Source organism: Cibotium barometz, chromosome 31 (assembly GCF_041138505.1).
Source record: "Cibotium barometz isolate CiBa-2024 chromosome 31, ASM4113850v1, whole genome shotgun sequence".
NCBI classification, from domain to species: domain Eukaryota; kingdom Viridiplantae; phylum Streptophyta; class Polypodiopsida; order Cyatheales; family Cibotiaceae; genus Cibotium; species Cibotium barometz.
Window position 1 is genome coordinate 30579662 of NC_141076.1, and position 72089 is coordinate 30651750.

General features: G+C 39.3%; 1 long non-coding RNA gene, 1 other non-coding gene and 1 pseudogene across 5 annotated transcripts; all 3 read right to left on the reverse strand.

Moving 5' to 3' along the window:
- Window positions 1–17201: 17201 nt before the first annotated feature.
- On the reverse strand, window positions 17202–32827 carry LOC147620730 (uncharacterized). Of its 4 annotated transcripts, XR_015269982.1 has the most exons (6): window positions 32417–32826; window positions 31626–31652; window positions 28567–28745; window positions 18844–19385; window positions 18592–18673; window positions 17202–18263 (listed from the first exon to the last, which is right to left on the reverse strand). It is a non-coding gene; the product is annotated as an uncharacterized LOC147620730 (long non-coding RNA). The 4 variants fall into 4 exon arrangements; XR_015269984.1 differs by lacking the exon at window positions 17202–18263 and having other exon boundaries at window positions 18413–18673; window positions 31570–31652; window positions 32417–32827; XR_015269985.1 differs by lacking the exon at window positions 17202–18263 and having other exon boundaries at window positions 18413–18673; window positions 18844–19382; window positions 32417–32825.
- Window positions 24003–24854, reverse strand: LOC147620731 (uncharacterized; annotated as a pseudogene).
- A 1599-nt stretch (window positions 32828–34426) lies between the features above and the next one.
- On the reverse strand, window positions 34427–34533 carry LOC147620732 (U6 spliceosomal RNA). Its single transcript, XR_015270072.1, has one exon. It is a non-coding gene; the product is annotated as a U6 spliceosomal RNA (small nuclear RNA).
- Between the last annotated feature and the right edge of the window lie 37556 nt (window positions 34534–72089).

Consider the following 72089-nt stretch of genomic DNA (forward strand, 5'->3'; position numbering starts at 1 on the left):
AGATAAAAATATCACAATTTTTTTATTTAAAAACTCATCCTACCTTAAAGTCTCCCCCCTCCTTACCAAGGTTCAAAAATGTATCATTATTCCAAAATATTTTATTTTTTTAGTAATATCTCGTACTTTTTAACTAATAAACCTTGTACTCAGTCAACTCTTCATCTTATGTGAGCATTTACTCATTTTTGGGTATTTTCTTTTATTCTTTGGATTTATCTCATCCAAACACTTGGATTAATTTTACTGGCCCATAGGAACCTTAATTGGACCATAATCTAAAATTTTCAGAAAATCTTGACCCTTAGGCTAAGGTCTTTTAAATCATTTTTAATTGAGTCCTAATGCACTTTGGAGAATTTATTTTGAACTTCTGTTTCAGGGGAAACCATTTCAGACACTAGGAGGATTTTTATATCTAAAAACATCTCAATTTTGGATTACCTCTCTCTAGACATTTTCTCTCTCTACGCCAAAACAGGGTAAAACAAGATCTTTCTTTTATTTCAGAGAGGGGAATAATTACAAGAACACAAGGGGAGGTTCTTACACCTTTACACTTCAAAAGTTAGAGGGAGGAATCTTACAATTGGGGGGATACGAATAGCAGTCCATGGCACTCCATCAGGGTCAACATCACTCCCTGTCTCTTGATTAGGGTCAGTGGGGTGGTGGCCACGTCAGTGGTGTCCGGATGAGGGCGAGGTGCATATGGAGGTGGAGGTGGCAGTGGAGGACGATGAGGTGATGGTGGATGCTTACGTGCAGTGTTTTTCATGCGAGCTATGGCAAAAAGTTTAGTCAAAATATAGAAATGAGAACGAATGACACTATTACACCTTTATATAAAGTCATGTATGATGTGTTCAAATAGTCTGAAACCGGCCAAAATTTACAAAACCACCAAATTAGACACGTTTAACTCAACGTCTGCCATGTCTTGCCATTGTGACATGCCATGCGACATGGCCTACTCTTGAACTTCCATTCCACTTCTCTATGTTTGCCTCCTTCCTTTTGAGTCGTGCGGCTTTAGCAATTGCTGACATTCGAGCCTTTTCCCTAGTAACATTTCTTGCAAGATTGCTGTGATAGAACCAACTAAACATCTCCACAAGATAATTGCTACATGTCTTCCCTCCACCATGTCGAGTATTCTTAAAGTACACTCCTGTGGCTGCGTAATGTGATTTTTCCATGCCTTGGGTGCTGAACATATCCAAGGACCCGTATTTTTGTAGAAAATATGGTCCATGTGCATATACAATGTGCTATGAAAAAATGTCCAAGTAAGAAATTATGAATTGCAATGGTAATTAATGAACAACGATAATTAAGATGAGAATATCTTACCATGTAATATGTAATGGAGGTATCTCCCCAACTCTCACTAACAAGCTTGATGAATTCTGTCACATCTATTTTGAACACACTTTGTTCTTCTTCAGTTGTTGTGCTCTTTAACATAGATTATTGTGGTAAGCCCATGTGTAGGCAGAATGGGGTGGTTGCAAGATCAGGGTACCCAGTTTTGTCCACTCAGGCATCCTGTAAACAGTAAAAAAACAGGCATTTGTTTACCTTTAGTGGCTAATTTCTCCTAGTAAATGAAGGAAATTCGTTTCAAGTTCTTTTGTTGGAACATCATATTCAAAGTTGGAAATATAGTTGCATAATTTTATTAAGCATTAGATAGTCAAAAGTCCTCATTTTCTAAGGTACAAAGTCAATGTATACACCCTATCCCAAATTTGAACTAATTCCATAAAATGCTAATATCTTTTGCATATAAACTCATATGAGATTCCCACTTTGTACCTTAGATCTTCACATAATATGGAGCTTAACTTGATTTTTCGAGAAAATTTTAAGATATTCCTCTATTTTCTTTAAATATTTCAATGTCTTTAAAGTGTTATAAAATACGCCACTTTTTGTACCCACAATAGCTACCACTTAAAATCCTCAATCTTGTAGATCAAAAGAGTGGGTAGATACTAAGACATTAGTAGAATGTGGTGGTTAGTAAAAATTACAAATCCAATGGTTGGATTTTTAATGATCTCTTTTTCAAAATTCTTCCAGACTATCAGAAGGCCTGCAAATATTAATAATCTAATTAGTAAAATTACATTTTTGATGTGAATCATCTAAAACCTATAGGGACTAGTGTACTTGTAATGGTGCATATATGAAAAAATAAATTGGATCACTCTAAGTATGGAAAGATCATTTGTTTATCATTTCATCATATTTTTGATTAATTTTGATTAATTAGACTAATTTATATTAATTTAAGCTATATTGGGTTAATTTAAGGACAAGCGTATTTTCTATTATTTGCTTGATCTCATTTTAAGTACCTTGCCCCCCAAAATTTGCTCTCCAAGCATTGTCCCAGTCCAGCATAAACTGGATAAAACTGGACACCCTGATCTTGCAACAACCCAATGTTATAACAAGCAAGCTGACATGCAAAATGGGAAAGTGCAGCAAAACAACTATGCATCCTCAAGCAGAAATAAAGAGGACAAAGAAAGGTTGTTTGTTATGCAGCATGTCGTGAATGCCATGTCTGAAAATGTTGATGAAGCACAAAAAGATAATGTATGAGATATGGATTCAGGCGCTTCGAACCACATGATGAGTCATGGGGAGTGGTTCAAGGAGATGAAAAACTTGAAAAGACCAGGTTTTGTGGATGGCAAAGTGAAGTACCTTGCAGATGTACTTCATGTACCGAATATAACAAAGAATCTGGTTTCAGTTGGCCAGATGATTGAGCAAGGTTTGCAGGTTCGGTTTAACCCTGATGGGTGTTATGTTGAAGATTTCAAAGACAAGTGCAGGTTGGTTACAAAAGGCAACAGAGTGGGCAGAATGTTTACATTGAATGTAGACATGCCTGAAATGAGTGCTGCGATGTTTGCAAATGGTTCAGGAATTGTTGCAGACACAGACATTTGGCATAAAAGGATTGGACATGTAAATGTGCAGAGATTGAAGTCTATGCAGACAAAAGGAATTGTGACAGGGTTGCCAAAATTTAAAGTGGAAGGTATGCAGAAAATTTGTGAAGCATGCCAATTTGGGAAGCAAACAAACCATGTGTTTCCACGTAACAGATATGTGAGCAGAAATGCACTAGATATTGTGCATTCAGATGTATGGGGTCCTACAAAGACCATATCTATGGGAGGCTGCAGGTATTATGTGACTTTCATTGATGACCATACAAGGAAAGTGTGGGTATATTTCATGAAGGAGAAGAGTGAGGTGTTCACTCACTTTCAGAATTTCAGAGTTTTGGTTGAAAAGCAAACAGGGAAATATGTAAAGTGCCTAAGGTCAGATGGAGGGGGAGAGTACTTCTCCAATGAGTTCTCTGAATTTTTGAAGAAGAATGGTATTCGGAGACAGTTTACATGCAAATACACTCCGCAGCAAAATGGAGTTGCTGAGCGGAAAAACAGGCACATTGCTGAGATTGCGCGAGCATTGATGGAAGAGAAGAATATGCCGCATAGCTATTGGGCTGAGACTGTCTCTACAGCAGTACACATCATGAACAGGACTCCAAGTGCAGCCATACATGATGTAACTCCACCAGAGGAGAGGTTTACTGGTAGAAAACCAGATTTGTCTCATCTGAAAGTCTTTGGATGCATTGCATATGTGCATGTGCCAGATGAGCTAAGAACTAAGCTGGATCCAAAAGCTGCAAAATGTGTGTTTATTGGATACTCCCTTGAGCAAAAGGGATACAGGTGTTATAACCCTGCTACATGTGAGTTGAGGGTAAGCAAGGATGTTGTCTTTGATGAGATGAGTAGCTAGTATGCTGCTGAAAAAGAAGCTGTTGGGGCTGATGTGAGTGGAAGTGTGGTTGCACAGAATGCAGGTCAGCAATCACAGTCTTTGAGTGGACCAAGAGAGTCCTCATCTAGTGGGTCTATTGATAGACCATGGAGTGGCAGGCTACGTCATAATACCAGTCCTGCAAATGTGATTAGTACATCACATAAAGGAAAAGAGAAAGTGGTTGAGCCCCTTGGTATGCCTGACATTTCTGCAGGGCATTCTCATGTTGATGGAGAGTCTAGTGGCTCGGATATGAGCCTTGATGAGGATCTTGGGATCCCAGCTATGAGAACACCTAGTGTAAAGAAGGCTATGGAAGCCATGAATGAAAAGCTGCGAAGATCAGGGAGAGTGAAGAACCCTGTGCAGAGATTTACATATGATGGTTATGTGGCACATCACTATGCATATATGGCAAAGGTTGTGCAGGTTGTAGAGCCCACATGCATTGATGAGGCTGTTGGAAATGTGTGTTGGGAGAAAGCTATGGATGAGGAGATGGATGCACTATATGGAAATGAAACTTGGGATTTAGTGCAATTGCCTGAAGGCAAGAAAGCCATTGGATGCAAGTGGGTGTACAAAGTTAAACATAACAGTGATGGAAGCATAAACAGGTACAAGGCTAGATTGGTAGCCAAAGGATATGCGCAGACATATGGGATTGATTATGAGGAAACTTTCAGCCCAGTTGCCAAGATGGCAATGGTGAGAGTTGTGATAGCAGTGGCTGCGTCAAAGTAATGGTCTTTATATCAAATGGATGTAAAGAATGCATTCTTGCATGGAGATTTGCAAGAAGAGGTGTATATGTTGTAGCCACCTGGTTATGAGGATGTGGGTCACCCCGAGCATGTTTGCAGGTTGAAGAAAGCCTTGTATGGCTTAAAGCAAGCACCAAGAGCATGGTCTGACAAGATTTCTGAATATCTTGTCACTATTGGCTTTCATGTAGCCAATGCAAATTTCTCACTGTATGTGAGACATGGTGATAGAGGAGTTGTGCTTGTTGTCATCTATGTAGATGACTTGATCATCATTACGAGGGACCATGATGCAGAGATCTTTGATATAAAGATCTTGCTTAGACAGAAGTTCGAGATAAAGGATCTGGGGCAGCTCAAATATTTCTTGGGCATTGAGGTGATTAGGTCACCACATGGTATTGGATTACTACAGAGATAGTATGGCTTGGACATGTTGTCCAAGTATGGTATGACAGGCTGTAAGCCTATTTCTGTGCCATTGGATTAGAATGGCAAGTTGAGTGCAGATTCAGGAGAGATCTTGGAGGATCCTACTATGTACAGGCGCATAGTACGAAGTTTGATCTACATAACGATCACCAGACCATATTTGAGCTATGCTGTTGGGTTGGTGAGTTAGTTTATGCACGGAAACCGCATTTGGATGCAGTGAGACGCATACTCAGGTATGTGAAGTCTACTTTGCATTGTGGACTATTCTATGAGACTGGGACATAGATATGTGTACATGGGTACACAGATGCTGATTGGGCTGGTAGTATCTCAGATAGAAGATCTACCAGTGGATTCATGTTTTCTTTGGGGAGTGCTGCTGTGACTTGGAGCAGCAAGAAGCAGCCTACGGTTTCTCTATCCAGTACTACAGAGGCCAAGTACAAAGGAGCTGCTATGGCAGCATGTGAGGTAGCTTGGTTGAGAAAGCTACTTGCAGATTTGGGTCTAGACAAGTTGTCATTTTCTGTGACAACATTAGCAGTATACAGTTGGCCAAGAACCCAATCTTTCATGCTCGTATGAAGCACATAGAGGTCCACTACCACTTCGTCAGAGAGAAGGTCTTGGCAGGAGATCTTGACCTTGTTTATGTCAGCACAGAGGATCAGGTAGCTGACATCTTCACCAAAGCATTGGGTACAGAGAAGCTCCGCAGATTCAGGGCTTTGCTTGGTGTACATGAGATGGAGTTGAGCTCGAGGGGGAGTGTTGAGATATCGAGCTTGTCTAGTGAGGCGGTGGACACTGATGACCTAGATAGGCCCCACACTTACACCACTGGCATGGTTGGTGAGATCTTGGGTGATATGCGGCCAGTGGGATGACAGGCTGTGTTGGTGACAGCCATTCTAGAGACTGGCATAGTTATAGCGCCAGCTCATTTAGTCGGGTTCACACTATAGAGAACCCATGTATGTATTTGGTTGAGTACCTTTCATATTTAGTGTACTCTTATTCTTGTATATGGTGTGTTGAGTGTTGAGTGAAGAAGAAGAAGATTTTCAGCCTCTCACCTTGTGTGTTCTCTATTAGGGTTTTGTGTGTGTGTGTGTGTGCTTGAAGAAGAAGATTTTCAGCCTCTCACCTTGTGTGTTCTCTATTAGGGTTTTGTGTGTGTGTGTGTGTGTGCTTGAAAGAGCTCAAGCTCTCTTCCCTCTGCATCTTTTCACCTTTTACTAGTTTAGCCTCATCCAACTTCAATATAAGCGATAGGACTCCCTCCGATTCTACATATCACATAAACCAAGCCAAACAACACATGTAATTCATGTCATTTGATAAGGTAAATTTGCAAGTTAAATGATAAATGCTCAAACCCAACCTTGATGTGAAACCTTATAGAATTGGATCATATGTCGTTGAACATTCTTTAGGTCCACAAAGAGGTTGTTGTATGTGTTGTACTGTAATTCAAGCCTATCCTTGGACTTAGGATCTAAAACCATTATTCCTTCTACATGATTATACTCACCAAGGATTGATTTAACATCTGCATTGCTTGCCTTCTTTTCTAATGATACTTTGTATAGGAAGGAGGAAGAAAGTGCCCTCGAATCCCTCGGGTATGAAGAGCTCCTTTGATGACTCCATAAATTCCCTCGTAACCCTTGCAAGACTGATGCTGACTTCATCACATGCATCTTGTACATCCCTTGCACTAATAAGCCCCTTAATGTCTTCTTTTCTAATGATACTTTGTAGGAAGGAGGAAGAAAGTGCCCTCGAATCCCTCGGGTACGAAAAGCTCCTTTGATGACTCCATAAATTCCCTCGTAACCCTTGCGAGATTAATGCCAACTTCATCACATGCATCTTGTACATCCCTTGCACTAATAAGCCCCTTGATGTCTTGCATAATGTCTTTTGTAACCACCTCAAAGACTCTCTTGTAATTTGGATCACGGATGATTGATGTTATCTCTTTGTTCTTCATGCAAACTTTGAAAACGTGCATAGTATCTCCCACACCAGATGCATCAAGTAAGAAATTCATAAGACATAACGAAACCACCATTAAATCTATTAAGAAAAACCTTTAAATTAACACATACATAAAAAATATAAACAAAAAATTCCATAGAAACATACCTTGTTGCCATGACCCTTTGTTTCCTTGCGCTGCCTTATACTGAAAGATTTTGAATATTAGAAAGCTTTCGTTTACGCTCACGTGCACCAATTGGTGTGTGCTTCAACCTCCTTATTTTTATTTGTAACCAAGATAATTTATCTCTTTGATTATTTATGAGTGTTTCTTGTTCCTTATTTTTCATGTCTAGGTCATGTGAATGTTTTTTCAAATCTTCAATACTTGATTGAAGACTTGAATTAATTGAGTGTAAGTATTGGTTATGAAGACAACCACTAACAAAAAGTATTTTGCAATAACGTAAGAGCCCATTTTTCCATCACCTACATATCGAACAAAACTAATCAAATCACAAAATGGTGGACTGTACAAGGTCAAAGGATCATAGGGGAAGAGATTCCCATCTACCCAAAGATCAACATTCTTCTTTCCCTCATTTATTAATGTGGACATGGTTGAATTAGGTAATGATTGCCTAACATATGGATGTTTTGCTTGCCAGTGCATACTCTTCATCTATACGAATGTGAATGTGTACTTTACACTTTCTACCATTCGTAATATCATCTAAAGGCATGTCTAATTCAAGATGATAGAAAAATAAGATTAATAGAAGATTAGAAAAGAGATTTATATTAGATAATAATATTCTAACATTTGGAATGATCCTAGAGAAATATATATTAATATATCTCTCTAAAAAAGCCATTTTTGATATTCCAAAAATAAAGATTTCAGTCATGATTAGGAGAGATGATAAGAATGAAAGGTGTGGGGTGGCATTAAATGACATTAAAATTTACATTAAATGAGATACAGATTTGAAAATGATATTAAAAAATAAACTTTTCAATATATATATATATATATTTGGGAGGAAAGTTTTAAATGAAAATACACTAAAGTGTGAAAAGTATCAAAAAGTCATTATTTTTTTAGTGGTCTTAAAAAACACCCTTCTATTTTGGGATATAAAATATTAGAATGCATCTTGTAATCTTTAGATAGCATAACAGTTAGGAAGATATGACAAGAGTGACGATTTTGAGGAAGTTATGAAGATATGACAAGATTGTTATGAGGTAGTTATGAATAAGAAATGATATAAAAAATTCACTTTTTGGGTTTATATATATATAAGGAAAGTTTTTTGATGAAAAAACTTAAAAATTTAAAAAAAATCAATTTTTGGGCCTCCCTTATGGGCGTGGTGATACAACTTGCATTCTATTTTCGGTATAAAATATTAGAATGCACCTTGCAATCATTAGATATCATAGAAGTTAGAAAGATATGACAAGATTGTTATGAGGTAGTTATGACTAAGAAATGATATTAAAAATTCACTTTTAAATTTGGGTTTATATATGTATAAGGAAAGTTTTTTTGATGAAAAAACTCAAAAAAAATAAAATTTCAAAAAAGTTGAATTTTGGGCCTCCCTTATGGCCGAAAAGTGAAACCTTGGGAATGGTGATGCAACTTGCATCTAAAAGTAATGGGTTAAAATATTCCAAAACTATAGAATATAAAAGTACTAAAAGCTAGTGAGAGAGTGGATAAAATGTAGATGGTAGGACCTACAAAGTCTATAAAAAATAGGGGAATCATTTGCTTTGTCTCCCACTATGGGATCAAAATTAGCATTTTTAATCAAAAGATTACTAAAAATTAGGATTTCTTATAGGGCCCATTTCATAGTCCAAATTTTCACTAATGTAAGATGCCAGGAAAGCTGCATCCCTTAGACATTCCACAGATGAAGTGGAAATGTGTCAGTATGGATTTTGTTACTGGATTACCGTCAATGCAATCAGGTTACAACTCCATTTTTGTGGTAGTTGACAGATTAACCAAGGTTGCCCATCTGATTCCAGTAAAAGAAACCTACACTTATCACTGAAGTATCGGGATGAGCCCTTTTAAAGCTCTGTTATGGACAAGATTGCCTCACACCATTAAATTGGTCTGACCCATTGATTAGGGTCGAAATGTCTAGACGGATGCTTGATGATATAGAGCAACAAATGCAGGAAATCTGTAAAGATATTAAGGCTACCCAGGATGGACAAAAGCAGTATGATAAAAATAAAAAGAGAACAAAGAGAGTGTTTGAATTAGATATGGTCTTCATTCGTGTACGACCTAAGAGAAGTTCTTTATCTCTAGAGAAGTACAAAAAGCTATCTCCTAGATACTGTGGGCCGTACGCCGTTACTAAGAAAGTAGGAGATCTAGCTTATGAACTTCTTCTACCTCCCCATCTCAAGGTACATAATGTGTTCCATGTCAGTTTACCCAAGAAGTGGTTAAGCTACTTACATCTAGTTGAGTTTGCTTATCATGCCTCTTATCACCGAAGTATCGGGATGAGCCCTTTCAAAGCTTTGTTACGGACAAGATTGCCTCACACTATTAAATTGGTCCGACCCATTGATCAGGGTCAAAATGTCTAGACATATGCTTGATGATACAGAGCAACAAATGCAGGAAATTTGTAAAGATATGGCACCCTCTACAAGAAAGAAGCATAAGAGTAGTCATATAACATACATCATTCTTAAGATTGGGAAAGTAAAAAGTTAAACATAAAAAATGGAAAAAAATAAAATTTGGTTTTCAAACTTCCATGTGATGACCACAAGCTACATCTGATATGAAAGATATGGAATCTGACATGAAATCTGACATTTCTCTATTTTTTTAAGATATGGGCTCTATTATTTTATTGTCTTAAGAGATTTGGGCAAAGATATGATAAAAAGATCTATGTTACATGGATCTAGAATCCCAGCTCTCTCATTGGTTAGGCCAATCTTTTTTTATTCACTCCTTAAGGGACAAAATGGAGAGTCCATATTTTTCCTAATGTTCCATTCTACTCATGGTGCTATGCGCAACCCAATGTTTACACACTCACCCAATGATGCCAAAGGCAAAGGTCATACATCTCAAAATGAAGGCTCAAGAGTCCCAAGGAGTGATGGTCACGTTCCATTCAAAGGGAATACTCTTCGAGGCGGTGCTTCAAGACCTTATGTTGAGGAAGATTTCTTTGGTGAGTTTGAGAATTACAATCATTATGTAGATGGGCCTATGCATAGGCATGGTGACCGTCATGGGAATGGAGAGAAATTCAAGGGTGTGAAGGATAAGATTGTCCTCTCAAAGTTTAGTGGTGAAGGCACTTATAATGATGTTTTTGAGGAGTGGGTGAATAAATTGGATCTTTATTTTGAGATGAATACTCGATGTGAAAAAGCTATGGTTTACTTTACCACTTTACACGGAATGGTATGCTCATGCATGGTGGAGACATCTCCAATCACAAGTTTGAGCATGTTTTGAGGACAAAACATATTTGGGTGGGGATGGATTGTAATGAAACGGTGGACACAAGTTGTACATATGAGGCCAAGGGGGCCAAGCATAAGTTGTATTGGGCCAAAGGGCCAAGTGTTAGTGGGGGCCATAGGCTTATGGGCCAAAGGCCACGTAGGGTGGAAATTAATAGGTATGTGTGAAAAGGGGGCCATGGTATATAGGCCAATGTAAATAGTTAATCATAATTAACTCATACTAATCAAAATTACAAGCTAATAAGATTCCATGGCAATCTTGCCCTTCTCTTACTATGGATGGTGCTCCTATGCCCATGTCATCACTCCATGCCTTGAGTGATCATTGCTAGTTCATTGCATAGTTAAGAATGCCAAGCTCAATTGGAGGAGGAACGTGAGGCAGTACACATCATAGGAAGTCCTTTGATATCTAGCATGAAACCGATTGATGGAATCCGTGAGCTAGAAAGAGGACTTAACTATCACGTACTCTTGAGGGATCTCCCTTAAGATGTCGGACCAAAGCGAGTAATAGTTCCGCCCCTCAGGTGAATCCTATTACCACGTATCTTAAAAATCTGAGGGATGACCATCCCAAGGAAGTTTGTGTTAAGAAATCAATCATGGTTGAGCTCATGGAGGATCAAAAACTATGATAATCATGATTATGCATAACAATTAAGATAATGAGCAAGATAAGATTAGGCTACACTAATGATAGTGATTTAGCACAAACCAAGATAATCTCATTGCTAATCAAGCTTTATAAAGCCATATTTATAGCCTTGGGAGAAGGCTTTCAATCCACATTATGTGTGCACCCTTGTGCCATCCATGTGTCCGTAAATTATCACACTACATGTGCCTCCTTGCACTTTACATGTGCTACCTTTTTAACCTTTGACTTCACCTTTTACAAACGACCATACAAATTAACCTTTGCTAATGTACCCTTACTCTATTCATTTTCTAATAAGCACATCTTATGGTATTTGAGAAAATCACTAGAGGGATGCAGACTCTACAGAAACTCCCTTAATCCTTTGAAATGGAGTGATCTTAGGACATATTACCTCAAAACATGGCATTTCCATAGATGTGCAGTAAGGTGCAACTCATTCTCAAGTTGCCACCTCCCACCACCAACTTCAAGGGAGTCTAGCGATTCATGAGGCATATTCGTTTTATTACGTTTCATCTTTATGTATGCGGACATAGTTTTCCCCTTTATGGAATCCTGGTTGTTTTTTAATGGACAAAGGAATATGTGTGTTTATTTGTGTATAAATACCTATATATACACTCACAAACATGTGTGTGTGTGTGTGTGTGTGTGTGTGTGTGTGTGTCCTAAATAAATCACACACACACACACATAATGTAGGTATTATGTGTATGTATATATATTCATATATATCTCTATATACACACACTCACACATATTTATGTGTGTGTGTACGTATGTTTATACACACACACACATACCTACACACACACACACACACACACACACACACACACACACACACATACACCACACACATTCACACCCGCGTACACACACACAAACACACACCACACACACATTCACATGAGCACACACCTATATATGTGTGTGTTGTGTGTGTGAACACACACACACACACACACACACACACACACACACACACACAACCCACATATTCACATTCATATACCCACGTGTGTGTGTGTGTGTGTGTGTGTGTGTGTACACACACACACACACACAAACATTTATGTACATGTATTTACGTGTGTATATATATATATATATATATACACACACACACACACACACACATATATATACACACACACACACACACACACACACACACACACACACACACAAATACATATATATATATATACACACACACAAATACATACATACATATATACATGTATGTATGTATGTTTATACACACACACACACACACACACACACACAAACGTCTACCAAACGTAAAATTATTAATTCGGCTGATAGATTCTTACGTTCCGGTGTCTTTTCAACATGTGAGAATATATATTTTCAAAGGATATATGGACTCATGGATTTTCTTACGTGCTTCATGGAATTTCTCTTATTTGGTTCATATATATATAATCTTGTGGATTAGAGCTCAGGCATAGATAGTATACCGTTGAGGGGACATGTGCGGCTTCCACCAAGTTATCTTGAAGAGAAGATAAACGATAAATCTACACTCAAGGTGCAAGTGGAGGACCTCGAAGTGTTAGTTCAAGAATTCAAAGAACATCAAAAGCAAGACAAGAAAATGATACAAGCATTGAAGGAGAGATGCAAGCATGCATAACTCGAAGGAAAATACAAAAGAGCTCAAAAATGAAAAAGGAAGAATTGTATATGGCACTAACTACTGCCCAAGCAGAGTTGACAAAGAGAAATGAAGCCTTATAGATGATCAAGAAAATGCACATTGAAGACATGAAAGCTAAGGACAAGACAATTGAAGACTTCCAAAACTAGGCCAAGTAGGAGCAGGGAGCCAAGGAAGCACTACAAGTAGAAAAGAGAGAGATGCTCGCGCAAAAGAAGTAAGAAAGCTTAGTTGCAACAACTGATCCAGTCCAAGAAGTCGACAAGATCACAAAAGAGCTTGCCAATGTTGGGAGTGCATTGGCACAAAATACCAATAAGTTAAAAACATGTTGGTAAGGTGAGCATGCCAGTACTTGTAGACATGGCCACTGATGCAATGCATGGTGGATGTGCTCAACCAACGGGCTGGGTAGATATAAATAGATTTATGAAAGAACATGCAATGGAGGCAATCCCTAAGACCCAAGAGCAGGAAATGGCCGAATCAAGACTAGTAGATTCCATCATACACCTTGTAGGCACGAACCAAATGGCCTCAAAGCCACAACTCTCGATCTAGAGCCGTGCGGAGAAGTGGTGGGGTATCATGACTCATGGATCTAGGTGAGGAGGAAGAAGCCCATGCAGAGGGTGACAATGCGAGTGCCACTCACCAACATCACATTAAGCTTGTAGAAATAAACATAAGGGAACCGACGAGGCATTGCCCCTAGCTGAAAGAAGAATCTAATCCGTATAGGTGGGCATGGAGCATTGGAAGAGAGGAGCCAAGGATCCAAAACAACATATCGACTATGATGATGCCATTGCTTTGCAATATACAGAGCCATGTGCTTTTGTTGCCGAGATGGCTTTTCAGTGAAATGCATCTTATCTCCAAGCCAATTTTTCATGTAATTTAATTTAACAAAATACCTTTCAATTACCAATTTTCATAGCATATGAAAGAATTAAAACAAGTATGAAAATAAGAGAGAAAAACCATAAGCATACGACAAAAGATTGGGTTCATTCTCCCCCCCCTCATGCGTGAGGTTCTTTCCACGACATGGGTATTTTAATTATATTCCAAAATTTATCCCTTGAGCCAATAATAGAGTGCACGTATAAGATTGGGCTTTCCTTTTACAAAATTGGCAAGGCACCTATCCTATTCATACCTATGTGCCTAATTCCACTATAGAATTTATTAATGTGCACATACAATTTAAATGTCCACGCCCATACACTTAAAGGGGTGGATAAAATATGTACATCAAGATCATGGTGCACTGCCATAAAATAACCATATGAAATGATAATTCGAGTTGACACAAAATAGAATCCTCCACCACGTGCAACACACTCGCATCACTCTTTACTATTTTCACCTTGTACAACCATTAAATAAATTAATCACATATTTACCACTTGCACCTTGTGTAACCTTTAAATAATTTTCTCACACATTCATCTTAGGGGTTGTTTCCTGCACACATATTACTCCAGTATATATTCTTTCTAAAATATTAAGCATCAAAAATGCTCGTGTCCCATACCACGGAAACTAATTCATAGGGAAAAAATCATAAAGTAGAGTTCAAGATTGAAGAGCTAGTTGTCTCAAGAAGATCTACTCTGATGATGCAGAAACTGTCTTCCCTTGAAACTAAGAAAATTTGAAGTATATCAATTCATTAAAAGTGGTTAGTGTTGTTTACAAAACTTCGAGAGAATAAGTAATGGAAATCTATTCAATAGTGTTATTAAATTAAGCTTTGAAATGTGTCATATTTCCTAAGAAAGTTAGCAACAATAAAACACTGTATAGTTTCAATATGAAATAACAATGAAATAACAATGAATAACATGTATTCTTCGGTGATCAATCGAAGGATTTATGTATAGATCATTGTTTATTCATATTTTCAAACTCAATTGTTTGGAGTCGTGATAGTTAATGATTCAATATGTATTTCCTTCCGCATGTAGAGAATACATGTTAGTCATTAAAATATCATAACTATTCTCAATTTGAATTTACTAGAGTCTAACCCTTTTGGTCTCAATTAAAATTTATTTTCTTTTATATATATAGGAAAGCAAATATCATAGAAATATTTGTAATTAATTATAAAAAGAAAGATGAAAAGTCCCCTGGTCATTGATATGAATTTTTGAAGTTGATTGATGCTATGATGACCCATGTCTTGTTAACGAGGAATCTAGCTACATCGAGTTAATAGTTCAATGAAATTGATTAATAAAGAATGATCAAAAATGTTAACATTATCATGAAATGGTAGTTTGAAGAGAATAAAATAGATGTGTTTTAAAAAGAATCTCAACTTTAGATAGATCGAGAACGTACCTTGCACATGAATCAAACTATAATAAATGTTAATTATTGATAAAAGAGTACTGTTTAACAAGACAATGCGCTATGAAACCAAAACAATATTGAATGAGTGAAACCTTGTCTTTAAAATTGCATTGACCTCAATTTGATGTCGAATGATGATTCGAAATTAGGAAATTTAAACTTGTAGTAATTAATTGATTTGAAAATAGAGATAGTACATAACATATAAAAAGTACATGAAGCTATACAATAGTACAATTTTCAAAGGAGAGAGAAAAGCACTTAGTAGTTCTGTCTATGGCCAAGGAAGCCATATGCCACACTCATACAATCTGAAGAGTTGGCGAGGAAAAGTATTCATGAGAAGGGTAATGGCTACAATAAAAATTTCTTATTTGGTCTTTGGGATATGGAGTCGTATTTCCATGACCATGTTGAAGAAAAAACAAATCTGAAGGCTAGGTAAAGCATTTGGGTAAGCATTTCGAGTCAAGAAAGTGATGTCAAAGTCCACCACTTTTGTTGTCGGGTCCCAAACAATTCCACGAACCCAATGCATAAAGGGTCCCCATCTGTGAAGAAATCTCTAGGAGACTCGTAATCTATGAGCTTTTCTACCAAAAGGTGAATGTGTGGCCCCGAAGTGTCCCTGAGAGCCAAGAGGAGTGGTCGGGAATAACTAATCAGCCATACTACCTGAAATTTGGATAAAAAATAACTTGTGGAGAGAGTAGAAGTTACTATAATATGACAACACGACAGACAAACTACTCCCGATCAAAACTTTCTACCAAACTAGCTTAGTACACCAAAAGTAATTTTATCAAGCAAATATCAATATAGTATTCAAAACAAAAAGATTGTCCTTCAATTAAAAGGATACATGCTCTTAAATAGCATTTCATCGCACATTCCTCTTCAGGGATTGGTTCATGCACAGATATTACTCCAGCATTATATTTTTTCTAAAATATTGAGCATCAAAAATATAATAAATTTCATACCCTTTTCTTGAATCTGCTTTTCTTGAATCTGCTTGGGCTACCTTTTCTTGAATCTGCTTTTCTTGGGAGTCTCCAATCTTCGGCTACCGACCTTTTCTTGAATCTGGTTTTCTTCTAGGAGTCTCCAATCTCCTACAATGGTTAGATATGGGAGGTTCTTCAAGGTAGCCACCAAGAGGCTATACTCCTGCATTTTCAACAATATGGTTATGGCATCCTCTTCTTCTACAGGTGCCTCAATGTTAGCCAAATATTTTATTATACTCTTCATTTTGTTAATATGTGCTGGAAGCCAAATAATTATATTTTTAAACTTATTTTTTAATTCTTTCTTTTGTCCCAAACACTTGTAATGGATTTTTCAGTGTTCAAAAAACTTGATTGTGCAAGTCATGAATAATCCCAAAGCATTTCGGGGATCATTGACTTTGGTACCCCAAATAAGAGACCTAGAGGTTTCTTCACATAACTCATTGAAGGTGTAATGAAAGTGTGATGCTGTTGCACAAACCCATTCCAATACATCATCTCTAACTACTCGTCCAACTCATCTGAAAATATACGCTTTACAATCAAGAAAAAACCAAATATTCCTAAGAATACAAAGACTTTACAACGAAGGATTAAAGGGTGATTGTAAGTGAATAAAATCACTCCAAAGCATCTCTAATTACTTGTCCAACTCCTCTTGTACAAGAAGAACACATCTGACTACTTGTTCAACACTTCTACCACGCAGAAATGTAACTTGCACTCACACAAGCACGACATTGCACATCCACATTGATGGTAATTGAGGTGTCTATTCCCCAATTTTCTCCCAGCAAGAGAATTTAAACTTTGAATTTTCAGGACTAACTAGCTTTTTTAAATAACTTTGTAGATGCTTATTAATACCTTGACCGCTTCGGTGGTTCTACTTGAGTGCTAACACATTGGAAATGGAAGCTATTGATGCACTTATCATGCTAATAATTAAGAAACAAGATTGCTAATAGTGTTTTTCAAGTATACAGAGTCTCAAGTGCTTTTGCTCATGGTTTTCTGTGCTTTAAGCACCTTAATAGGATTGTCAATTCCAATTACCCAGCCATAAGTCCACCTTATCTTAAGGATAGCTTGGCACTCTACTGTGCCAACCGAATCGACCATTCAAAGCTGAATGGTTTGGAAACATATCAAATCATCCCCACCACATCAAGGAATCCTATATATGAAAGAGTCAACCATCCAAAATAACATTTTCTTCAAGTGAGATTGTTCTTGTTCATCCAAATACCTAGAAGCTTGCAAACATGTGTCTGGAGCCCCAAAACCCACTAGCCCTTGACCATCCATAGCACTGTGTTCTTTGCAAGAGAGAGCAATGCAAACATGTGGCTCGAGCACCGAAACCTGCTAAGAACTTGACCATCTGAAACCTGCTAAGAACCTGACCATCCATAGCACTGTGTTCTTCCTTGCAAGAGAGTAATAATTAAACTTTCACCTGTTTTCACACCACCCTCACAATAGGACTCCAATCGATTTGCTCAAGCAACTGAATTACCAAGAGGTCCTAGTAATTGACATGCACATAAAATCCTTCTTTCCGTAATGCCTTTCTATCACAAGGTATAAAATCTTAAGCACTAACCTTAAGTGCCCACTTTCATAACTTGTCTTTTTGGTTGCTCTTCTTCTGCCTTGTCTTTATAAGAGAGTTATCCTAAGCTTCTTAGTGTTGTTGAAAGCTGTATTTTCTCGGGCTTTCCAACAAAGCCAATCTGTTCTTTAAAACCTAAAGTCGTATGTGGCATTTGCATTTCCAAGCTTCATGTTCCATCCCATGTTCCATCTATCTGCCATGATCTTCCTTTCTTTGTTCAAACTTCAACCAACCCTTGAGCGCTGCCATATGCATTACCAAGCTCAATGTTCCTCTGTATGCACTAGACAGTCTTCCTCAACCATTCTCTCCTTTCAATGTCCAAACATCTATCATATCATTCCCATCACTGCGGATTCAAACTCAATGCCAAGAATTTTAAGTTAATATGTTGAATTTTAAGTCAAAATAGAACATCTACTATCTCCCCACCACTGCCAACATTCTAAGGTTCTGCTGGGGAGGCTTGTTTATTGCTCAATCTTTCTTCAAGACCCAAAGAAATCCATACTACATGAGAATGTAAGAATAAAACCTTTAACAATAAACGGAGAATTTAATCTTTAATGTTCAATGCGCACAATAGATGGCAAATTTCAACTGTGTATGCACCCTAGCAAGGTAGACGACTTCAACATATGACTACCAAGAGAAAAGGTGATGGTTAAAATGGTAACCCCTTGATTTCCAACTGCCATGTGGAAGCCGACTGAAACTTTTCACTTTCACTGTGCACAAGATTCCTGACAGCTCAGCAAGCTGAAAAAAAAAGATGCAACCAAAATTCAGGTCCTAGGTATGACACCAAATGTAAGGATATTTACATATGACACACCACCGCGAGTATTCAACTTACTAGACATTTACTTAAAATAGGAGCTCTTACAACTCTATGAACACAGTGGTAATCTTGTAGATTATCCCATTACCCAAGCACACTGCCGCTTCACACAAGCCATTGTGTAGTCGGCCACCTGTTACTCCCCGACCAATGGTGTAAGCGGACGAGTCCAGTTCTGTGTCATGTAGACCTTTGTGTGCTTGGCCCACCTGTAGCTCCCTGATGAGTAGTGTAAGCTAACTAGTCCTCAGATCCACAAACCACTTTTATGCTGGTAAAGTATATAAACTCTCTGCTGACTCTGGTTGCAGTTGGGAGTGGCACACATCTATCACCCTCTCCAAAAAGATGGCCCATTGGAGCTAAGGCCGTGCCTCAAAAGCAAAGATTTTCATATTTTCCAATAAAATAAAAACTCATAACCAAAGATCTTAATATTTTCATACCTCCCAAATAGCACAAATCCATCTGTCTTCTTGATTGGAGAACAAGAAGGATCTTCCTAACAATCAAGACTTTCAAGATAACATTGTCATAGATATAGCATCCTTCTGAAAATATCTTCAAAAGCTTCCTTCAAATTAGTCATTGATTGCTGTTGCAGCATCATCAAGATTCCCACCTCTCCTACTAGAAGCAAAAAGAAATCAACTCTCTCCCTCTCTCTCTCTCTCTCTCTCTCTCTCTCAAGTGTGCATGCATACGCTTCAAGGCACACACAAACACACTTTACACATTCATATTGCAGCAAAGCTCTCTCTCTCTCTCTCTCTCTCTCTCTCTCATATATACATAAACAGGGAGGACAAGGAGCACAATTGGCAGAGTCATGATACCGATCCTATTGTATGCTGATGACATTGTCCTTGCATCTGACTCGCCGTAGGGGTTGCAGAGGCACCTAGATGCAGTACAAGCCTTGTGCAAGGACCGGGACCTCACTGTTAACCTTGGGAAGGCCAAGTTTATGATCTTTAACACTACCACACATCCGCATAGAGCTCAACAAGGTCATTAGGAAGGACATTGTTAGACTGGATACTCCTGGCACTCACCCACTCATCACCTGGAGACAAAGATAGCCTTCTACAGAGACAATAGCTTTATCACATGCCCACACCACACACACATCTGTCATTGGCTAGATCCGCACCTCATCCCACCAGTTAAGAGTGGAGACAGCCAGTTATGGGCCAGGGATGGCTGCACCAGCGGATAGGATGTGTCAGCTTTGCCATAGAGAGGCCAAGACAAAGGAGCACTACATATGCCAATGTATAGTATACTATGAGCTCGGGGAGGTTCTACTGCCTCTTCCGAGACGGGTTTAGACCACTCTCTAGGATCATGGACTTCCCAGAACAGAGATGCCTAGGGCTCTTCCTTTTGGAGCTTCGCAGACACAAGAGTTGCTATTGCAGCCCAGAGAACCAATGCAAAGAGCTCACTGATTTCTTCCAGACTCGAGCTTCGAGGGCAAACCCACCCACCCTACCTGGACCCCAGGCTGATGTAGGATCCCGACCGAGGACTGACACTGGACAGTGCCACTGAGCTATGCAAAGGTCCACGACCTCAACCCAATGGCCCCCACCCATGCCCGCCTCACCATAGGATGATCAGGGCCATCATTTGACACCATCACAAGTATCCCTCACGTCGGCTCAACTTTACCACTCTGGAGTCTGAGTGCCATGTTGAAGCACCCCATGGAAAATATCTTAGGATGATATGCGAGCCTATGCTCTTTGTACACGGATCAGCTCTAGCATTTTAGTTTTGTCGTTTTCTTTCATTTCATTTCAGTACCCATGATGATGTATTCCATGGTCATGATGTAATCCTTTTGGTCTCATAGGTCATTTTGGCCTTTTGTAGACATTAATCTCTCTCTTCAAGGCGCACACACACAAACACACTTGACACATATATATATATATATAGAAAGTGTGCATACATACACTTCAAGGCACACACACACACACTTTACACATTCATCTTGCAGCAAAGAGATTCCAATTCAAATCCTGCCTATGGTCCACCAGCTTCCCAAATGCAAAGAGCTTATTCATTCAACTCTCAAACTGCCTCAGACCGCCATTATTAAATGGAGGACCATCTATAGGTGGGATCTCCACCATGCTTATAAGTAATACAGAAACAGAAAGGAAAACCAAAACCGTACTCTTTTGACTCTCGAAACTGCCTTGCACCTAAACACTTCTAGATTCTCCAGTACAGCATAATTCATGGATGAGCATTTGGAGGTGTGAGATAAACCATGCTTATAAGAAATAGATGAACAAAAAGGAAAATGGGAATGGCATCTTTGAGGACCGAAATGAGAAATGTCATACCAGCAAGTTTCACAAGAAAAGAGAACATGAGAGTGGGAGAGCGACAAAGGAGAACACGAGAGTGTAAGAGTGACAAAATTCCAGATGATAGGGAGAGAGAGGGAAGGGGGAGCAGAAAGAAGACCTGCACATGATTGATTTTCTCTTCTTTAATGACTAAATTGAGGGTAACCATCTCTGTTATATCTACCTCTGGTGAGTAAAGTGAATATTTCTTATATTTCTGTAGAAGCACTTTCCACCTTTCCACCAACCATATGATAATCTTCACCATCAAGCTTTGGACTATGCTTTTAAATTTCACTCTTCTTCCTAGAAGAAGAGCAAGAGCGAGGCAGGGCAAGGGGGAAATGCTAATCCAACACTTTATGGTGTGCTTTGGGTGGTCGTCAGACCAAAAGGACAACACATAAAAGAACATTTTCTGGGTTATGACACCCATACCAGATACATGTGTCACTTGTCCATGTTAATGCATAAACAAGTATCTTAAACAGGAGACACTAAAAGCACAAATGTTTGAAAGAACCAAAAGATACTACCATGGGTTCATGGAGCAGATGAACAGGTCACACTAGAACTGGCACCAGAACCGAAGCATCTTGGCAACTTGACAGCCAGCACACTGTTGCAAGCTTCTTATGAACTTAATTCGTGTGCGGTTCCACAAGAGTTTTTGCATCTTTCAAGTTAGACTTGAGACTTTGAAAGTGATGACTGGTTTTCCCTCCTCTCTGGATTATGGAAATGATGCATGAGTAGTCTTCTTGATAGGCAAGCCTGGTGTTATGTTGCACAACATAGTGTTTCAATTTTCTCTCCTAACTTCTAAGAGAAGGCATGGGTTTTAAAGGAGCTGGCTGGCTTCACTCCTCTTATTGTTCCTGAATCCCGAGATGATTAAAAGCATGGTGTTTTCAGAATGCTTGTATTACTTTACATAAATAATTAGCATAGTAAAAGGATAAGGTTCCATATCACATGTTGTGCAATGTACACCCCCAAGAAATTCCATACGTGGGATTCCGTACGGCACCCTAAATTTAAGGAAAAACATGCTACATATTACACAAAAAACCAAAGAAACTTGAAACTGCAAAGATTTTGGGATTAGAAAAACATAAATGATGTAGAGCCAAAATCCAAACTCCGGACTCTGGACTTTATATTACTGTAACTTGTTTACATCATACATGTATGATCAATGATGTATCATGTAACATGTTACATAAGTAGGGACTAGGGAGTGTGGAGTGGGAAAATGCCAAAACCTGTCACATGTAGGGTGTGCCATGTGGACAAACATGAGGAGGTCCAAGCCTCAAGAAACTAAATAAAACATGAGTGGAAGCGAGCAAAAAGATGGATGATGGAGTGCTCACTGCACATTGGGCAAGCCACAAAACCTGTAGATCGACTCCTGAGCAGTGAGGAAAAACAAAACATAAGTAGAGAGTGGAAGAATACTAAGTAACCCTAAGGCTTAAGCCTCATCAAAGCTCCCCTCATCCTCAGCATGATCAATGGGCTCCTCATCCTCATCTGCAAACTCCTCCTCCTCCTCCTCCTCCTTATCATCATCAAACTCATAAGTCTCGGTAGCAACTGAGCATGATGTCCCAACATGGCTAGAGGATGGCTGGCCATCTATAGAGGGTGGAGCAATCGAAAGAGGCTCCAAAGCCTCATCGTCCTCTGCAATAGCCTCTTGCAAATCTTGCAAGGCAATCAAGCGCTCCTCATTTCTCATTTTTTTCTTTGTTAAGCATATCCAATGTGATCTCCATTCTCTCATAGCCTCTTTCTTTGATCTTGGAATGAGCCTCAAGTTTGTGTGTATGAAAACAAGCTTCTCCATATGAGAAGGAAGAAGCCTGTTTCTTCTCTTAGTATGAATGAGAGAAAATGTGCTCCAATTTCTTTCACATGGGGAGGCACATGTGCCTTGAGAAAGCACCCTAAGTGCAGGAGCTTGTAATTTGGGTGTACGAGCCCCAAATGTCTCCCACCATTTCACACCCTCTTGCATTCTTTTCTCATCTTTTGCAATGGGACGAGCAAATGTGTTGCTTTCTCGCTTATACTTGTCCAGCTCATCAATGAGATCTCCTTGCAAGGCCAAATCACCCTTAGTGTATTTTTCCAACAATGTCATCCATCCATCATGCACCTCTGAGTCACTATCTTGCTGTTTTCCTTTCCATAGAAGGTGCAAGATATAGCCCACAGCATGCAATGGTGTGTGCATCATTCCCATCTACCAATGCATAGATCTTTGATCTCTTTTATCTTATTGGCCTCAATGCCTTGCATGTTTTGCACTTGATCTACCATACAATCTATAAGCTCATACATGAGGCCCATGGTGGCTCCTTCCCTATCAGCCAAGCGGAGAATCTTCAAAATGGGAACACATATCTTGACAACGGTTCTTGCCTCTTTGCCAAAAAGATGCAAAGAACACAATGTCTGACACCCCAATTGCCTGAGGTCTTTGATGCCATCATTTTTACAAATTTATCATCGATCATCAGCTTGCACACACCCTGCATACATCTCTCATCCAAGAGAGAATAAAAAGGTAGGCAAACCGAGTTGCAAAAGGCTTCACCAAGTCCTTGCTGAGTTTTCTAAACAATGCCGACACTATGGACTTCCTTGTGACAAATGTGATAGCTTGAGTTGCTTGGTTTAGCACTTTTGCAATCCAAGAAATTCTGCCAATGTTCTCAAACAAGAGGTCCAAGCAATGGCATGCACATCTAGTGTAGAAAATGGTCAGCCACTCCTGCTCAACCAATTCCCCAGTCCGAACGCAATTCGATGCATTATCCATGCATACCTAAACAACATTTGCTGGGCCAACCTCAATGATAATCTGCTTTAAATGCTAAAAAATAAACTCCCCAGACTTTAACTCCCCAGATGTGTCCATAGATTTCAAAAATACAGTGCCATGAATGGAGCATGCAAGAAAATTTATGATAGGCCTGCGCCTAGTATCTGACCATCCATCAGAAACAATGGTGCATCCATATTTTTTCCATTTCTCGTGCACACCCATGATCTCATGATCAATGCATTTGACCTCATCCACTAACTCAGTGGTGCGTAAGCAATGGTGAGATGGAGGCACATAAGAAGAACCAGCATGTCCAATTTCCTTCACCATCTCCAAAAAGTAAGAACTCCTCACTTTCCAATGGGAAATGTCCTCTGCATAAAAGAATCTACACACTGCGATGGTTGCTTACTTTCGTGCTTGTACATTCCATGCATTTGCCAACTCCATCTTCCCATTAGACATCTTTCTCTTCTTACATGATGACCCAACATTTGCACTACCGCTAACTTGTGCACTTCCCTGTGTGCCCATTGATGCGGACCCTGCACCGTGAGATACCTCTCCACCCATATCATCCACCAAAGCATCCACAAAAGCCTCTCTGCCATGAACACCGCTACGACTGTCTGCATGCAACCTCCTCCAAACATCTTTAACCTCTTTTGATACATTTGCGCAAGGCCCGAGACCATGGCCAACCAAGCCCAAAATGTGTGCCCGAATGCGTAGCGGGCCTCCTTCCCATTGATGAGGGCAATAATTGCATTTACAGGTGAATAGCCCTTTCCCAAGGGCCTTTACTTGAATCACATATTGCCACTCCGGACGCTTGGATCGACCCAACTGTAAAAAGGGTGATTTAGACAGAACTTCGCTAAAGGTTGAACAGACCGACATTGGGCACAAAATTCACGTTTGAACAAACTTGACTCTTGAACTTTGAAGTACGAACTTTGAAGAGGGCTCCGAGCCTCAAAGGGAAGGCACACAGTGCACAATGCACACTTGTAAGTTGTAACTTTGTAAGTGTACACATCCAAATGGCCCAGCAACACTGCTCACAGAGTTGCTGCTCGCAGCTCAAGTCTCACGAGAGGGGGAAGGGGGAGCGAAGGACCAAGGTAGAAAAAAGGCCCAAGTTGCCAGGCTGTAGTATGTATGTAGTATATTGTACATACTACAGTGTATCAGTATGTATTGTGCAGTGTGTACACAGTACAATGTACTACATAGAACTTAGAAGGTTCAAGGGGACGCAAGCAACAGATACTATCATACTAGAAGGAGGCACAAATAGAAGGCAAAAATGCATAAACTTGAGTCGATAGCCTCATACAACCTTTCAGGTAAGTTACTAAGTTGTAACAATGTCGGGTGTACTTGGAGGCTGGGACTCAAGAGGCTGGGTGACGGGTCCCGACTCCTGAAGGCGAGTCGTGAGTCGTGTCTTGACACTTGGACGTTGGCCCTTGGGTACAGGCCCCAGGGGACAGCAACTGAGTACAAGCCTGAGGCGACAGGTCACAGTAGTCCACCGTCAAATACATGCAACAGCAGCCACACAGGGGACAGCAACCGAGTACAAGCCTGAGGCGACAGGTCACAGTAGTCCACCGTCAAATACACGCAACAGCAGCCGCACGAGGGAGGTGTCAAATCGTTGTCGGCGTCGGGCAGACCAAAAACCCAAAAAGACCCAACATTTAGGACACCTTTCAGTATATCCAAACATACGTGTACAAACGCGGACATGGGCAAGAGTATGGAATGTGAAACGGACGCGTTGAAAAAAAACTATGGTTGTAGAGGCACGCAGTACAAGCCTTTTGCAAGGACCAGGACCTCACTGTGAACCTTGGGAAGGCCAAGTTTATGATCTTTAACACTACCACACATACGCATAGAGCTCAACAAGGTCATTAGAAAAGACAATGTTAGACTGGATACTCCTGGCACTCACCCACTCATCACCTGGAGACAAAGATAACCTTGAACAAAGACAATAGCTTTATGACATGCCCACACTACACACACCTGTCATTGGCTAGATCCGCACCTCATCCCACCAGTAAAGAGTAGAGACAACCAGTTATGGGCCAGGAATGGCTGCACCAGAGGATAGGATGTGTCAGCTTTGCCATAAAGAGGCCAAGACAAAGGAGCACTGCATATGCCAATGTATAGTATACTATGAGCTCAGGGGGAGGTTCTACTGCCTCTTCCGAGACGGGTTTAGACCACTCTCTAGGATCATGGACTTCCCAGATCAGAGATGCCTAGGGCTCTTCCTTTTCGAGCTTCACAATCACAAGAGTTGCTATTGCAGCCCAGACCAGCAACACCTACCCGAGAACCAACGCAAAGAGCTCACTGATTTCTTCCAAACTCGAGCTTCGAGGGCAAACCCACCCACCCTACCTGGTCCCAGGCTGATGTGGGATCTCGACTGAGGAGTGACACTGGACAGTGCCACTGAGCTATGCAAAGGTCCACGACCTCACCCCAATGGCCCCCACCCATGCCCGCCTCACCATAGGATGATCAGGGCCATCATTTGACACCATCACAAGTATCCAACGTCGGCTCAACTTTACCACTCTGGAGTCTGAGTGCCATGTTGAAGCACCCCATGGAAAATATCTTAGGATGATATGCGAGCCTATGCTCTTTGTACATGGATCAGCTCTAGCATTTTAGTTTTGTCGTTTTCTTTCATTTCATTTCAATACCCATGATGATGTATTCCATGGTCATGATGTTAATCTCTCTCTTTAAGGCGCACACACACAAAGACACTTGACACACATATATATATATATATAGAAAGTGTGCATACATACACTTCAAGGCACACACACAAACACACTTTACACATTCATCTTGCAGCAAAGAGATTCCAATTCAAATCCTGCCTATGGTCCACCATCTTCCCAAATGCAAAGAGCTTATTCATTCAACTCTCAAACTGCCTCAGACCGCCATTATTAAATGGAGGACCATCTATAGGTGGGATCTCTACCATGCTTATAAGTAATACAGAAACAGAAAGGAAAACCAAAACCGTACTCTTTTGACTCTCGAACTGCCTTGCACCTAAATACTTTAAGATTCTCCAGTACAGCATAATTCATGGATGAGCATTTGGAGGTGTGAGATAAACCATGCTTATAAGAAATAGATAAACAAAAAGGAAAATGGAAATGGCATCTTTGAGGACCGAAATGAGAAATGTCATACCAGCAAGTTTCACAAGAAAAGAGAACATGAGAGTGGGAGAGCGACAAAGGAGAACACGAGAGTGTAAGAGTGACAAAATTCCAGATGATAGGGAGACAGAGGGAAGGGGGAGCAGAAAGAAGACCTGCACATGATTGATTTTCTCTTCTTTAATGACTAAATTGAGGGTAACCATCTCTGTTATATCTACCTCTGGTGAGTAAAGTGAGTAGTTCTTATGTTTCTGTAGAAGCACTTTCCACCAACCATATGATAATCTTCACCATCAAGCTTTGGACTATGCTTTTAAATTTTACTCTTCTTCCTAGAAGAAGAGCAAGAGCGAGGCAGGGCAAGGGGGAAATGCTAATCCAACACTTTATGGTGTGCTTTGGGTGGTCGTCAGACCAAAAGGACAACACATAAAAGAATACTTTCTGGGTTATGACCACCCATAACAGATACATGTGGCACTTGTCCATGTTAATGCATAAACAAGTATCTTCAACAGGAGACACTAAAAGCACAAATGTTTGAAAGAACCAAAAGATACTACCATGGGATCATGGAGCAGATGCACAGGTCACACTAGAACTGGGACCAGAACCGAAGCATCTTGGCAACTTGACAGCCAGCACACTGTTGCAAGCATCTTATGAACTTAATTCGTGTGGGGTTCCACAAGAGTTTTTGCATCCTTCAAGTTAGACTTGAGACTTTGAAAGCGCTGACTGGTTTTCCCTCCTCTCTGGATTATGGAAATGATGCATGAGTAGTCTTCTTGACAGGCAAGCCTGGTGTTGATTTGCACGACATAGGTGTTTCAATTTTCTCTCCTAACTTCTAAGAGAAGGCATGGGTTTTAAAGGAGCTGGCTGGCTTCACTCCTCATATTGTTCCTAAATCCCCAGATGATTAAAAGCATGGTGTTTTCAGAATGCTTGTATGAAGACTACAGTATTAGTTTACATAAATAATTAGCATAGTAAAAGGATAAGGTTCCATATCACATGTTGTGCAATGTATACTTGCTAAGAAGTGCTTTCAAGGCTGTTTCCACTCCAATGACTTACGGGTCAACTTATCTTACGTTTTCATTAGCCATAAATTTAGGACTTTACACACATTTCCTATTTTGATGGGCCCGGATGGACAAGGGAAATCCCCTGCCACGAGGGACAGGCTGGTCAGGAATAAAGCCCCTTATCTTCGGACTAAGTTCATTATATCCCTGTCCCTCCAAGCACACATGCACATGTTTAACATTTACTTAAGGATGTGAGTTGAATTCAGGTAACGAGAGAGAAATATCAACTTTACAACAATGAATAGAAAAAAGAATTGAGAGAGAAGATTTTCAAACCAAAAGTCCTAAAAAGTGCATAGAAATTACCATTGTTCCTGAAGAAGAAAGGCCTCAAAACAGTAAATACTGAGGCGTGAATCTTCATGATGCTCCAACTGCAAACATAGACTGAGACAAGACAAGCAATGCACTTTCCTCCTCTAATGCTTTTCAGAAGTACAGCTTGCTCAACCTTCGTTACCATAAAGACAATGATTCTTGTTCACCTGCCATTGTGTGTTCAAAATCAGATAAGTGTATAATATAAGGGTAGGTTACATCATCTCTCTCTATCTATCCAGATTACAGTGTATGTACGTATGTGCGTATATACCAAGAAGTAAGAGGTGCTGGTTTATGTTGATTTGTGTGAATGGAAAGAGGGGAATAGGAACCTCCATGGTGGCTCAATCGGATATATGAGTACATGCCCTTCAATAGCAGGCATGACTAACTTGAGAGATTTGTACATGCTAACTCCAGACATCTAGGAGTATGGAGTGTGAGGGAGACAGCTAAGAGCATGGAGTGTGAGGAGAGACATAGGGAAGCATGGAACCCTATCTTCCGACTTTTTAAATTTGCGTGGGGAACCTTATCCTCTAGCCTATTTTCTCGATAAGCACATAAACTCTTGCTATTATGCAAGCCCCATTTTCTAATGAAAATGCTTGCTCCGTCGATGTGGGAATCTATAGCCATAATGACTCACTTTACAAACTAGCACATAATGTATTCATGAAAAATCATCGTTTTGCATTGATATTGCACATGATAAGCTCTCCGGAGTCCAAACCTAAATTACACCTTGCTGAGACCTACTTTTACAGCACCTCATCAAGGCTGTTGGTCACCTTATTGTCCCTCTCTTAGTTTGAAAGGGCTTCCTTGCTATCTTCTCATTCATCCCTATCTTAAGATATGACCTTTGCTAGTATTCTTGATGGTCAGGCTCTCCTTTATTCTGCTCTCAAAGAATCCCTTTGCTTAATCCTCCTGCGATGTCTCTCTTCTCTCTCCAGATCTTGCTGCATCATTGTATTTGTAATATGTATGTTCTCATATGCTTGCTGGGCTTCGTATTCTACGACAGATTTCTTCTCACTCTGAGAGGGACTTCACTAGTGCCCCGCTCTCAAGATAAACCTCTCAGAATACAATATATTTCTTCAAGTCTTGAAGATCAACAAAGGGACTTTCCATGAGTATATTCCATTTCACCAAGAGAAATTAAATAAAATGCACGTGATGCAACCTTCATACAAATGCAATGAAGAAAATACATTATTTATCAATTTCCATTGGCGAATCCAATTTGGCATCCCCTAGCAATGCACCAAAACTTCCAAGAAAAGGAGAATGTGCTAAGTATTCAAGCTCATCGGAGTGTTCAAAGTCATGTGTGAGCCCTATCAAGAAAACACATACACTCAAGTTAGGCAAATCTAGGTCATTTCCCCAAGTTAGAATTCACCTAAGAATCTTCATCCCATGTTATCAGTGTCTAACAGTAGGTGTAAGATCCTATGTAGAAGACATTCACACCCAATAGGATGCAGCAACAATGTCAATCCTCATCCATGTTACCAATGTTTTAAGACTAGAAGTATAATCCCTCGTATGGAACATGCCTCTCCTTCAAAAATGAAAAAACAACTCTCCTTGGAAAAATGAAAAAACAACTCTCCTTGGACTACAATAACACTAGTTTCTCAATAGCACCCAAGTAAAACATTAAGGATTATAAGAAGTTCAGATTACCAAACAAACTTGTAGATTACAAGACCAGTCTCTGGTCTTGTAAGTGATACTACCAATCCTCATGGTGACAAAAAAGTTATTTCCCACCTCAAGTACGTGATCTACAACTAACGCTATCTTGAGCATGAATCGAGACCCCTTGCTCTAAGAATCTCCTTGTACACACACTAGTTATGGTGTTCAAATGCCTGAATAGCTCCATGACAAGACCAGCCTCTAGTATAATTAAGTGATACTGCCAATCCTCATGGTGACAAAAAAAATATTTCTCACCTCAAGCACGTGATCTACAACTGACGCTATCTTGAGCATGAATCGAGACCCCTTGCTAAGAATCTCCTTGTACACACACGCTATCTTGAGCATGAATCTAGGCCCTTTAATGATAAGTGATCCTCCTACGCAGTTAAGTCCTATAATAATGATCTTGCAAAAGAACAGCATAATTTGAATAAGACGTCACAGATATTGATCATGAACATCTACATTCAATAATATGAAAACCCCTTGAGAGTGCTCCTAAGCTTTGATCAACGACTTCACCTACTCAAGAGGGAACTTCAGTGGAGTACCAAACAAAAATGCACTTCAATAAGGCATCGAAGGTGTCCAATAACACATGGCAAGTAATATGTGAGACAATAACAAGGACTTCAAACATAGTTAAATGATACACGCTTGTGAATGCTTTCTAACTCAGAGGTTCATTTCAAATGTATACGAAGCGTGTGGCTCATTAGCTACATGCACAAATATCACAACTACTGAGTGACACCACACTATGAATAACCCAGGTAAAGATATGGTGTAGATGTAAATTTACAGCACCACATTTACACATGGTGTAAAGGTGGGACCAGCCAGCGTACCGACATGATGTAAATGTAATCATATAGATAATGCAAAAACATCACATAAAATAATGATTAATCATAAAGCTTAAGGCTCTTGCAGATACACACAACTCAAATTGATAGGATGTCCATACATTGTTGTGGCTATGTAGTGTGAGGCCTTATATAGCTTGCAAAGCTAAAGCTTAGAATGCTGACTGAAAGCACACATAGGTCAATTGATCGATGGATCAATCCATCCATCTCTCTCTCTCTCTCTCTCTCTCTCTCTCTCTCTCTCTCTCACACACACACACACAAATGATATATAATAATCAGGTAACAATACTATTTAAAGAAGCAGAACGAGCCACAAATCACCATGGACTCTCTCTCTCTCTCTCTCTCTCTCTCTCTCTCTCTCTCTCTCTCTCTCTCAGTGAGAAAATGAACTCACTTTATCACATATTGCTCCCTCCCTCTCTTTCTCTCTGACTGAGAAAGTGAACTCACCTTGCTCCCAGTGCTCTGGCGCCATAGCTGAAAAAGACGAAACAAGCAGCATTTCAGTAAGCAGTGTAACTTGCAAGTTGCACTGCTTCATTTGAGAAAAGAGCGGAAATAAAAATTGGAGAAAATATGGAAAAAGTGGTGGCTAGGAAGAAGACACGGAGGCCAAAAGCGGGGTAGCCAGCGGCAAGCATGCGAGACAGAAAGTGGGCAGGGCAGGAGAAAAGCAAGGCGCCCGTGCATGTGCTTTGTTTGAGACAGCGAAAGCCAAGAAAAAACATGCAAAGCTCACATCAAGCTGCATAAGCGAAGCTCCTGCACACATCTATCTCTACGAATCTTAGGTCGACGGCGCAGAAATGAAAAACAACCACAACCCATAAATAAACCACCCCTCCTCATCATGCAGCATGTGCCGCCGCACCATTACCGCAACCCTAAATCACAATTTGGTCGCAAACCCTCGTGTTTGTTGCAGAAAAAAAAAAGCGACAAACGCAAACGCGCACACGTTAAAATTAGACACTAACCCGCATGAAAAATATCGATCGTAATTACCGCTAAATTAAATAGCGATTCGGTCGCAACGCCTCCGGTTTGTTACAGGATAAAGCAACAAAACCAAGCGCGCGCGCGCACAGACAATAATTAGACACTATCAAACATGTTAAATATGCAGTATCATTAATAAACTGAGTAGGTCGCAAACCGCTAGTGTTTACTGAATCAAGCAAAAACGCAAACCCACATGTCAGAATCGGAGATTTTGCAAGTTCAACATGCAATTCCATTACCTACGGTTTCCACTGTTGCAGAAAACCAGAAGAAACAGCAGGCGACACAGAGATGAAGCCCGAGCTAGGCTTGTAGCGAGCCTGCTAAAGAAGAAGACAGCTTTTATGATCTCCCTGGATCCTCTGTGTGCGGGGAAGGAAGAGCTGTGCTTGCTTTTTCCTGCAGTTTCATTGACTTTGAGGAGGCGCGTTGGGTCAGTATCTCGAGAAACGGCGTCGATAGCCAGGCAGCGGCACGGCAGGCCAAGCGTGCAAGAAATAACCCGCGCCCCAACACACTCTAATCGAACTACCTACTGTTGCCAATGTCATAAAATCATCAAAAAACGGAAAATTCTCCTGTCTTATGTGTGCCAGAGAACGCAGTAAGAAACCCTAGAAAACTCTCACCCGTGCCGTGTCACCATCCCTGAATCCACATAGGCATGCCCAATGCCCCATTGCCACCTAGCGGCCTCAAATTCAACCTAAAGCTGCTCAGGAAAACCAAATTTCTTGTCACATTAATTAAGTAGTTGAGGACGAATTAATCAATAGGTCTAAAAAGGACAAAGTTGACGGGTTTTCATTAATAAAAATCTTGCTACTAGGGTGTGGTTTTAAAAACCTCCTCTGAGGCCCATTACACATCACCATACCCCTGCCTGCCCATGCTGATGTGGTGGGGGTATCCACCGTCCATAATTAATGAGCAGGCAATCTCCCCCGCCCAATCCCCTTCCCATACTGGGTATGTGTAATGGGCCTCAATTTAAAAAGAAAAGGGAATATTAAAGGACTTTTTAAAATTAAGATTTCCTTTTGAAGGGCTTACCTTTTCATGCCCTTCTCTAAAATGTAACATGCCCCAAAAGGGCTTGGAAAGCTTCAAATCTGAGGAATTTCGGCCATTGTGCACATCAATTTTCCATATGTCACGTCATCCATGTCATCTATGGCATAGCTTTACAATAATTGTTGTCTACACAAACTTTATAAAATGCACCTACAACATTCTCATTTTAAAATGTTAAAAAAAAGTTGTCAATTTCAAAAAATCTACATCAATGCAATTCAGCTATAATTTAGCTCAAAATCATCAATTTTCTTTAAAAAACTTGTAAAATTTTGAAGTCATTTAAAGCAAACATTGCTCCATAAATGAGCACTTACCACCTCAAGATCCTATGAGTTCCATTGCTGTGGTCAATGCTCAAAAAACACAGTTTGTTGTGTATTTTTTGTGGCTAAAATTGAAAATTCTCATTTAAATTTTGGCAAGTAAAACAAACAAAAAATTTAAGTTTGATACCAATTTGTGCTTTTTTTCCCTATTGCATGGCAAGATGGTCTTCTAAGGGTGACACACTATCGCTCTCCTTAGCTACTAGCAATGTGTTTATGATGAGCAACTAGCCAATAACCAATGTATAGGAGTACTTTTAACTTTTGTAGACAACCCCTTTGCCATTATACATTCATGGGGACATGCTCTAATGGTACCATTATCAAAGATAATTTCACTTTCAATTAAAGACATATTGAGAAGCATTGGAAAGCTAATGAAATGTTGGAAGAAATAGCTGGAGAAAATGGAAGTTCATGAAGGAACAATATCAAAAGCCTATATTGCCTTTATGACCCTTTTTAAAATTCGTTATCACTCAAATGTGTATGTCCTTTAACATCCAACACATAGAAAAGGCCTCCCAATGGCCTTTCCCTACTCCAAGATGTACATTTTTGTAAGAGGCACGGAATGATGTTAAGTTTTTTGTTTTTCGAGCTGTGGTCACAAGCGAGCAAGCTCATTCTAAGACTCGAATATAGAAACACTTTTGTCATTAGATTCGTCGTCTCTATTCTCAAAGACGGTTTCGCTACTTCCTTAGGGCATTACCCTGAAAGACCCATAAGCTGGGCAACGCCAGCGACCAAGTGCTTGCCCTTAGGCGTACCCACTAAAAACTCTGTATACCCGGCAGATTTTTGGAGAGGAATTGCCCTACCCACAATGGGCGTACGGTCAAAATAAATGTGGACCATTTCTCAATTTGTGCATGTCATCCTTGCGTAGGGGCCATACTAATCTTCTCTATATCCTTCCAATTTTATCAAATGTTAGCCTTGGTTTTAGTTGATCGGAATGATGTTAAGCAACTAAAACCACAACACACTTGCATCTATAGATACATGCTCACTTCCATCTGGATGCACATTTTGGACGCACCAATTTATTTATTTTTAGTGACATGCCCACTTCTATGCGCACACCAAAATATAGATTTTTTTGTGGCATCATGGTCAACAATCCAAAATCGCACCACTATAAGATCCCTCTCTTAGGCTCAACTTAGGCTTGTAAAATCCTTGAGAAAATGGCCCTAGAGAGAGAAGTTTGGTTTTCAAATATTTTTTTCATTAAGAAAATTTATCCTAAGTCTATAAAATGGCTCAATGGACCACATTTTCATAATAACGATTTTTTTTGCGAAAATCTTAAATGAGCCGAGTCGGGTGAAATTTCAAAAAAAGGTCGTTCAGACTCTGAATCAGGTGGCGTAAACACTTATTTCATCCGACTCGATCTAAATGGGAACAAAAAATAACCTTAGAATAGAATTTTGATGACCTCAAGCATGCCAAAATTTTAAAAAATAACAAATTTAGATTTTCAATAAGGTTTAAAATATAAGTATTGGAGATGGAATTTATACCGTGGTCAATCCTCCAAATTTTAATGGGTGTTCCACTAGTTAAGGCTCCCTTAAGGCTATTTTTTGCAAAGGCTAGAGTATTATAAGTGATATTATAAGCTTTATAATTAATTTTGAGAGAAAATATGAAAAATAAGAAACTTGTGTCGTGGAGGTCCCTCTCCACCTTCCCCACACTTGGTAAGACCCGCTATTATGGCCCAATCTCACCCCTTATTCCTATGTAGTTACATATACTCACACATGACCTTTTTTATGCAATTTTCATCATAAAAAAAGAAGCAGTCTCTCTTCTTGTTGGTGCCAATCTCTAAAGAAGGAGGCTTCTACAGTCAAGGGTACTCATAACTAACTCTTCCTCATCAGCCATCTCTATGCTCAAGTGAAGGGGTAGGCACCATTTTTAAATCATCAAATTCTTGATTTAATCTCTGTTTGCTTGATTTCCTCTTAATCATATTAGTAGTAAGATTAGCAAAAAAACTCTTAGATTAGGATAAACTAGTCATAAATTGAGGGTTGAGGGGGGATGCAAGACCTATTTTGGCTAATTTATAAGGATGTCTTATCACTGAAATGGATTAAAATGATGAATTAGATAAGTTGGATAATTTGTGAGTAGTGAGGAATATTAGGCAATAACCCACAATCAAGATGATTAGAGTTTGATTTCATATTATCAAATGAATCTTTAAAGCTAAGCCATAGATGCTTTTAGTTGTTGAAATTAAGCTTAATATTCATTAATCATTTTTCACTATAATTAAGAGAAGATTAGATTTAAAAAATAGGTAATCAGAGAATCATTAGAAGGAGTTGATGATGTAAGGGTGTTTACCAATCAAAGGCCCTTGTATGATTAGAAACTATTCATAATTAAATACGTGCTTAATATTTATTAATTTCCATAGAAGTAGGATTACGGCTTATTAAGATATAACTAATTTTTTTAAGGACATGATTAGACAATTAGGAGCCCCTTGAGGTGGATAAGAGGGCTTTTAGTCAAAATTTTAAAAAAGTTTTGAAAATGATTAAATTAGATTAGTCCTAGTTTAGGAAAAGATTAAGTGTTATTTAAGGATTTGATGCGATATTGACTGAATTTATAGGCTTAGACCTAAGCCTAATGACCTTATAAATAACCCTTAATCATGGGATAAAATTAAAAATTAGGGTTTTGCCTTAATTTAGCCTTAATTAATGTCCAAGCGGATTAGGAGTAGATTAAGGAAAAGTTAATGAAAATCTCTAATTTGAGAGAAAGTTAGGGATGCTTCGGGATTATTCAACGTTTGTGTATGCTTATCAAGGCAAAAGAATTATTAGAATTAAGAAAATAAATAGATGTTGTCTTATGGGATCAAGCCTAAAGAATTAGGACATAAGGAAAATTAGGGTTTCAAATATTTTTTAATGGTGAATGATGGTACATCCAAAACTTAAGGTGCACCCGACACAATAGCTTTACATTTTTATTTAGAGCTATTAAAATGGGTAATCAACCCTAATCATGGTTTTTAGATAAATAAATAGGATATAGATTAGAATTTAATGACTTGAGTTAATTCTAATGTGTTATTTAAGCTTAATAAACACGTTTATGTGATTGGAATCGTGAAATTACCCAAAAAATACTTAACTTTATATAAACTCTAAAAAGAGAGATTAGGGTTGAATTAAGCACCCAAATTAGGGTTCACATAGAAAATGAAGATTCAGAAGTGCCCTCTTAGGGAGGACTTTCATCCTTGAATTGGTTTCATTATGTTTAGGGTCATTAAAAACCCTAATTATTAGGGGGTTATATGTGTGGAAGCATAGTTTTGAAGAATAGAGGTTTGATTGCTTAAGGGTATAAGTACTCCTAAAGGATTGGGAAAATTCATAGATCAAATTTGTCCGAGCATTAAGCGAAAGTATGACGAATAGAGAATCTTACATGGTTGCTTGTGAGCGTACTCCATGAGAATTCAATGTAAGATTGCAAATTTACCAAATGTTGGTTGCATATCATGATGTGATGATGCAATGATGATAATGGAGCCATGTCACCCTTCAAAAGTGGATTCGGTGCAAGTGACTAACCATGAAAATTCACCTTTTTAGTTGGCAAGTGAGCCCCGAGTGTGCTCGAGGGAACCTAGGTGAAGCACCTTGAGGGTGTTGGGCTCGCTAGTAGGCCAGCCAAGTGAAATAGCCCTTAGGAAACCAAGGTTATTGTACTTGAGGGAACCTAGGCAAAGCAGTGTGAGGGTGTTGGGCTCGCTGGTAGGCCAATTATTGGAATTAGGGTTGCAGGAAAGCACACAAAGCTTGGAGAAGAAGAAGCAAGAATGCACACAACACAGTGTATTAGATTGTGTCAAGATAATTAGCCCTAGAATAATGGGTGTACCTACAAGCCAGGGGAAAAAACCTCCTAAGGAGGGAAAAAGTGCCCCGACGGTCCTAAGTGTGTTCACACACATCACTGCCTATATATATGGCAACAAATCCCCCCGAGGAGTGATGGTGTGAACGAGAGCTGGCACTCATGTATAGGGAAGTGCCATGCCCGAAGTAGATCAATCCACAAAGGGGAGCAAGCCCAAAGCTTTGCGAAAAGCTTCAAACTTCTCATCACGAGGAAGCGCCTTTGTGAAAAGATCGACGAGGTTGTCCTGTGTTGGCACATATGCCAAGCTGATCTCTCCTGCTGAGAGTCTCTCCTTGACATAGTGATAATGCACCTCAATGTGCTTTGTGCGAGCATGAAAAACTGGGTTTCTCGCAACTGCCAATGCGCTCTGACTGTCAGTGTAGATAGAGGTGGCAGACTCCTGTCCAACACCCAAGTCAACCACCCATAAGCTGTCTGAGCCACACACACTCAACCGTAGCTGTGAAAGCTGCCTTGTACTCAGCTTCACAACTAGAAGTGGCCACAGTAGATTGCTTCTTGCTCAACCAAGATATGCATGAGCTACCGAGCATGAAACAAAAACCACTTGTGGACACTCTTGTGTCATAGCAACCAGCCCAATCTGAGTCCGAAAAAGCATGTAAATCTGGCGACAACGATCCCCCCTTGGGATAAAACAACCCAAGATGTATGGTGCCACTCAAGTAGCGAAAGATGCATCTACCCTCCAATGCTGAGACCCTGAGCTATGCATAAACTTGCTCACCTGTGAGACTGCAAACTGAATGTCCGGCCTCGAAATGCATACATAAATGAGGCAACCAACAACTATCTGATAGAGTGTGACATCAAAGTGATCCCCAGCATCATGAAGACTCAACTTTAAACCTGTCTCCATTGGAGTAGCAATAGGCTTGCAGTCTTCAAGGCCAAATCTCCACAACAATGTCTCAATATACTTTATCTGACACAAAGCAATACCTCCATCATACTGCTTAAATTGTATCCCCAAATAATGATGCAAATGCCCCAAATAATGATGCAAATGCCCCAAATCTGACATCTCAAAAGAGGCATTCAAATCAGCAATATGACTCTCATTTGGTCCTGTGAGCAGCATGTCATCGACATAGAGAGCAATGATTAGATGTACATCATCCACACGTTTAACATACAAAGTGCTGTCTATTGGACTATTCTGAAAACCATGTGCAGTCAAATACGCATGTATCTTTTCATACCAAGCTCGTGGAGCTTGCTTTAAACCATATAAAGCCTTTTTCAACCTACACACTTTGTTTTCCTGCCCTCTTTGAACAAAACCACGAGGCTGCGATACATACACCTCCTCATGCAAATCTCCATTCAAGAACGCAGTCTTTATGTCCAACTGGTGTACATTCCAACCATTATGAGCTACCAATGCACAAATGCTATGAATGGTAGTCATACGACAAATGGGAGCAAAGGTCTCATCAAAAGCAATGCCCTTTTCTTGAGCATAACCCTTTGCAACAAGTCTAGCCTTATAACAATCAACACTGCCATGTGGCTTTCGTTTCAACTTAAAAACCCACTTACATCCAATGACCTTTTTACCAATAGGCAAATCACACAAAGACCATGTACCATTGTTCATTATAGCATCATATTCACTTTGCATTGCAGCCAACCAATTTTTAGATTTTTGTGTCTCATCAAATGAAAGAGGTCCTTCCTCTTCACACATACTAGACACAGCCAAAAGACACAGCCAAAGCATAACAATCTGATGCATAAGAGGCATGCTGAAAACCTGAATGAGTACGACTAGAAATAGGTGCATCAATTTTACTATCATGCAAGGTTTGCACGAGCCATTTAGGCATACCTCTAGCTTGCTCATTTTCAGCCCTATCCTCATAAATTACATCGTGTAAATCTGCATCAGAAATAGGCTGATCTATGATATCGTTTGAAATCTGCATAGGCTGAATATTTGCCTCATTAGGACTTACATTTGAATTCCCACCTGTAAACAGAGGCAACAACGTATCAAATACATCCCGTGAGCTCACACCTATTGTCACGTAGGCTGTAACGCCTGTGAGACCGATGGCGGCAGACCGGATGGCCATGTCTGGGGTTCAGTGGGAGAGGACGCCCATGCGGAGTCATGGGCAGCCAAGCTAGTGTGGACGGCAGGCCACACACTATATAGCCTGGGGAATGAGGGGCAATCCTCATTCTTCCTCTATGGCTGGGTGGTGAGCCAGAGGCCGTCCCCTCCTGTGTGGTAACGCCCGTATAGCGGCGTTACGGGTATCTAACACTGGTATCAGAGCGTGGTTCGATGGGGTTGTCAGAGTCCACGCGTGACCGTGGGACCGGAGCCCACTCGATGGTTTTCAACCATTCATCTTCTCACCCTTATCTCCACAATGGAGTGTGTGGAGGGAAACGGTCAGAATTGAAAGGAAGATTTTGAAGGGAAGAACTCTCTCTCTCTCTCTCTCTCTCTCTCTCTCCCCGTCACACACAACAAGCGATTGCAGGCATTTTTTTCTCTCAGATCGGAGCATCCCGGAGAAGCGGCGCTGCCTGGAGGCTCGCAGCGCAACACAAATCGACAGGCGAAGGGGGGTGACTATTCTCTCTCCACCACTGCTCATTTTATTAGCGTTTTTCTTTAGTAATTTCTGAGTTCTTGCATTGTTTTTTGCAAGAATTAAAGATGTCTGCTAGGCGTAGTGTGTCCCCACCGCCTTCTACTTCTCTAGGTTTTTCAAGTCTCTTGTCCTCGGTCTCGCGGGTTTGACCCCGACCGAATTGTCAGGCCGTACACGCCCGACCGTTGTTCGGTCCGGAGTGCGCTCGTCGATCACGTGTGATCCGCCAGCACCCTCCTCGTCTATTGACCCCGCCTTAGGACCCAGCGAGCCCGCAGGCGGCCGCATTAGCAGATGACCCCTTTCTGGCCGATGAGCCAGAGGACATGAACACTGACGTCGCTGAGGGGACCGAGGAGGACCTCTTGGAGTACGACGATGATGATTATGACCTATTAGACCCTGCCGACGTCTTGACAGAGACGGAGCTCTCTAGTGGACTGTTTAAATATCTTAATGCCAAACTAAACAATATGGGTAAAGTCCAGGCTGATTTAGTCACGATGTTACAGAGCATCTCCACACGGTTAGATGCACTAAAAGCCGCCTCGGCTAGTACTCCGACTCCTCGAGGTAGCCGAGCTCCTACGGCACGGGTGAGCGTCGCCAGTGGTTGCAGGAGTACAGACCGATGCGTCTGCAGGGCCGTCCGTAGGCGATAGCTTCGTCGTTATTAAAAGACTTAAAGCAGCCTAGTTCTGGTGGCGAGGAGAGAGAAACAAGGACTCAGTCAATATGTTTCTAGCGAAGTGGTCAGATTTGCACGCGCTGCGATAGCAGCCTAGCCATATACAGCCCGTAGAGGCTAGCCTCTCATTAACGGCAAAGCGTACAAGTGGTGGATGAGTTTGACAACTCGTCCTGCCACTTGGACAGAGTTTGAAACGATGTTTCGAAAAGAATTTTTGCCTGTTAATGAGGCAGAGAGAAGCTGGGAGTTATGGGACAAGTGCTCGATGGAGAACAAATCCCTAACTCAGTACATCTCAGACTATAGGGAGATAGTACTCAAGCTAAAGGGAATCGATGCATTCCAAACATTACGAGGCTTTAAGAGAGGCCTCAAAGATGATTACCTTGAGTATGTAGAGCCCTTTTTACAGCCTAAAGACTTAGCAGAGGCAATTAAATATGCACAGATATTTGATGACATCAAGCGCCGTAGTGCACGTGGTGGTTCTAGCAGGGCCGAGGGTAGTGAAAAGAGGAGGTCAGGCCTCAAAAGAAAAGGGTTCCGCCGGAGTAATAAACAAGGGGATAGGATGGACCAGGAAGGACAGGGTGGTCATTGGTCTAAAAAACCACGACCATCCAGGAAGAAAAGGGGATAGGATGGACCAGGAAGGACAGGGTGGTCATTGGTCTAAAAAACCACGACCATCCAGGAAGAAAAGAGACACCGAAATCCAAAAGAAAGAGCAATATATTAAAGCGCGAAAGGATAATCACTGCTTTAATTGCAATGAAGTAGGGCACACGAAGGCTGAGTGTCCAAAGCCTAAAGCTAGCACGAGTGGCAACGAGCCCAAAAAAGATGGTAAATCTTCTAGGCAATTGCATACAGTGCAGAGACTCCCTCTCAGTTCCGCAAAGTTCAGAGAGGTGACAGTGTGTCATTGTGAAGATGAGCATCACGCTTGTTCAGTGACACCAGCGATGTACTGTAGGTCCGCATGACATGGTGCGCATGTATGGCACCATAGGTGGCCGTAGAGTCACAGTTTTTATTGATAATGGAGCTAGCCACAACTTCTTGAACTACTCGTTAGTCAAGAAGTTGGGGTTGACTGAGACCCCGAGTGATCATGAATATACTGTTGGCCTAGCCAACGGATATGACAAAACGGTATGGAATACCGTAGTATTGGGGGTCCCATTATCTATGCAGGACTATGAGGCTCCGCTTGACTTTCAGGTCATGCACTTAGCCAGAGCAGACGTATATCTAGGCAGGGAGTGGCTGTATGGCTTGGGCCTTAGTCTAGCTCGGAATTACTTACATAATACGCTATGTTTTGAGCACGGAGGTAGTCATTACCCTGCAGGGCGACCGTACTGTCCCTGCCACACCACTTATTTCCTCCATGGAGCTGTATACAGCGGTCCGCAGAGACTAGATAGCAGGGGTATATGCTTGTTACCCTCTTTTGAATTCTGTTTCTGTAGATGAAACGATAAATGATGTTTACGTAGACAAACAAGGAAAACAAGATAACCTTAGATGAGACCCACTGTTTGAAAACCCTGTTTGGCATGCATGTGATTCAAACAAGAAAAAATCCAAGGTGAATGAGACATTAAAGAAAAAGTACGTAGATACTTTAATGAATTTATTAGAGGAATTTCAGAATGTTTTTCTTGATGATCTACCAGATGGTTTACCACCATCTAGAGAAGTAGACCATGGCATCGAAGTTATGCCAGGATCAAAACCTATAAGCAAACCTGCTTATAGATTAAGCCACTCCGAGGCACAGGAAGTGGAAAAACAATTAACGGAATATTTGAACAAAGGCTTCAGTCGTCCTAGTTCAAGTCCGTGGGCATCGCCTATTCTTCTGGTAAAGAAGAAAGACGGATCTATGCGGATGTGCATAGACTATAGGGCTCTTAATCAGATAACGATTAAGAACAATTAACGGGGAACAAAGGCTTCATTCGTCCTAGTTCAAGTCCGTGGGCATCGCCTATTCTTCTGGTAAAGAAGAAAGACGGATCTATGCGGATGTGCATAGACTATAGGGCTCTTAATCAAATACGATTAAGAACAAGTATCCAATGCCACGCATGGATGAGTTGTTTGATCAACTCTATGAATCGAGATACTTTACAAAAATAGACCTGAGATCAGGATATCATCAGGTTAGAATTAAACAAGAAGATGTTGCGAAGACAGCATTTAGGATCCGTTTCGGGCATTTTGAGTTTTTGGTTATGCCATTTGGGCTAACCAATGCTCCAGTGACATTTTATGACGTTGATGGACAGCATTTTACGTCCATATCTGGGAAAATTCGTAGTAGTTTTCCTAGATGATATTCTTGTGTACAGTAAGACACAGAAAGAACACATAGAGCATTTGCGTCTAGTGTTCGAGTTGTTGCGAAAGCACAAACTATTTGCAAAGAAGAGCAAATGTGAATTTTTTAAAACAGAAATTCACTACCTTGGCCATATTATATCCGCCGATGGTACGCGGATGGAGCCAAAAAAAGTAGAGGCTATTCTTAAATGGCCAGCGCCAAAGAATCTCGAGGAACTGCAGATTTTTCTTGGCATGTCGGGGTTCTACCGACAGTATGTGAAGGACTACGCGAAGATCGTAGTCCCGTTGACTGACCAGTTACGGTCAAAAACAAAAAACATTAGTTGGGGGGAAGCCCAACAGAAGAGCTTTGATAAGCTTAAGGTGACCGTAGCAGCTACACCTGTTTCGACTATTGTCGATCCAAATGAGCCGTTTGTTTTGGAAACAGACGCTAGTAATGAGGCCATTGGGGCCGTACTTATGCAAAGGGGATGCCCAATTGCATTTGAGAGTAAAAAGTTAGATCGTGCACAACGTAACTACTCGGCTTACGAGCGAGAGTTACTAGCGATAGTTCATGCACTGAAAAAGTGGAGACACTATTTATATGGTGCTACTTTTGAGGTCCGGACGGACCATGAAAGTTTGAAATGGCTTTCAAGTCAAAATGAATTGAAGGGTAGAAAAGCTCGGTGGGCGGAGATTCTACAGGAGTTTGACCTTCAGATACGTTACCAGAAAGGTAAGTATAACGTGGTGGCAGATGCACTTAGTCTCATGCCACAGATTAATGAACTTAGTTTCACAGTCTTCAAGAATGATTTCTTGGAGTCCCTACGTGGTTTATGTGAGCACGATCCATCTTTTACAGAGGTCTGGTGCGCTGTACACGTACGCACTTCTTCACAGACGCGACCACCTCCCTCGTTGGCACGTAATGCTAGTCCGGAGAGACTGGCCAAAGGTGCAACGGGAACGGAAGCGAGTTAGTCCGGAGAGACTAGCCATGTCTTCTGGGTATAGTTTGGAGCTGGAGAGCTCTGACGTAGGCCCTTCATCACCTTTGACTGCCAGGGCTTCAAAGGGGAGTGATAAACTTCGTCGGGGGGAGAAATATGCTAATTACTCTATTGATGAGGGGTACTTACTCTACAAGGGTAGAGTATGTGTACCAACTATTGGTGACTTTCGGGCCCAAATTCTTAAAGAAAGTCATGATAGTCCAAGTGCGGGTCATCCTGGGATTCAGAAGACCTATGCACTAGTAAAAAGATAGTTTCTTTGGCCTAGTTTGTTTAAGGACGTCCAGACTTATGTGCTAAAATCCAGTAAGTGCCAGGTCAATAAACATGAACGTCTTAAGGTTGGAGGACTACTCCATCCGCTGGAGATTCCTCAGGGGAAATGGGAAAGCATTTCCATGGATTTCATTATCGGTTTACCCAAGATGAGTCGAGGGAATGAGTTGGTGTGGGTGGTAGTGGACAGGTTAACTAAAATGGCAAAGTTTATTGCCACGAAGAAAACTGTTAAAATGCCAGAGTTGGCAAAACTCTTTATTGAACATCTCTACAAGCTATATGGCCTGCCCGCAGATATAGTGTCGGATAGAGATAGAAAGTTCAACAGTCATTTTTGGAGGGAAGTCTTCAAAAAGTTGGATACTACTCTGAGTATGAGTACGACAGATCATCCGGAGTCTGATGGTTAGACTGAAAGAGTTAACCAAATTCTAGAGGATATGTTGCGTTCTTATGTTAGTAAGAAGCAATCTAATTGGGAAGAGTACTTGCCGATATTGGAGTTTGCCTATAACAGCTCCAAACACTCAACGACTGGATTTACACCATTCATGTTAATGTATGGATTCCAGCCGAGATCTCCGATGGCTGTAGGCCTAGAAAAGGAGAAGATTCAATCTGTCAAGGATTTCCTTGAAGATATGAATGATATGCTCAGAGCCGCACGTGAGAGCATTCGTAGCGCTCAGGATCGCGCTAAAACTTATGCGGATAAAGGACAAAGAAAGGTGACCTTTGCAGAAGGTGACTTTGTATTCCTCAAGGTTCCTGCGCAATCAGAAACCATGAAAACGGGAAAGTGTGATAAACTTTCTCCGAGATATTGTGGTCCTTTTAAAATCCTTAAGAAGATTGGGGACGTAGCATATAAACTTGAGTTACCGGAGAGTTCTCAAGTCCATCCTGTCTTCCATGTCAGTAAACTGAAGAAATCAGTTCACGGGTTAGAGAACGCAGTTTCTCCAGAGATTTTGGTGGACTTGATAGAGCCACCAAAGATACCACATGAACCTGAAGAGATTCTAGAGTATCGTGACAGACAAACCCGACATAAAGTGTACCAAGAGGTACTTGTTAAATGGACAGATAGGGATGAGGAGGTAGCTACCTGGGAACGCCGTAGTGCAATTTCCAAAAGGTTTCCCCAGTTTGTTTTCTAGGACGAAAACTCTTCTTAAGGGGGGGTAATGTCACGTAGGCTGTAAAGCCTGTGACCGACGGTAGACCGGATGGCCATGTTCGGGGTTCAGTGGGAGAGGACGCCCATGCGGAGTCATGGGCGGCCAGGCTAGTGTGGATGACAGGCCACACACTATATAGCCTGGGGGATGAGGGGCAATCCTCATTCTTCCTCTATGGCTGGGTGGTGAGCCAGAGGCCGTCCCCTCCTGTGGTAACGCCCGTAGAGGCCGTCCCCTCCTGTGGTAACGCCGTAGAGGAGCGGCGTTACGGGTATCTAACACCTGTCTCTTTGGTACATGATAACAAAGGCTGCACAACATCTTCCACAAAAACATCTCGACTAATCAAGATACGCTTTGACTGCAGATGATACAATCTGTAAACCTTGCTCTCAGCACTGTAACCAACAAAAATGTATTTGACAGCCTTATTATCCAATTTTTTACGTTATTGCATAGGCACTAAAGCATAGGCCAAGCAACCAAAGGCATGCAAGTGACCAATAGAAGGCTTCCTGCCATGCCAAGCTTCGTATGGAGTAACAGATTGCAAGGCCTTAGTGGGACACATGTTGAGTACATATGCAGCACACATGATAGCCTCAAGCCAAAACGCATGTGGCAAAGCTTGGCTCTTGACCATACATCGTGCCATCTCCATAAGTGACCTGTTTTTCCTCTCAACAACACCATTTTGCTGAGGGGTATACGTCACTTTACATCGGTGTTTTATCCCACGACTAGCCAGAAATGCATCAAACTCTTTAGACATGTACTCCCCCCCTTGATCAGAATGGAGGGTGCCCACAGTACAATTGGATACATTTTCAACCATAAGCAAAAATTGTTTGAAGCACAAAAACACTTCGGACTTTGCCTTCAGTGGATATACCCATGCATGCTTTGAGTAATCAATGAAAGTCACGAAGTACAAGTGTTTACCAAATGACGAAGTTTGCATAGGCCCACATACATCACTATGTACAAGTTGCAATTTGCAAGTGGTCCGCACAGAACCATCCTTTGGAAACGTAGAACGCTGCATTTTGCCCAAAATACATCCTTCACAAACATGTTTCAACGGTGCCTCAAGAGGGGGCCATGAAGCAACCATATCAAATTTCTGCAAACGCAGCAAACTAGCAAAGTTCAAATGACCAAAACGAGCATGCCATAGTTTTGCATCTGAAACTGCCTTTTCATCTAAAACTGCATTTGCTGAATCTTCCACGCACTTGTCATAAGAATTGAGCCAGATGCAATAATCATATCACCAGAAGTCAAATCATGAACAATACATCTATCATCCACAAATTTGACTACAGGTCCAAGTCTAGCAAGCGCAGAGACAGACAATAGATTCTTCTTTATCCATGGCACATATAAAGCATCTGAAAGTGTGAAAGCGCTGCCATTTGCAGCAGTAAGCATAATTTTACCAACGCCCTCCTTCACTGGGTAAGAAGCATTATTGGCACATGTGACAGTATTCCCATTAGAGACAGCCTCAAGACAAGTGAACATATCACGATGCGAGGTAATGTACTTTGTAGCACCACTATCAAAATACCATACATCAGAGTCAACAGAAATTGCCAAACATGCATCATGTACAGATGGGTCATAGTGGCAATACACGTTAAACGCCCATTCTGTATCCTGCACAACATTTGCAGAATTTGCATTTGTAGAAGCATCCGCTATTGTGGCTGCATTTGACTCTTTCTTCTTTGCCTCTTTAGCCTTTAGCTTAGGGAAATTCTTAATGACATGATCAGTTGCCTTACAATAGTTGCACCTGATCTTTTTCTTGCCTTTATCAAGAGCCTTCTCAGACCTATTGTTGCTACTTGTGGAAGGAGAAGAAGTTGCAGACCTACTAATAAGAGAAGAAATAGTGGAAGGGGCTGCCTTACCACTTCTTCTCTGCTGGGCAACAACAAATGCCTGATCAACTACACGCTGCCTAGCCCTAGACTGCGCTTCTTTGCAAGAGCTTGTTGACTAAAGTATCATACTTGACAACATCAGGTCAGTAACAAGTCTCCACATGGAAGCAAAAGTCTGATATGACTCAAGTAAAGCATCAAGAACAGTATGTACAAGAGAATGATCAAGAATAATCTCACCTGCAGAAATCAAATGTTCCTTGAGATCTTTAATCTCAGCAAGAAAAACATTCATGTCATCATCTTCCTGCATAATCTTTGATTCTAGCTCTTTACGCAGGTAAGAGATTTTTGCCTCGTTATACGACCTGCATATAAACCAGCTAGAATATCCCAAGCCTGTTTTACTATTTTAACTGAACGAAAATATGGAGTGATGTTACGTTTGACAGAAAGTGCAATCAAGGCATGAGCCTGCGCATCTTTACCATCCTAATGAGCTTGTTCAGCAGTAGGTAAAACAGCAGCAACAGTAGAGCTGCTAGAACTTGCAACATTCTCAACAGATCCTACATCCACAGAACTTGGACGTGCATCCATACCCTGCATAATGTTCCACACTCCTTTTGCAACCAAAACATGCTACATCATATATGCCCAAACTGGGTAGTTGCTGTCTCCATCCAATTTGTCATCAGCAGACAACATGCGAAATACATCATTTTGCTGTTATCAGCCATGGCCACTGACTGAAACTGATGCAAAAGCTACTTGTATTGAAGTAAAGACTGAACAGAAAACAACTCGTGCTATGTAGTATGGTCCACAATAGAATACGTATGCCTGTTTTGCAGAAACCTGCACTGTCGAAATTTCTGCACAAAATGACGAAAACACCCGTATAGAACTTGTAATGCAAAAACGGAGCCCGAAACGACCTCAAATGCAATTTCTGAGAACCTGTAAAAAGCGCTCATGAAAGCTCACCTCAATTGGAGAACGTGAGTCGGAGGGTGCTAGCGGCGTAGGAGAAGAAGCAAGAATGCACACAACACACAGTGTATTAGATTGTGTCAATGTACAAAAGATAAGTTAGCCCTAGAATAATAGGTGTACCTACAAGCCGGGGGAAAAAACCTCCTAAGGAGGGAAAAAGTGCCCCGACGGTCCTAAGTGTGTTCACACACATCACTACCTATATATATGGCAACACCAACTAAGTGAAACAACCCATTAGGTGTTGTGCTTACTAGAGGGTAAGTATTACAAGACCATGGTACAAGGAGATTAGATTATTCCACAAATTAAATAATAAAAGAAATAAACCATAACATCAAAGTATAAATCAAGAGCATGAAAATCAAAGAACACAAGATTAGGTGCACTCTCCCTCTCGATGTGTGTGGCTCCACTCCCACACGCGGTATTTAAATCATATTCATAAATTTAGCCCTTGGAGCCATAAATAGAATAGCTTTTCCAAAATTGAACCTTAGTCCAATGCTTTTAAAGCTCATTAAAAATAAACCTTGCCCAACATATGTACAGTGGGCCAAACCATACAAAATTAAATATTTAGCACACATGTGCTTGGCTAGATAATATCGTCCAATGTCCACCTTGGTTGTCCCGAACTCATGATCTATACTCAACATAGTCCACAATGTTAGATCACAATTACTTTAGAATCACTCACAAAACTAATTCTAACAAATGGAAATCATTCACTACCATGCTTCACACATGAACCATGCATCACATAATTAATTAGATTCACCCCGATGATAAAATATTTTAAAAAATCTCACTCCCGTATAGTCCTCCCGTTTGAGAAGAGAACCGTTCCTCGGTTGTAACTATTAGCACACACAAGTGATCAAACACATTAATCGTTCCCACATTGGATTTACTCACAATGTCATTATGGATTTAAGCGGATTCACTCCCACATGTCCACACGCATCACATGTGTCTTAAAGTTGATCGAATTCACTCCCACATGTCCACACGCATCACATGTGTCTTAAAGTTGATCGAATTCACTCACAATCAAACTCCTACATTGGATTCACGCACAATGTTTTCATTTGCGTCACACATATTCACAGAGTACACCACACGTCTTACAGAGCTGGTTGGATTCACTCTCTCCTCCCTACATTTGGATTAATCTTATTGGTCCATAGGAACCTTAATTGGAGCATAATTCAAAAATTTCTGAAAATGTGGACCCTTAGGCTAAGGTCCTTTTTACCTGATTTCAATTAATTCCAATTGCACATTAGAAAGTTCTTTTTGAATTTCTGTTTCAGGGGAAACCATTTTAGACACTAGGAGGATTTTTATATCCAAAAATATCTCAATTTTGAATTACCTCCCTCTAGACATTTTCTCTCTCTAGGCCAAAACAGGGTAAAACAAGATCTTTCTTTTATTTCAGAGAGGGGAATAATTATAAGATCAGAAGGGGAGGTTCTTACACCTGCACACCTCAAAAGCTGGAGGGAGTAATCTTACTACATGCCTCATCAATGTTATTTTTAGATATTTCTTTTACTCCCAATACTTCCTCTCCCATTAAGGAGCTAAGAAGACCCATCATTTTCTCAAGTTTATTCTCTATATTAGATGTTTTTTCTTTCATTTCCTTTATCTCTATATCCTTATACTCATTAAGATCTAAATCTTACATATCTCTATATCCTTATACTCATTAAGATCTAAATCTTACATATCTATTTCATTTGTTTTTGTAATATCCTCTTCCATGTGGCAAGAGGACATTGGGTTTTCCCCCTTCTCTCCATTTTCATCCTTCCCACCATGAGAAGCCATTTACTCTAACAATAAGCAAAATAGAAAGTTTCTTACAAAAAAAAATGCAACACAACGACCTTACTTGGTTGGGTGATTATGAATTGTCTCTAATGATGTGAAGAACAATTCCGTTGATTCCTCCTTGTTGATATTTGCTTCAATAATTCTTCAAGGTTGTCATATACTCCACTTGCGTCATGTAGAATCTCCAAAGTATACCCAATTTATTAGGTAAGAAGTATGCTAAATCAATTAGGCAAGAGGTATGCCCAATCTATTAAGCAAGCAATAAGTATTTGTATGGAGAAGATTTGAGAAATATGAGGATTATAAAACTAAATAGAGAAGAGATTAAGGATTAGCTTATGGAAATGAACAGAGAAGAGATTAAGGAGTAGAGATTAGAGTTAGCAATAAATAGCTCAATGGAAACATGGAAAAGAAAGAACTTAGCTATGATACCAATGTAATGCTCCTTGCATCAATAACTTGAGGACTTGTACGACTAGAACTTTGATTCTCCACCCAATCATATCTCAAATGGACCCTAAACACATGGTTATATAGGACTAGGTGATGCATGACCTTCCAACTTCAGCCCCTTGACCTTTCAATGGTGGCTAGGCATGTCCCTTTCACTATCCAATGCCTCCTCAACTCTCCCTAGAAGGGGGCGCCTACTTCTATGGCCTTTGGGCTTCCCTTATGCACCATCGACATCCCTTTTACATTGACCTTAATGCCTATTAATCGTTGCTTTAGGTATTTCCAATTTGAAATCCCCTGAACCTTATTTATATGCAAACCTTTTACATATAAATAATCTTTTCTAGTCTTACCTTATAGTGTTTCATGTTAGTCTCATATAATAACACAAAATGGGAGAGATGTGCCCCGGGAGAGATGTGGGGACACTTCTCTCCCATTATGTCCCCATTTTTTTAATCAACTACAACGCAACTATGCTCTCCATGCACTGCATGGAGCGAACTCGAGAACACCAACTTGGGCACATATTCACATTCCTTGAGGGGCAAATTTATTCAAGATGACCTAGACAATCCTCCTTCAGATAGCTTCCTCTCTCCATCCAGTCTGATTCAGCTATTCCACCGGGTTGGTGGACCCCGCTAACACACACCATACCCCCAAAAGTCCCTAGGCCTTAATGGTGGGTGGAGATCTTATCTTGTCATCACATTCCTCTTGCAGTATTCACTATTAGAGGGGGGCTAGGGCCTACAGCCTTTAAGGTAGGCAACTATGCTACCTCCAGCATAAGCCCCCCTTCAAAGGAGGACTTTAGTGCATCTAGTTGTATAGATCCTAAACTTCAATGATCACAAATGGATATCAACCTTTCTCTAGATACAATGACAAGCGACCCCCCTTATGGTGCATATAGCTTTGGGAGAGCCAACCCTTATCTTATTTCCATCTTGGGACCTTGACTATATGCGCCCCTTATGGCATATATAGCTTTGGGAGAGCCAGTCCTTATCTCGTTTGTATCTTGGGACCTTGACTAGTGGCTGTGGAGAAACCCCACTTTTCCACCTAACAACCACATTTTTCTTTCTTCAAGTCCTCAGCCAAACTAGGTAGGTGGATCCAATTTGCTAGGATTGAGGGCACCCTATGTGGCATGATAGTGGAACTCTGACGGTATTCCCCCCTCTCCTACTTGAGAATATGCTACAGGATAATTTTTATCCTAGGAAGGTCACTTTGTTCCTCTAGAGCGACTGGCCTCACATTTGGCACTTGGCTAGCTATTGGTGCTTTTGTGGATTTCACCATGAGTCTTAGCATCAATGCCTCTAGGATTGCCCACAAGTGCACATGTGCAACAGGTATGTGCAACAGGTTTTGTAGCTGACAAATCCGCCTTTGGGATTACCCACCACAAGTGCACAAGTGTAGCAGGTTTGGTAGTAGACAAATCCGCCTCTTTACAAACAATTCATTATAGTGGACTGCTGGGGTGGGGTCATAGCATAGACCATGGAGGTAGGTCCAACCCTCTTGTATAAGGAGGATGGTGACATCATTGCACTTTAGCTTACACATTTCTGGATCATAACCATCATAGCTTCTATGGCCCTAGCACTTCCTTGGATCCCGACACTCGTGTCCTGGCACATATGGTGAGTATGCTACAAACGAGGCTAGCAGAGTCCATTAGTTACATTTGTACAGACATCATCCACACCCTACACGTGGATATTAGGATCGATTAGTAGAGACGGAGACTCTGATTGAGCATTTTACCTCTACGGAGGCTTGTACCTCTATGAAGAGTTAGGTGGATCCTTGTTTTCAAGTAAAAGAAGCATCTTTCTTTTAGGGGCGTCATTGGGGGGTGGGGGGGGAGGGGGAGGGGGAGGGGGAAATCCAAACATTCGAGGGGGAGGGGGAGGGGGAAATCCAAGCATCTTTCTTTTAGGGGCGTCATTGGGGGGTGGGGGGGTGGGGAGGGGAGGGGGAAATCCAAACATTCGAGAAGCATCCTACAACTTGAATTTACTTCTGATTTCATTACATGGAAGAATGAAACCCTGCATATCAAAAATTTAACGTAAGAAAAGTAGACCCTTTTTGTGCAGTGCCTTCTTCCCAACTTCTAAGACAAGGGGGTTAACCAAGATTCTAGTCTATAAGATTATTAACTTCTCCTCCCATTAAATTCCCTTTGTAGCTATGCCTACCATTCCACAATAAGCCATGTAGAGAGACTTTCCAAACATTATCATGATCAACCTCTCTACCAAACTCTACTCCTTGTGCACATAATGCACACTCGAGCATTGCACATGATGGGAGGGTTGATGAGATCTCCGGATGGTTTCTTTAACGTGACGTTATGTTCGTTGCATAAAATTCCAGCAAAAAGCAATGCAGCGAGCCAAAACTTCCCTAGTTGACGTGGCGACCTTCGTTGCCAATCGCGTGTTAGTAAGGTTGGAGTTTGTAAGTCCCAAGGTCATGGGTTCAAATCTCCCCATGCGTGAGCGATGGCATTACTTTCAAATTCAATTCTCAAAGCCTCCCCCCCCCAAAAAAAAAAGTTGACGTGGCGATCTTCGTGTTACGCATGTGGGAAACCTATGAGGGGAAACCCAACCAACTTGGATGCTCAAATTCTTGTTTTTGACTAAAAGCTAAGAGCTTCCTTTTTCTAAAGATCTTTCAGCCTCATGCAAGTTGCCAAATGCCTACGGCAGCCTCTACCTAGACCGTAGGAATACTTATACATAGTACCGAGACCGTAGTAATACTTATACATAGTACACAGACTGTAATACTTGAATTTAAGTACAGGTACACACAGTGCCGGTTGCAAGTTGCATTAAAAAATGTATCATTTTGATAAATGATTCATAATTTCATGGACAAGAGCCTACGGACGGCTACAGTCTACAATGACTCATACGATTTGGAACGTGTGCAAAAGGAAAGGCGTGCGTGGAAATGATGGAACGGTGGTTGGGAAAACCATGTGCGGACACATGGAGCGCACGCCTCCGCTTGGATCGAGTGGCCCACGTGGCACCGACATGCTCTTCCTCACATGGACGGACGGTGATGGGCTCGAGCACGCCGCCCGATGTCACGCGCACGGCCTCAATGCTATGCGGTGGCCTTGTTCCCACGCGAGTGTGAACGCCCGCTTCCAAACGACAACTGTTGCTGCACAAAAAACATTGCCCACTGCACTATATATTCGGAGCATATTTCTTTTTTTTTAAACTATAAAAAGTTATATATATATATATATATAGAGAGAGAGAGAGAGAGAGAGAGAGTGAAATTCTTTACATCAAAGTATCAAGAGCCATCTGTTTCTAAGAAGGCTTTTTTACCTCAAGGATTTACCACCCTTTCCAAATATTGGCCACTTTATCGGCACTGGACAAGCCCGCAGGATGGCGTTTCCACCGTGCTTGTGGCACAACACAGAATGACCAGATTACTGGATACCTGCAGGTCATAAACCGTAAGCCTCTGAACCTGAACGATTCAGAACTAACATCCGAAGCAAGTTTAGATTTTTCGCATTGGTTTGCGGTTCGAGGATTTAGTAACCGCACAAGTTAGTTGCTCGACCGATTGGAGTCAACACCCTCCGCGACTTTGGTAGAGCTCAGCCTCGTAAGTTGAGTCACGATCTTTGATGTCCATGGCAATCATCGTCCCTAATCCAGAGAGTGAGCTTGAAGGGCAAGCATTGCACAGAGTTGTCGCCGCCGCCGAAGAGGAAGATGGAAGCAAGTGCCATGACGATCGAACAATGACGGCCTAAGGAGTGTGGATGGCTAGCATGCCCACCTGCATGCAAACACACACTTAGTATAAGATGTACCCAAGAGGATTTGAACCCAAGACCTCCCGTAGAAAGTCCAAAGTCTTATCCATTAGGCTACCACCCTTGGGGACCTTACAGGCATAGTGGATAAATTTTCTCTAAATAGGGCTATAGGTAGACGATAGTGTTAATTTGACGTATAGCTCGCAAAAATGCATTAAAACCATTCTAAGAGATTAATGCTGCAATAATGTTATGAGACTGTTATGATCCATGTTATTTGATGGACGATAGTCATGCTCATTTATTATTTGACGGGGACGTCCGAGTATTTTTACTAGTCAGTAATGGATGGATTTCCATGTGTGGGTGGATTCCCACGTGTATTTGGTGACATTTTGGTATTTGATTTATATTTTTTATGATGATGCCTATTTCTCATGAATGCGTTAGGATTGATTGATGCGATGTCAATTGATTGTTACTGACGTGGTTTATGTTTTTGAGTTTAGGTGATGAAGTGCGCAAAGGGTACCCACTTAGGTGTTGCACAGTGTGAGGGTATTGATTTAGTGTCACACACGAATGGTGGATTGAGTCGTGGCGTGTGGACAGATCTCATTATTATATTCACAATATTTTATGGTGGTATGATGGCGTTTGATATTATTTTGACATCATTGTGATGTGTGTGTGTGTGTGCATGCGTCAATTTATTATACAGTGTACATGCGAGCACTAGTTGATTTATTTTGTAATGTGCATATGTGCACAAGTTAGATTATTGTATTAGAAATTGTGCAAACCTTAGAAGGCTTGAGGACAAAGGCTAAATGACAAAGTCCAAATATGGATGTGTACTCTATTTTTGGCTCAAAGCCTACTTTTGGAATGTATCACAAATACCCACGCGAGAAGAGGCCACTCATGTTGGGAGGGGGGGGGGAGATTGCACCCAGTCTTGTGTTCTTGATGTTTCATGCTTTTGATTCATGCTCTTGATTTATGCTATGATGTTATGGTTTAATTTCTTTTATTATTGAATTTGTGGAATAATTTAATCTCCATGTACCATGGTCCTGTAATAACAGTGGCATCAGAGCACGACAAATTCAAGAATTGAATTTGGGTCATGGAGAGTTGAAGAAAAATCAAGAAATTGATTTTTTCTCAAAGGCTATTGGCTTGAAGCAATTTGAAGGCTTTTCAAAAAATTCAAATATATTTGCACGGGAAGAGTAGAATTTGCAGCAAGAGTACAAGGCTTTGGACAAGGACACAATTCATCCAAAAATCCAAGAGGTAAAGAAAAGAAGGTATGGAAAACCTTTGGGCAAAAGAAGCTATGTTTATGTGAATTTTGTGAGCCATTAGATCAAAATTTGGATAAACTAAGAAAGCCACCTTTTTGAGAAAAAACGTTCTTCTTTTCCCAAAACCACCTTTCTCAACCCAAATCCTTTCCCTAATACAACTATACGGATGAAATCAGCAAGAGGAGGAGCAATTGAATCTATAATCGGATTGCTAAACCACTAAGAGTATCTGAATTCCATAATCAAGGGTGGAGTTTATGAATTTTTCTTATTTTTCTTTCAATTAATAAAAGCCACAAGCCTTTGCACACACAAATCAAAGCCCATTATATATATATATATATATATATATATATATATATATATATATATATATATATATAATTTTAATTAATTTCCTCTCTCTCTCTCTCTCTCTCTCTCTCCAATTGAACAGGAGGCGATTGCCGATTTCACTCTCCCTTCCCTCCACGACTTGGCATGCGGCGAATTTTTTCGCGGGCTGTTTCCTTTTTGCGCTCGGGCGTTGGGACAAGCTTTATAGTAAAGCTTTTTAATAAGCTTAATAAGTTTAATATTAAAAGCTTTGAATTTTTTTATTAAAAAAAAAGGGGGCCATATCTATAAATATATCAACTCTTCTCTAAATTTGGGTTAGCTGAGTCGCTAGTTGCAGGCTGAGAAATGCTTGAAAAAACTTTTATTATAAAGCTCTGTTAAGTTTTTTTAAATAAGCTTTGTGTAATTTAATCTTTATATAAGCTTTTTCACGAGTCGACCATGAGGACGACAACTTGTCTTTCAATCGAGAGGGTAATTCTCAACATTTATGAATAATCCAGATAAGTCTAAAACTCATACTTATGGATTATTTAATTTTATTAGTTAAATTCTAATATATAGGTCAAGATAGTTCAATGATTAAATATGTACTTTCTATACGCGAAAGAAAATACATATTAGATCATTTACTATCAGGACTTAGATGAACTAACAATGATGATTTAGTGAAGTTGCTTTAATTTTGCAGAAGTGATTGAAGCTTTAATTTATTAAGGCTTATTTTAGAGGGAACATGGACTATTTCTTGAAAAATTATGCAGTTGTGTATTGAGCTAACTTGGCAGGACTCACATCTAGCTCGACATTCCACATGAGATAAGAAACCTTATCTTTTATCTTGTTTTAAATTTTTCCTATTCCTTTTAATTATCAGGAAATGGGTGAATATCCGCATCGTGTCCTACTATTCAGGAATAGCTTGATTCTCTCCATATTCTTTTGAATCAAGAATGAGAGCATCGAGATAACTTTCAAAGAAAGATTGAACGACGTCTGTCTAGAATGAACAAAAATATTAAGAAGAAAGTTAAAACTGTGGAAGTATCTGACATGCATAGCCCGACCAATGACATCGTATCCAAGCAATCTATTGTCAAGTGTTTCAGGTGTAAGATGATGGTACATTATGCTAAATCTTGCCCGACTAAAAAGAAGAACCAAATTGCACCAAAGGACACACTTGACACCAAAGAGGTTAACGCACTCGACACATTAACCAAAGGTGGAGGTATGTGTTAAAAATTATTTATTGTATACAAGTACTTGTTTGCTTTTGTATCTGTCTTTTGAATATTCTTTCCTTCTAGACCTAGTTAGAAAATTTTAGAAAAACTTTAGCTCTTGAAAAGAATTTTAGACACCCCGACCTAACTAGAAAGATCGAGACAAGATTAGCAAAAGTTGTCTTCCAGAGCTAGTCATTTCATAAAAGATTAAGACCAATTTAAAGATTCAAGATCCAAGCAAGTTTTTCCAGTCCTTGATTCAAGCTATCAATTGCTTAACCATCCACTAGTGATGATGAGAAAAGTAAAGAAATAGCTTTCGAGTGACTAGAAACCAAGTTTAAGTTGTATGCCAATCATAATTAGGAAGTTTATACTAATTCAAGTAAAGTTTATAATAATTCAAGTAAAGTTTTGTCTAAATTTTTAAGTGTTCTAGTTCAAGATCTATTCGAGTACAAGATTCTTTCTAGACCAAGAATTGCTCTAAGTCAAAGATACATTCACTCACAAGATTTAAACCCCTTAAGAACAAGATTTATTCAAGAATTACAATTATGATTTAACTAAAGACTAATCCCTCAATTTTCGTGCATTCAAGTATTCTAAATCCAAGTCAAGATTCATTACTAGTGTATCAAGTTCTTGCTATCAACTAGGGCGCAAGATGTCCATCTTTCTTCATGTTCATACTTCAAGTTTAAGATCAAGCTTAAGATCAATATCCCCTTTAGATTTCAATGTTTACAAGTAAAATTTACAAATTCAAGAATTATAAACCTATTCATAGATTATAATTTTTGAATTTAGTTAGACAATTACAAGATTAAGATAAAAAACAAATCCCCAGAATTCATCAAGTTATTCACAGTAATGTAAGTGATTATTTTTCAATCTGAAGTTGATAAGAATTTCCATTTCGATCTAATTCATTTTTGGAATAAGACTTGTAGTCTAAATTTGAGAATAGGAAAAAGTTGTGTCGGAATGAAAGTTTCAGAGGGAATTAGCTACTCTGTCTCAAACTTATTTTCTTAAGGTAGTGTTGTGTGGAATTAATCTATGGTATGGGACATTAGATTGGTTTCACATGGTTACACCAGGTGCATCTATGTCTTCCATCTTTCACCAGTCGGTGTTTGTATGTGGAAGGTACCTATGTGGAATGGGACACTTAGATCCGTTTCACTTGTTTGGTTTTATTTTCAGAAATTGTTTGATATGATGATCTTATCCTCCACTTGTGCCATGAAGCCATCCACTCATTGATTGTGCAACTGAGGACAGTTGCACAATCAATGATAGTTGCTTCCCAACAGGGGGGACTGTTATGAGATTGTTATGATCCACGTTATGGGACGATACTCATGCTCATTTATTATTTGACGGGGATGTCTAAGTATTTTTACTAGTCAGTAATGGATGGATTTCCATGTGTGGGTGGACTCCCACATGTATTTGGTAACATTTTGGTATTTGATTTATATTTTTTTATGAAGATGCCTATTTCTCATGAACGTGTTAGGATTGATTGATGCGATGTCAATTGATTGTTACTAACGTCGTTTATGTTTATGAGTTTAGGTGATGAGGTGTGCAAGGGTACCGACTTAGGTGTTGCACAGTGCGAGGGTACCGATTTAGGTATCACACACGGATGGTGGATTGAGCCATGGTGTGTGGACAAATCTCATTATTATATTCACAATTTTTTGTGGCCGTATAATGGCGTTTGATATTATTTTGACATCATTGTGATATGTGTGTGCGCACGCGTCAATTTATTGTACAGTGTACGTGCGAGCACTAGTTGATTTATTTTGTAATGTGCATATGTGCACAAGTTAGATTATTGTATTAGAAAATTGTGCAAACCTTAGAAGGCTTGAGGACAAAGGCTAACTAAATGGCAAAGTCCAAATATGAATGTGTACTCTATTTTTGGCTCAAAGCCTACTTTTGGAATATATCACAAATATCCACGCAGAGACCGTTGTGAAACTGCGTCCGGTGTTCTCAATGTAGAGAATGAGCATAAGGATGAATTTCTCGCATTGGACACAGAAGTGACAAAAAACTTCTTAGAGGCCCCAAAAGCAATGGCCTTGTGCTTTAAAAAAGCCAAGGAGAATGAAGCTTCTCTTCCTTCAGAGGAAGAATTTCAAGCCCTTCAGCAGGAGCCTGTTCCCGAACTTGACCAAGAAAATGAAGAGGGCTCCATCAACCTTTGGGATGTAGCCAAGTTGGAGAAGGATCAGAACCAAAAGGTTAATTATTGCTTAAGTCTGTTGCCTGAATTAATTATTTCTTTTGTTTGTCTAGTTTAATTCTTATTGCTTCAGTCTGTTTGAATTATTTCTTACTTTAGTTTGTTCCCTCCTGGTTCTTTGTCAATCAGATAGAGCTTGACAACGCTGATGGATTTTTTGGATGAGGTGGTGCTGGTCATGCAAGAGTTGGGCAAGATGCCGCTCTTGCACACTATGTCTTCTATCAACAAAAATATATTTATTATATATCATAGCAAGTGCTCCAGGGATGTAGAGATTCCACTCTTACATTGAAAGCCCTATCTAGGTATACAGGTATGCATTTATACCTTATAATATACATCAAGTCATGCTTATAGAGAAGTGTGTTGCCATCCGTATCTTTGTATATGGCCCTGGTTTTTGGCCTTCTTGAGTAAGTTATTTCCTATGTTATTCAAGCTATGTCCTAGGTGCAGGAGTGGAGGATGTAAAGTCACTCAAGGGCTATCGTAAGAGGTTTTTGCGTTATAGAGGGAAAATGCCTACCAAAGAGGGGGAGCAAGAAGAGAAGAGACTCAAGAGCAATTAGCTCTTTTGTAAATATTTTCACTGTAAATCTTCAATATAATGGAACGTTGCAATTATTTTTTATTTTCAAGTCAAAAAGCTTTACAACTTTCTTCTAAATGTTGTAATAAAGAAGATCCCAACTTCTTTCTCTTCTTGTTGTAATGTAGAAGAGGGTGAACAAGAAGAAGATGAACTTCTTCTTCTTCTTCTTATGTATAAGATGAATAAGAAGAAGAAGAGGGACATCTTCTTCTCCTTCCTCCTCTTGTACATACTTGGCTCTATGCAAAGCTCGTATGCATAGCTCAATGCATGCAACATAAGGCTCGTATGCATAGTTATTTATGCATGACAAAAGACTATTAAACCCCAATGGACATGAGGGTGTCATGTACATATGACAAACAAAGACTCTTACTAAACAATAACAAGCTCACCACCAACACTAAACTGGAGAAGGGTCTCGCTGCTATGCTTAGGAAGAGTCCATTCAATGCTATAAAAAAAATTAGTTATATTAAAAAAAGACTCAAAAAGATCATATTATTAGGATTTCATACAAACCATAACAACCCTATTAGTATTAGGGCTTTTAACCCGAAATAGCATTTGAGTTTAATGCTTGAATGCTTATCTTAATACTATTATGATTTTAGCAAACCGTAAGAGGAAGAGAGATGGAAAGAGAGAGAAAGCGAGAGAGGAAATCACCTTTATGCTCATTTATTTCATGTTCAAGCTCCTTTTCTTGACTTGATTAATGTGAAGAAAAAGGGAGAATGATAAGGGAAACCCCCATACTTTTGGAAAAAACAACACGGTAATGATAGTGGAGGGAAAATTATATTTTTGCAGAAGGTAGACATGTAACATGGCCATGAAACCTTGATTATTACTAGTGTGTTGTGAATAGAGTAAGCATGGTGGTTGTTGTAAGACCCCACCCCCACATCTAACTAAAGGGGTTAGATCTCACTCGGTATGTTCCCACGATAACCCACATGAATAGTCTAACCAGTGGCTCCTTAAGCCTTACATAGGTGAGAACGTCCGCTTGGGCAATCTTGGCAATGTACCCTAACATGATAATTCCTTTCTATGCTAGTTTCCCAGGGAACTTAATTAAGTTTTTATTTATTTGTTAACTAATCCCTTTCTCGAAGATCTTCGACAAGAGTTGGTTATTTAAATTTTAGATTTAGAGACTTGATTTCCTTTGTCCATTGAAAAAGTCACATTCAAAGAATATATTCTCTATGTCGTGTTGGAGACTTGATTTCCCTTGTCCATTGAAAAAGTTCGTGTTGGAAAGCACCTGTGTCACTTAGCTCCACCCTACCGCCTACTTTTCAGTTTTCTTTATCCACCCTACCGCCTACTTTTCAGTTTTCTTTATCCCTAGTTAAGTACTCACCCATCACTTCAGATTTCACTCACACACCCCATTCAATTCCATACTCACATGTCTAAAAAACAAATCTTTTAATCCCTTACACACGCACTCTTCACCACTTAATTTTTAAATTTAACTCCAACTTATCATCACACTTACATAGCACTCATATGCTTCACTTAAATCTCTTATTTAAAGCACTCATATGCTTCACTTAAATCTCTTTTTTAACTCCAACTCATCATCACACTTACATAGCACTCATATGCTTCGCTTAAATCTCTTATTTAAAGGGGTTATAGTTTCATAAATTCTTCTTCGAGTATGTGACCTATCCTTGGTATCTTTCTTGTTAGCTTTATCTTGAATCTACGAGGAAGGTTTTTAGCTTATTAGGACCACCCTACCCCCACACTTCTCTCTTTGCACTTCCCTCTTACTTTTCTCTACTATGGCCAATTCCGAGTTCGTTACTATTACGGTAATTAGTTTATTATTGGGTCATCCAATAAGTGAAAAGAAATGTGTAAGTTTGATTGTGAGTGAATCCAATCAACTCTTCAGAATTAATTCTTGATGAGGGTGACCCTAGTTGGTTTTGAAGAATAAAATAAAATCCCCCAAAAATGAGTAAATACTCACATAAGATGAAGAGTTGACTAAGGACAAGGTTTATTAGTTTAAAAAGAAGAGATATTTAGAGAAAATAATGCATTTTTGACACCTCAGTGTAGGGAATTCCCCTCATGAAGGAGGCGCCTAATTCACATGTGTGGAGGAGTTTTAAACTCATAAATAATGAGATATTTTCATCTCTCCTCTCTCTTGTTTCAACTAGATCCAAAAAGTAAGCTAAACTGACCCAAAAATGTTTAAAAATTGACCAAACTGATCTGAAAAATTCTAGAATCAGTTTGCTTGGTTAGAGGCTCATTTTTTCCTATAAATAGAAGCCTCCCCCTTTGTAAAAGGTTGATAGTGTTTATGCACTGTTACTCTACTCCTCCCCAGAGCCAAAAACATTGAATTCACTTGATAATTCAATTGTTTTTGACTAAATCCTCTACAAAGAATTGGTGGCCACTCTTGATCCAAACAAGAATAGAACCCTCAATCCCTCAAGCCAAAGGAAAGCTCACAAAACTTTAAGTTAATAATTCAACTTTTTTTTAAATTCTAATCTATGGTTTTCTGATTTCTTACTTTTTTAATGTGAATATGGATGTTATACCTTGATGAAAAGGCCACCCCCCTTCCCTTCATTAACAATTCAGCCTTTCTCTATCCTAAAATGAGTAACAAATAAGTTAATTAAACTTTTCTTACTGTTTACTCTTTAGAAAGTGAAAATTGAGTAGATTAGAGTACTTTACTTCAAATTGGGATTAATTTTAAATTGATATTAGAATGTAAAAATTGAAAAATGGTCGGCCATACAAAGGAGGTTATGGTAAAATTTTCTTAAATTTTGTGGAAAGTTTATCATTAGGTTATTCTAAAAGAGTAATCCCCTTTGTTTGTGCATTCTAAAAGGTTTATTTTTATTTCAAAAGCGTTATTCTCATTAAAATTGAATTTATGCATAGAAAGATAAATAGATGCATAAAAGGATTTTCATAAAAGTGTTATTCCCATTGAAGTTGATTTTTGTGCATAAATAGATGCGTAAAGAATCTTTATATCAAAAATTAGAATTCTCTTAAATTCTATGTTTAAATTCTATGAATAGATGTGAATGGATGGATGGATGTAATGTGAATAAAGGTGATGAGAATGTGAGGTGAATAGATGTGATGAGATAAGATGTGAATCAGATAGATGATTGGATGGATGGATGTGATGTGAATAGAGGTGATGAGATGTGAGGTGAATAGATGTGATGAGATGTGATGCGATGTGATGCGAATCAGATAGATGATTGGATGGATGGATGTGATGTGAATAGAGGTGATGAGATGTGATGCGAATCAGATAGATGTGAATGGATGGATGGATGTGCTGTGAATAGAGGTGATGAGAATGAGAGGTGAAAAGATGTGATGAGATGTGATGTGAATGGATGGATAGATGTGATGTGAATCAAATAGATGTGAATGGATGGATGGATGTGATGTGAATCAAATAGATGTGAATGGATGGATGGATGTGATGTGAATATAGAGGTGATGAGATGTGAGGTGAATAGATGTGATGAGATGTGATGCGAATCAGATAGATGTGAATGGATGGATGGATGTGATGTGAATAGAAGTGATGAGAATGAGAGGTGAATAGATGTCATGAGATGTGATGTGAATCAGATAGATGATGAACGGATGGATGGATGTGCTGTGAATAGAGGTGATGAGAATGAGAGGTGAATAGATGTGAGAGGTGATGACAATGAGAGGTGAATAGATGTGAGAGGTGATGACAATGAGAGGTGAATAGATGTGATGAGATAAGATGTGAATGGATGGATGGATGTGATGTGAATAGAAGCGATGAGAATGAGAGGTGAATCAGATAGATGTGAATGGATGTTATGTGAATAGAAGCGATGAGAATGAGAGGTGAATAGATGTGATACTCAAGATAAGATGTGAATCAGATAGATGGGAATGAATGGATGTGATGTGAATAGAGGTGATGAGATGTGAGGTGAATAGATGTGATGTGAATCAGATAAATGTGAATGAATGGATGAGATGTGATGTCATGTGAATCAAAACGTAAATTAATGATATGGGATGTGAGTGAATGTATGTGATGATAATGGATGTGAATGTATATGTGAAAGAATTGATGTGAATGAGTATGTGAAAGAATGGATATAGATGTGTATGTGAAAGAATGTGATGTGATGTGTCATAAATATATGTGGATGTGAATAAGATGGAAATGAATGAATGTGAATAAGATGGATATGAATGAATGTGAATAAGATGGATATGAATGAATGTGATGTGATGTGTCATAAATATATGAATGAATGTGAATAAGATAACTGTAAAGAAAATGATAAAAAAAATTCATATAAGCCTCACGAAAAAAAATTTGGTTCTAAAAAAGAAAGGGTTTTTTCTTTAAAAAGGAAGAACCTCTTAAAAAGCAAAAATCCAAGCCTAGTAAGTTTCTTAAAAAACAAGATTTTGAGAGAGCGGTTAAAGAAAAACTTTGTTTCTCTTGTCTTAAGTCGAGACATGATAAAAGGAATTGTCCATCATCATGGGAGTGAGATTTTTTAGAATATTTTATCATGGGAGTGAATCCAATTAATTATGTGTGATGCTTGCATGGTTCATGTGTGATGCTTGCATGGTTCATGTGTGAAGCATGGTAGTGAATGATTTCCATTTGTTATAATTATTTTTGTGAGTGATTCCAAAGTAATTGTGCTCTAACATTGTGGACTATGTTGAGTATAGATCATGAGTTCGAGACAACCAAGGTGGACATTGGACAAGATTATCTAGCAAAGCACATGTGTGCTAAATATTTAATTTTGTATGGTTTGGCCCATTGTACATACGTTGGGCAAGGTTTATTTTTGATGAGATGCTTTAAAAGCATTGGACTAAGGTTCAATTTTATAAAAGCCCAATTTTGGAAAAGCTATGCATATTTATGGCTACAAGGGCTAAATTTATGAATATGATTTAAATATCGCGTGTTGAAGTGGAGCCACACACGTCGGGGGAGAGATTGCACCCAATCTTGTGTTCTTTGATTTTCATGCTCTTGATTTATGCTATGATGTTATGGTTTATTTCTTTTATTATTTAATTGGTAGAATAATCTAATCTCCATGTACCATGATCTTATAACAATGGTATCAAAGCACGAAAAAATTCAAGAATTAAATTTGGGTCATGGAGATTTGAAGAAAAATTAAGAAATTGATTTTTACTCAAAGGTTGTTGGTTTGGAGAAAATTTGAAGCCTTTTCAACAAATTCAAAAATACTTGCACGGGAAGAACAGGATCTACAGCAAGGGTATAAGACTTTGGACAAGGACACAAGGATCTGTGTGAGGAGGTTGTGGGTCTCATCTCTGTGTGAGGAGGTTGTGGGTCTCATCTCAGAATTGCTAACCTTGCTTCATGGTCAATTTCCATATTGGAGGGCTCTTAAAATTTCTTCTTCTCTTCTCCGAAAATAATAATGGGTTACTGGTTTAGGTCTTCTTGAATTGCTAACCTTGCTTCATGGTCAATTTCCATATTGGAGGGCTCTTAAAATTTCTTCTTCTCTTCTCCGAAAATAATAATGGGTTACTGGTTTAGGTCTTCTTGAAGATCCAAGAATTACATATATATATATGTATGTATGTATATATATATATATATTCCCAATTGATTCCCAATTGATTTTTTTTTCCCACCCTCATTCTCCAATTAGGCAACGGGCACACACAAGTGAGGGAGGTGGAGAAGCACAGCGTGAGGCAGCTATTGCAAGGAGAAAACAATGCACACGACGATAGCAATAGTGAACGAGGCAAGGCTCATTGGGCACACAAGCCGGAGTGGCTGACCCATGGAAGCATTGAGCACGACTGGTGCCAGCAAGATAATGCAAAGCACGCTTGCAAGCTGAGAGGGGTTCATTACCAAAGCTTTTTATTTATAAAGCTTTAATAAGCTTTTTGAATAAACTTAATATAATATAAGCTTTATATATATATATAAGAAACTAGATATATAGCTTCGTTACAGCTGTGGGCAATGCAGTTTAATATATATATATATATATATATATATATATATATATATATTATAAGCGTGTTTTCTCCACTCTACAAGGACTCGCGTTTGGGATAAAAATTTCATACTAGATCCTAACATTAAGGCTGACATTATTCTAGGCCGTAAGATCATTTCACCTCACTAGTATATAGACTTGAGTTTGTATATGTATGTGTGTGTAAGCTTGATATCTACAATTACTATTTAGAGATTAAATTAAGGATTTCAAGACAAACAACATGAGACTTTAAAAAGTTTTCTCGAGGTTTACTTCTTATAGATTTCATCAAGGATTCTTACTTTTCACGAGGCAACCATGAGAGGACGACAAATTCTCTTTCATCAAGAGGGTAATTCTCAACATCAAGGTATTTGTGATAATCCAGGTAAGCCTAAAACTTATACTTATGCATTGTTTAATTTTATTATTATTATTATTTAAAAAATAATAATATTGTAGTTATATTCAAATATAATGGTCAAGATGGTGCAATGATTGATATATACTTTCTATACGCAGAAGAAAATACATATTAGACCATTCACTATCAGGATTTGGGTGAACTAACAATGATGCACATATGTTTTTCAACTGATCACCGAAGAATATATATAACTTATTGTTATTTCACATTCAACCTTTAAACTTTAACATCTCATTTAATACACTTTCTTCAAATTATTCTCTTTTCTATTCCGAATAAGGTTAACGAGGTGTCTGTGAGAAATACTTGTGTTGGTATCTATGAGAGATACTTGTGTTGGTATTTGTAAAAGATACTCATGTTAGTGTCTGTGAAAGATACTCGTATTAGTGTATATGAAAGATGCTCTTTTAATGTCCAAGACATATAATCTAAGTGATATTTATTTGTGACAGATAACTTATCACAATCTAGTGTTGAGAGGGATTCTATCTGTGAGACGGATATTATATTCTGACTCTCTTCACTTGCTAATTAAATACGCAACTAAGGTTAGTTGCAACCCGAACAAAAAGAAATGTTATGATAATTAATTTATTGGGGTGATCCAATAAGTGAAAAGAATATCTTGGGTGACCCAAGTGTGATTAATTTTGTGAGTGAATCCAACTAGCTGTGACACATGTGAAATGTGTGGTATACTTTGTGAATACGTGTGATGCATATGAAAACATTGTGAGTGAATCCAATGTACAAGTTTGATTGTGAGTGAATCCAATCAACTCTTTTGAATTAATTTTTGATGAGGGTGACCCTACTTGGTTGTGAGTGAATCCAACTAGCTATGACACGTGTGAGACGTGTGGTGTACTCTGTGAATACGTGTGACGCGTATGAAAACATAGTGAGTGAATCCAATGTAGGAGTTTGATTGTTGTGAGTGAGTCCAATCAACTCTAAGACACGTGTGACGTGTGTAAAAGTTATGTGACTCTTTGATCGTGAGTGAATCTGATAAACTTTAAGACACGTGTGATGCGTGTGAGAATATGTGGGAGTGTATCCACTTAAATACATAATGACATTGTGAGTGAATCCAATGTGGGAACAATTAATGTGTTTGATCACTCGTGTGTGCTAATAGTTACAACCGAGGATGGTTGTCTTCTCAAACGGAAATGACTATCACGGGAGTGAGATATTCTAGAATATTTTATCATAGGAGTGAATCCAATTAATTATGTGTGATGCTTGCATGGTTCATGTGTGAAGCATGGTAGTGAATGATTTCCATTTGTTAGAATTATTTTTGTGAGTGATTCTAAAGTAATTGTGATCTAACATCGTGGACTATGTTGAGTATAGATCATGAGTTCGAGATAACCAAGGTGGACATTGGACGAGATTATCTAGCCAAGCACATGTGTGCTAAATATTTAATTTTGTATGGTTTGGCCCATTATACATATGTTGGGCAAGGTTTATTTTTGATGAGATGATTTAGAAGCATTGGACTAAGGTTCAATTTTGTAAAAGCCCAAATTTGGAAAAGCTATGCTTATTTATGGCTCCAAGGGCCAAATTTTTGAATATGATTTAAATACCGCATGTAGGAGTGGAGCCACACACGTCGGGGGGGAGATTGCACCCAATCTTGTGTTCTTTGATTTTCATGCTCTTGATTTATGCTATGATGTTTTGGTTTATTTCTTTTATTATTTAATTGTTGGAGTAATCTAATCTCCATGTACCATGGTCCTATGTCCCAAGGATAAGAACTTACTGAGAATGGTAATGATAAGCCTAAAGGAATGCACACTTGAATTTATTTTCATTGGGGAAAACACTTTTGAGAAGCTATTTGCATAATACACTAACATTTGAGCATAAAGGAAAATTTATTACATTGCAAGAAGAGCACAATGTACCATCTTGTCCTTTGATATGTAATACTGAGCTCCAAAAGCTTCATCAAGAGAATGAAATAAAACAAATGTTTTTCTGTTATGCAATGCCTAAGTTTAAAAACCATTGTGAAAATTTTGATTCAAGTATTTGTGAAGTAGTTAATTTTTCTTTTAACAATTTATTAGAAGAATTTAAAGATGTTTTTCGGAAACATTGGCAAAAGGTTTACCTCTGGATAGAGGGATAAATCATCCCATAGAAATTTTAAAGGATTGAACGTTAATTAGTAAGTTATCTTATAGAATAAGTTTTACAGAAACACAAGAAGTTGAAAATAAGTTGGCTGAATATTTAGAACAAGGCTTTATTAGGCCAAGTAAGTCTCTCTAGACTTCACCAATATTATTGGGGGTGAAGAAAAAAGATGCATATATATGCGCTTGTGCATATATTATTGTGGATTAAATTCAATCACAATAAAAAATAAATTTCCTATTTCTAGGATAGATGAGTTATTAGATCAATTCAAAGGTGCTAAATATTTTAGTAAGATAGATTTAAAGTTTGGATATCATCTAGTAAAAGTTAGAATTGAACATGTGTCAAAAACAACATTTAGGACATCTTTTGGGCACTTTGAGTTTTTAGTTATCCCTTTTGGTCTCACTCCTTCTATATTTAGGAAAATCTATGGTGGTTTTTATTGATGATATATTAAGTCTTTAGTGAAAATGAACAAGGGCATATTGAGCCCCTTATAAAAGTATTTAGATTATAGAGGAAAAATAAATTATTTACCAAAAAAAATATAAATTATTTGAAAGTAAAAGTTGAATATAGCTCAAAGTAATTATTCAACTTATGAAAAATAACTATTTGAAATTGTGCATGTTTTTAAAAAGTGGAGTCATTATTTGTATAGTGCTAATTTGGAAGTATTGTCTGACCATGAAAATCTTAAATGGTTAAGTACTCAAAAGGAGTTAAAAGATAGGAAGTCTAGATGGTTAAGTACTCAAAAGGAGTTAAAAGATAGGAAGGCTAATTTGGAAGTATTGTCTGACCATGAAAATCTTAAATGGTTAAGTACTCAAAAGGAGTTAAAAGATAGGAAGGCTAGATAGACTGAAATCCTACAAGAGTTTGATTTTCAAATCGGATATAGAAAAATAAAATATAAGGTCATGGGGCAGATGCTCTAAGTCGAGCACCCATGATAAATGGGGCAGATGCTCTAAGTCGAGCACCCATGATAAATGAGTTGAGTTTTACTCAACTAGAAAAATAAAATATAAGGTCATGGGGCAGATGCTCTAAGTCGAGCACCCATGATAAATGAGTTGAGTTTTACTCAACTAGAAAGTGAGTTGCTGGTTCACTTAAAAGAAAAATGTACTGATGAACCTAGCTATCAAGTAGTTTGGAATTAATTGATTAAAAGAGATAACTCTCAGATAGAAAAATGCAGCTGCTAGTGATAAAAGGGTATCACTTAAAAAGATAGTGGTTCAAAGGATCACTTAAGAAAGGGTCAAAAGTGGAAAAGATTGTTAATTCCTGGTAAAAATAGTTAGTGCTTGGTAAAAGCGGTATGTTTATCTATAAATAAGAGTCTAAATCCTTGGAAAAGAGGAAAGACTATAAATTCTCATGGTGGTGATATAATAAAGTGATGTTTGTTCGGCCACATCGTAAAGGTATGAGTATTAGATTGTAAAAGAAAGTAAGGACATGTACTCATCTGTGAAAAGAAAAGTTGACCATATTAAAGAGAGAAAGTTATCAAGAAAATAAGTTGCTTGAAAAAGGTCTACTAATAAAAAGAAATGTCTATGTGGACATTGTTTCACTTATTGAAGTGTAACGAAAAGAACGTTATTACCTAGATCCAAATTCAAGGACGTCCAAGCTTTTAAAAAGATAGGGTCTAGTGTTAATGACTGGCTACTCAAGGTACTTGGGAGCAACAAGGTGGAATGGGATTCCTAGTGATGTATGTTATGCCAATGTACGAGTAATCGGAAGGAGTTGATTGAGAAAGGTCCAGATTGTCTCATCCAAAAGAATTTATCGATTGAGTCGATGGTCGAGAAGTAAAAAGAATTGGCTAAGGGAGTAAATGGTTACTTTACTCTTCATTGCTTATGGTACGCAAGGTCGGTCAACTAGTACATAAGGTATTAAAAGGTAATAGAACAATCTTATTTGGTTGTATCTCATGGAAAGGAGGTTATCCGTAAGATTGATTCTAGTTAGTGTATATAAGTGTGCACTAGGAAAAGGGTTGATGTTAACCAGGTAAAGTTTCTGAGTGATCACAACACTCGAGAAGTAAAAAAGAGCAATGAAAAGTCATTAAAACTGCATACAAGCCTCTGATCAAGGACATATGTAAAGTTAGTAGACATAATCATATTTGTTTGTCCTCCTGTTCAGCATCACAGAACAAAATATTCATCTTAGAAGAAGATGTTAAAGCCAACCTTAGTGTTCTAAGGGTAACATAAAGTTCAACACCGTGTCAGATCTGTATGGTATAATGACACTTACATGGACAGTAGGTGGTTTCAAAAGAAAAAGATACTCTCTCATAGAAAGGGAGTTTAAGAACACATGAACGAGGAAGTAATATTCCTCTACTAAAGGAAGTGTTTCTATAATTAAAACACTTATAAAAGAGAACTTATTCCAAGTTGAGTGGCTAGACTAAAGAAAAGGTTTCTTGAGTTTATTTTTGAGGATGAAAACTTTTTTTTCAAGGGGGAGGAAATGTTATGAGACTGATAGGAAACACTATAAGGTAAGGCTAGAAAAGATTATTTATATGTAAAAAGTTTATATAAATAAGGTTCATGGGATTTCAAATTGGAAATACCTAAAGCAATGGCTAATAAGCATTAAGGTCAATGTAAAAGGAATGTAGATGGTGCATAAGGAAAGCCCAAAGGCCATAGAAGTAGGTGCCCCCTTCTAGGGGGAGTTGATGAGACATCAGATAGTGAAAGGGCCATGCCTAGCCATTGAAAGGTCAAGGGGCTGAAGTTGGAAGGTCATGCATCACCTAGGCCTACATAACCATGTGTTTAAGGTCCATTTGGGATATGGTTAGGTGGAGAATCAAAGTTCTAGTCTTACAAGTCCTCAAGATATTGATGCAAGGAGCATTACATTTTGTCACCAATTTTTTGACATGTATAATATAAAATATTATATATAAAAATAATTACAATTCGTACTTGGAAA